This window comes from Pinus tabuliformis, chromosome 8 (genome assembly GCF_031772625.1).
Source record: "Pinus tabuliformis cultivar Carrire ecotype Pingquan chromosome 8, CPIR1, whole genome shotgun sequence".
Classification (NCBI taxonomy): domain Eukaryota; kingdom Viridiplantae; phylum Streptophyta; class Pinopsida; order Pinales; family Pinaceae; genus Pinus; species Pinus tabuliformis.
In genome coordinates, this window is record NC_142294.1 from 1,893,275,418 (window position 1) to 1,893,347,506 (window position 72,089).

Here is a 72,089-nt window from a genome sequence, read left to right on the forward strand (position 1 = left end):
TCTTCTTTATGAACTATAAACGAAGAGGAATAGGATGAACCAACCTGTGTCTTGCGCTAGTCCTTTGATCCAATCTCTCTCCTCTTTGACAGCTTCCAGCTACCTGCTTCCTTACTTGCCCAGCTTCACCAAGTTCCTGTAAGATCACAGAAGAAGAAAACTACACAAAGACATGGATTTATATTCATAAATAGCTTAGGATCAGATTTAAGCTAAACATACAAATGTAACAAACATCAATGATACACAAGCATGTAGGAGAAACTCAAATAGTTTTATTGATGTAACAAGAAGATCTAGGATGAGTTACAACCGATGATTCCTGATCCAGCATCAACCTCCCAGCATAGAATCCCCTCTTCACCTCCAACAAAGCATAAATCACCCAATACTCTGATATCTATCTCAAAACCAACAGCAATTCTCTGCAATGTACAAAATTCCAGCCTCTGGATCTCTGGGATGAGGGATCCATATATAGATGTATGCAAAGAGGATGAGTCAGCTTATGATTTGACTAGTGGCCTCTCTCTGTCAGTTCTTGTTTCCACTTGGAGACTGAGAGCCTCTTACTCATCCTTGGTCGAACTCAGTGAAGCAAGTGTCATTGGGGAAGATTCTGGAAGCTTCCATTGTCTGTCCACCTCGCGGAATGACACTTCCATTTGTCATTTCCCGCTCAACGCACCCTGGTAGTGCATTTAGGTGCGTTGCAACACACCTAGCTAGTGTACTTGGGTGCTATGCAACGCAGCTAGCTAGTGGAGCAGCTGAAATGATCCTGATTTGACTGATTCTGAGCAGTTTCTGGTGGAGAACTTATGGGAGAAGCTGTAATTTGTTGACCTTGTTCCTTTAGGGGTCGGAAAAACACTTTTATGGACTTAGGATCCCTTGGTTTATGGACATTTCATGCTTAGAGCTGTAAGGCACAAAAATTTCTATAACATCCCTTGATCCATCCTACCATGGCTCTATCCTCCACGTTTTCCATTGTTAGTGCTCCTTCTGGCAGCGCAACGGTGTTGGCCATTTTGGCCCGCAACAACTTCTTTGTTGTTGATGCTCTAGTGGCACCGTAGACGGCTACCATTCCTTCTTTTCAGAGTCACACCTGAAGTCCCCGTAATTGTGCCCTGAGTTCCCCCAACACATTCTGTTGCTTCGTCATTGCTTCTTGGAGCGACTCCCTGGTGACCTCGCGAACTGTGTCGTCGATGTCATATAGATCATCCTCTGTCAGTGTTGAAGGATCCCAAACCAATTTGGAAGCCTTGGTCTTCTTCCATGGCCCTGTTTGTTCCATCCCGCGCGACCATTTCAATTGTGTAGAGGTGGTGCTTGGGTCCGCGCCTTCTGTCGTATCATCTATCCCATGTCCTGTGGTCAGGTCCAGTCCTCTTTCCTCCTGTGTCATGGTGGCCCCAATTGCTGCTATTTTTTCGGCGGCCTTGGTCTGTTCTGTGGCAGACTTTGCTACCTTGCGGGAAGCGCTTACCTCCTCGGCTAACTGCTCATTCCGCTTCTGTTGTGCCAGCAACCTGGCGGCATCCTTCTGTCTTTGTATCGCTGCCTCATCGTGTGCTGCCAGATCCAGGGCATGCCATTCGGGTGGCCATGAGTCGAGCACCGCGAAAACAGCATCATCAATTGCGACGAACGGGAGTTTGGTCCAGTTCTGCTCTGGTTCCTTTCGCGCCTTGATATACACATTGTGCATATCCACCTTAAATTCTGCAAAGCTCCGCAGATTGTTGTATACCATGGGGGATAGGCTCAACCTTTTGTGGATCCACATCTGTACACTCACCTCCATGAGTATCCAAAATATCTTGATCTCGTGGATGCACGTGGCGTGCCTTGTCGCCTAGAGTGACGCATATTTCGCTGCCTCTGGCAAGTCCTGGTTAAGGGGAGGAAACTGACTATCCTCTGCAATTCCCCTACAACCAACAAGATGGATAAGAGCAACCATGCGTAGTGGAAGGTCTTACCCTGCTTCTAAGCCTCCTTGCAGTTTGTCAGGAATTCCTTGCAGAGGAACTGTGCCCAATTGAACTGTACCCCTTCAGCGCATTGTTCGTCCAGCGTGATGACCATTGTTGGTACCTCGTTTCCGCGGCATTTTCTCATCACTTTTCCTGCCAGCAGCTGAGTGTTTACATGCATCCCTTTGTCTTGAATGCTAGTAATCACATAGCCCCTCTGCTTCTTCTCTAACTTATATTTCTTCTTCATGGCTTTTGTGAGCGCCAAGTCTCTGCTTTGGCCAACTATTTCCGCGGGGTCCCTTCTTGTACAGGGAAGGTTTGAAATCCTATGAATCAACTCCGCCGTAATGGGAATCGACTCCTCTAGCCACAAGTACCCCTCATGCACTAGGAAAAGCAGTTGCCTGATGATGAATATCGTAATTGGTGCCCGGTGAAAATGTGGAATCCATAATAGGTGTATTAGATCAGCCTCCTCCACCTCGCGCAGCCATTTCCATGGCTGCAACATTGTAACTACCCCCTCCTTGCTTTGTTTCATAAGTTGGCTAGTCTCCAAATGTGGGAACTTTTCGTTGTTCATGAGGTCCCAATCTTGAAATTTCATCGTGGGTACATGGCCCAGGACTGGACCCTCAAATATAATTCCATCTGGGAAGAGTGGGGTTTCAAGTGTGTTCTTAACAGTATCCACGTCCTTGGGTACTTTTGCTTTCCCTTTCCGTGGGGGGACATATTTGGGCAGTTTTATTGTAGCGCGCACTAGCTGAATTTCTTCCTCCACTTCTTCATCTGGTTCAATCTCTTCTATAAAGGCCTAAATATCCTCGTCCTCATCATCTGTCTCAATATTAACCGTCTTGCCCTTATCTTCCATAGTCAGTTTACCGAACCGCAGATTTCACAGAGACATACGGACCGGTCATGCTGCCTGTGGATCCTTTTTTGGCCTCAATGTCCAGAGCGATTTAGGGATTTCTGGTGCATCCCCTACTGGCAGCGTAGAGCTCTGCACAGTTCCCTTGGTTGTTGACATCATTCTGATCAGGGAATCTTGTGTCTCCTTCGGCAATGTTTCAAACCATGAACTTGCTGTCACAGCCTCCAAATTCATTAGGTTCATACCCAATTGATAGTGCAACAACTGAATTCTCAAAACGCCGAGGGTTGTTCGGTTGCGTGCCACCTGTGATTTATAGGCCCTTTCGAATTCAAATTTGACTGTTCCCCCCATATTCGACTCATTAATGTGAGATTGGCGGCAGATAGTCCCAAATCTAGTTCTGACTTTGTGTCTTAATTGACCGTCATCCGCTCCTCGTTGCCTTAAATTGGGCATCATGTCATGAACAGTGACACCAATGGTCACTTCCCAGACTACTTGCGTGGTAGCGCAGCCCCTTGTGCATGTACGTGACCCATGCGTCATATTGATCCTGCGTGCAAGTTTCGTGTCGCACAGCTCCCATACAAACTCTTTTATAGTCCTGCACTCTCTTTCAACTGCTTGGAGCGCTGAGATTTTGCTTCCTACAAATAGTCAGGTGGTCGCACCACCGGTGCGAGGCTTCAAATCACCTTCCAACCTGGTCCGTGAGCCATCCTTAGTTACCGTTGTGCCAGTCAGCGCCTCGTGCTCTTCCTCATGCGTTGTGCTCCCCTAGTTACTTTGTCTGATAAGGTGCGGTTGCAGCCATGGTAACAGAGCCAGAAATTCTCGGTGACAATCTTCTAATGTGGTGGTATGGCTGCCCATATCTTGTCCTATCCTTCTATCAGTGTGACATGTTTGCGTGATTTCGGTTTCCATTTTTCTGATTTCAGCGTCCATTAACCTACTTTTCTACTTCAGTCGTATCCGACCTTCTTCGAGTTCGTGAAGTTTCAAGTTCCCTCGCCGAATGGTGTCCTGTAACTACATAATTCCTTTACCCAAGTCCTCGTGCATTGTCCCAATTGTGGGAGTTGTTTTAAGGGGATTCTTCTCTGCTCTTGTAGTTTCGTCTCTTCTTGTCAGTGTTGGGGTCATTGCCGTGCTCAGGTATTTGCTCATGGCCTCATAGGCCCATCGAACCGCTAGTACGTGCAGGTCCCAATCAGTTCGTCTCACGTGGTGAACTCTGTTCATGATTTCTCATAGTTTTTTGAATGCTCCGACGTGGAATATTTTTTGTGCGCATTGTTTTTCTCACTGACGTATCTAGTTTTGATTTTCGATCCTTAGTCTGGGATGTTCTTGCATAGCACACATCTGCACCCATCGACACATGTGGGTGCGCAAGCTGCTTCGTCCTGGCTACCCAGCTCTCGTTCAACACTAGGGGCTTCCAAATTGTAAGTGCATCTGTCTCCTACATTCGCCCTAATTTCCAATGGTCTTCTGATGTATACTCCACCATCGTGCGGGTGTTGCGCGCAGCACCCATTCCATCGCACCATACCACTGTTATTCCGGTACTGCACTTTCAAATTTGTCCAGAAATTCATCCACAGCTATCACCCCATCATATGTTGGAAGTTCCCTTGCCTCTATCGTCACTCAACGCAGTGATTTAATCATCATATTGCAATTTAGTGTTGTCACTTCGTGCAACCGGTTCTACCAGCATTCTACTTCTTCATTTGAATCCCAAGTACAGGATCTCGCGCTCCCACGAGATCCTCCCATCGCCGTTTGGTTCACCCGATCTTGGTCTCGCATTGTTATCTGGTAAATATAATCCAACTCATCGTCACTTTCATCGTCGCGCACTGGTTCAGTGTAGCGCGCTCCTTCGACTGGGTCTAGCGGAACTACTACACGTAGGGACTTTTCCTCAGATATCATCTTTTGCTTCGTTAGGTTAATGACTCCATTCATATCGATGGCCCAGTCTATTCCTAGCAACGTGGGATACAGATTGTTGTCATCAACAATCTCTATTACTTCAAAGTCCGTCTGCGTTCTCGTGCCTTCGATATCAACTGTTACCCCTTGCAACCTCCCCATGGGAAAAATCTTTTACTGGTTCGCCATTCGTAATTAAATAGGGGACCACTTTAACGTGGGCCTTCCCATGCGTTCCCATGCCTGCTTTGGTAACATATTCACATCTGAACCTAGGTCTAGGATTACCTGATCCATTTCATACTCGCCAATCTACGTCGTCAATCTCATTTCCCTCCCGGTGCGCAATGCATGCTTTCCCAGTTTCTGGACTACGCGTGGTTCCCCTGACCCTGCGCACCTGGTGATCAACTCCTGTAGTCCCTTAACTGCCTTATTGTCACGTAGCAGTTTCATGCATGTCTCCAAAAAGGTAGTAAGCATAGAAGGATCCATCCCTCGCTCTGGTTGATCCTTACTACCTGAAGTAGAGGCCTCCATGAAGCTCTTATTAACTTCCATGAATGTTTCCTTTGCGTGTTCTAAGTCAAACTCAAGTTCCTTTGTAGGAGCCCTGCAAACCCAAGTATCTCCCTCGGGCTGCTTCCCTTTATCCTCTCCCGTGGTCACACCCCTTCTGAGCATCACGTTCACATTTGGGTCTTCTTCGCGCGGTTCAGATCTCATCATTTGGATATTTTGAGTCAGAGGAAGCTGGAGTACCCCTTTCTCGCGTATATGTGCGATCAACGTAGGACAATCTACCATTTCATGATCAAACTGAGCACAGTATGAACAAGATACTCTCGTTGGGTTGGTACAATTGCAAGCGTAGTGCCCTGGTCCTCCGCAATTGTAACAAATTAACTGTACGCGGCCCCTTCCTGGCCCCATTCCTCCTTGTCCTCGACCTCGCCCCTGAAATCCAACGTGCGCCATCCCCGCAGCTATGTCAACAACTCACGTTTCTGTCTGCATTCTATAAGATGGGGTCTGATCCATCATTAACTCGTAGCTGCGACAAGTATGCTCGTCATGGCCTACTGATCTTTAGAAATTACAAATAAATTGCTGGGGAGTTTGTGTATACTTCTGTAACAAATGACAGTTATCTGTTGTGTGTTTTCCTCCTATCTGACAGATCGTGCACCATAACATGGGTGTCGCACTCATCCCCACCTGTGCCTCCGGTCTCAACAACATTGGCCCCTCTCCTGCCAAGTAGCTCGCAAATACTGGATAGTGGTCTTTGTCATGGCCCTGTCCTTTGCATTTTATGCACCACACTTCCTCACGCGCCTCTGGCCGCGGTGCCCTATCTTGCTTCAAGCTCTACATTTCCAGGAAGAGATTCTATAGTTGCACGAGGATTTGTTGAACTCCCAGCCCTGGATCCTATATCGGTGTCTCATGCAACCTCATCGCCATTTCCAATGCTTCGGCCTCGGTTGAAAGATTTTGTTGTGACAGCGTCGTCCTCAGGTGCGGTGTCAAATATGCCACAAACCATGTAGTGTTGCACATCCGTTAACGTCATATTAGCCTTGTAGACCGTACTCTTCAGCCGTTGATCCAGATCCCATGGAGTCTCACCTAGAAGCATCGCGATCTCTTTAAATATGATGATTGATTGTCTTCAATTTCGGTCGGCTGAATTCTCTGTTCAGCGCATTCTAGATCTCTGTTATTCCTGCATTCGGGTGATCATTAGAGTGCTTGATATACCATGTCAACACGGGATCCTGCAGCGCGCTCACCAATGTATTCTTCTTAATGTTATCATCCGTGATCCCGTGTGCTTCACACATTGCTCTTACTAGGAACCGGAACTGGTTCGGATCCTCATTCCCTACTCCTCTGAATATAGGTAGCTTGATCGCGCTCACCACACTGAACTGTGGGTTTGGTGAAGGTGGGATGGGTGGAGATGGAGGTGAAGGAGGTGAAGCGGGTGGTGGCATAAGTGGAGGTGGTAGTTGTGGAATGCACTGCCTTATCAAACTGACCGCACTTCTTAGAGACACCCGAGCAAGCTCTTCCTCGCTCTTTCGCGAAGGTGAAATCAAGGGACTAGTTCCTAATTCCCCGCTACCTTTGTAGATCCTTCCGCTCCGCGTCGTTCCAAATATTAATGTATTCGCATCACCCATTTTTCACATAACAGCATGTATTCAGAGATTTAATGTACTTACCTCACAGTCCCTTGAGAAAACATCTTTCTGCTTCATTGTAGCTCATGTCTATCGCAAATTCAGTGATAAACCCCCATATTATCTGGTTGAGCCAATGGTCCACAGCTCGCACGATATTATCTTCTGATGTATCTTGTCTGCGCACTAATTTTGGAGTCCACGCTATTGGTTGGTTGAGCTTACACCTTCCTTGGTTGTTGGCTAGCCTCGCGATCCACTCATACGTAGCGATCCAACCACCTTTTCTTGGATATCTGTGAAGTTCTTTTTTCCTGTGTCACGAACTTGTGAAGCTTCTTGTTCAACCACTCTTCAATTTTCTTCTTTGTTGGGTTCCAATGGCACAACATCAGAGATCCCTTAGGCAAATCCTGATCCTGGCAACGGAACCATTTATTGGCTTGTTGGGTCCTGACCCAGGTTCAGAAGTGATTTAGCCAAACAAATCTCGAAACTACCGGCCCTTTCGGCAACAGTCCGCGATGCGCAGGCTGAGGTCTCACCCGAGGTAGTATGGGAGGGTGTTGGAACCAGGTTTCTGAACCCTAGGGATGTCTTGATGAATTTTAGGAAGTTCGTGAACCGAACCTGCGCGCTTGTGCTGCTCCGCGCAGCTGTTTGTCCCTCGCAACTTGTGCAACTGCTTCCGTGTAGCTCTGTAAAGAGCGCGAATAGGTGCTATCTAGATCCTTTATCTTTACTGCGTTATTATTATAGATCTTAACTTAATTATGTGTACCCAATATTCTCATTAACCATTCAACATTCATAACAAGTGCGCGCAATCATAAAACTATAAAAAGATGCATAAATATAATAGAAGCATAACCACACAGTATTTCAGAATCAACTTATCTTTTATTAACCCTTTTTTCAAGTACAATCCCAACTCCACCCTGCGCACTCAGTTGCAGGGATACGCGCACACAGCTATGGACTCTATCAAGCCTCTGCGCACACAGCTATAGAGCCTCTTCCTACTACTACAACCCAAGACTCGGACTTACAAACTCGGAGCTAATTCATCATCCAAAAGAACATGTTATCTCCAAAAATAAGACTGACTTTCCACTTAGAGCCTCGCTCTATTTATACAATCCCATGGTCTGCGGACCATGGGTAGGCCAACATACCATACATTAAATTACATAATTTTAGGGTAGACAACCCTAGACTCTCGCGTTCCACGCCCACATTTCCTGGGGTATTTACATTACACTTGACCAAAATAGGAGCTTCAAGCCCCAAAAATCCACTATGGGAGGATCCGCTGCCCAACAGGGATGGATATGGAATTGATGAGGTAGTCAACCCCATGCCTGAGCGCATGCATTCCTTAGGGGAGCTCCAATTGATGCTAGTGGCCAGGTGGTTTGCGAGTAGAATTCATTGGTTGTTTTGGCATGTTGGTTGCACATGGGGGCGTAGGATTATTAACATTCTCTGGCAGGAGCTGTGATCCAGGTGGATGTTGGTGGCCACCCACCTATCCCACTTGGACCCCCACAACTGTCTCTTTCAGTTTTTCAGTTTCCTTAATTGTAGCACAAATTACTATTTTTAGCAGTTTTTCAAGTCCTGGACTTTCGAAGCCGTTTTGAGGGCCTAGACAATTATTTTTGGGAAAATTGGGAGCAACATGGGTCTATCACTGATGCTTATCTTCCCAAAGTTATAGTCCTCGGATAGATATTTCTAACGAGCTATTGTGTGCATCAAATGGAGATTGTATGCCAAAGTGACGACCCCGGGAAGTTAATGTACCAATTTACCCAAACGGGGCCCACAGTTTGGCGTTTCATCTTCTAGGGTTCGGTTTTTGGATGTTTATGGTTTTTCGTTGTTTCTCAACAATAAATAGGCCTTCGAGCCTCATTCTAACATAGTTCAAAGGCATGTAGCCACCACATCTCTTCTCAGAGATAAGCTACCATCGCCCTAGCTGGTTTATTTCCATTTCTGTTTGTAAGCATATTTCGATATTTTACATTAAGGAAATGAAGTATTATTTCCGCTGCATCTCTGTGTTTATGGTTATCTTTGTAATTTTTGTGTTCCTATTTAAATCTGGATTAGTGGTATCAGAGTGGTCTGCTTTTTCTCTGTTTTTCTTTGCATGTCCCCAACGAGGTCGGGATATAAGGAGTTAGGGCTTGAACTGGTCGAACCTTTGCAAGACCAGCCTTGCAAATCCTAACGGCCTCCCATGGCAGATGAAAAGAAATATGAGGGGTAGGAGATCCTATCAAAATCTTTCTCGAATAAGCCCTCGAGCTGCAAAGGAACGCGATGATGGATAGCTTTGCCCAGATCCTTCAGCGGCTACCCAGAGGCGACGCATCGACTTCCAACAACTACTCGGGAAACCCCACACACTTTAAGGTACAAGTTAATTTTGAAATCCCCATATTTGACGGTCAAATAGACGCAGATGTCGTAGATAAATGGTTAAATCTACTAGATGGGTATTTTCCTATTCATGATTTTTCCAGTTGGGAAAAGATTATTTTCGCTCTTCTCAAAGCAGTCTCCCACATTAAGGACTGGTGGGAAACCTACTGCAAGCATAAGGATGAAAGTACGGGATCACTATTTTCAGCCGCACCCACTTGGAATTCATTCCGGGATGCCATTAAGGAGCAGTATTACCTTGTCAAAAGCTATAAGGACAAATATATAAAGTGGACCATGTTGTGGAAAGGAAGGGACCAAGATGTGCCAGAGTTAACAAAATTTTTCATACCCTTCACACACAGTTTGGTATTAAGGATTATGAGTTGCATTTGGTACTCAAATACAGCGGCTGCCTATACAAATACATCCAGGAAGAGATGGAGTTCCTGAACATCTCCTTGCTCGGCACAGCATACTGCTATGCTGTCAAGATCAAGCGGAAGTTTAAACAGAATAAGCGAGACTTTGGATCTGCAAATTCGAAGACCAAAGGACAAAGCCAAGGTGGGGTGACCCAAGACAGCCCGTCAAAGCCACAAGAAAAAAACAACACCACGAAGTCGAAGAAGGACACAGGAAAGTGGTGCGAGTTCCATAAGAGCCCCACTCACAACACAAGTGAGTGTCAGACCAAGCAGTCGCTAGTGGCCGAGTTGAAGGCTTCCGAATCAGATGCATGTTCTGACCCTGAGTCAGAACCCAACAAGGGGAATGGTAAAGGGAAGCAGATCATTGACCCGGAACCTAGTGCCACTGTAGCCACCACCAAGATCCAAAAGAATGAACCCGAAGATCCATAGGAGGGGGGACGTCTTTTCCACTCATAGATGTGGGTGAAGGGTTCGTCACTACAATTCATTGTCGATAGTGGCAGCCAAAAGAACCTCATTTCAGTAGAGGTCATGAAGCGATTGGGCCTACCGACTACACCACACCCGCAGCCATACAGTATCGGGTGGCTTCACCAAGGACGAGATCTCTGATTTCACCAGCAGTGTCACCTTCCCTACAGCATCAAACCCTTCACAGATGAGGTATTGTGTGATGTTACACCTCTGGAAGTTTGTGATGTATTATTAGGCCAACCATACCTATGTAGGCGACATGTTGTGTATGATTCAAGACCTCACGTTGTTATTATTTCTTTGGGTAATTCATTATACAGGATACCGAAGGTAGCCCCACCTACCGCCACCTCTTTGATCGTTGCTAAGAAATCCAGCAAGCTCATCTCCCAGACTAGGAAATTCATTTTCTGTTTGGTTCGCTCCCAAAGTAAGGGGAAGATCGTTGCCACATCCATGACCCCCGCGAAGGGTTCCTCCACGCAACAACAGCAGAGGGATATGGTCATGAAAGAACATAAGAATAGCTTCTCCTCACCCATAGGGGCACCACACAAGTCTCAGGTGGGTGACAAAGTTTGGTTACATTTACATAAAGAACACCTTACCAGAACCCATCAAAAGCTCAGACCACTCCAACATGGTCCTTACACCATTAACAAGGTTGTGGGGAATAATGCTTTGGAGCAAAGCATTCCCCCATTCTTCGCTTGCACCGAGTGTTCAATGTGGACTGCCCTCTACCATGCTTCCCACCATTGCTGGCCACATCAGAGATTGCAGAACAACGCACCAGGGACCCAACTCAGCAGAAGCTTCCTCATCTCAGGGAGTAACTCAACGCAATGGGGACCATTGCTTCTTAAGGGGGCAGGAATGATCCAGGTAGATTTTGGTGGCCACATACCTATCCCACTTGAACCCCCACAACTGTCTCTTTCAATTTTTAAGTTTTCTTAATTGTAGCACAATTTACTATTTTTAGCAATTTTCGGGTCCTAGACTTCCGAAGCCGTTTTGAGGCCCTAAACGACGTTTTTTGGGAAAACCGGGAGCAAGACCGGTCTATGACCAATGTTTTTCTTCCCAAAGTTATAGTCCTCGGATATATCTTTCTAACGAGCTATTGTGCCCATCAAAGGGAGATCATATGCCAAAGTTACGACCCCAGGAAGTTGATGTACCAATTTACCCAAACGAGGCCCACAGTTTGGCGTTTCATATTCTAGGGTTAGTTTTTTCTGTTTAGGGATTTTCATTGTTTCTCAACAATAAATAGGCATTCGAGCCTCATTGTAACACAGTGCAGATGCATGTAGTCGCCACATCTCTTCTCATAGATAAGCTACCATCACCCTAACTGGTTTATTTCCATTTCTATTTGTAAGCATATTTCAGTATTTTTACATTAATGAAATGAAGTATTATTTCCATTGCATCTCTGTGTTTATGGTTATCTCTGTAATTTGTTGCATCCTTGTTTAAGTCCGGATCAAGTTGGTTCGAGGAGGTGGCACGGGTAGGCCACCATACCGAATATCATATGGAGATGATGTTCTCCCATTGAGGTTCAGGACTCAGGGGTCACAAACAATTGGCACAGCAAAGATATCCCCCCTCTCAAGAGTGGAGTTAGGGTGCTCAGGGCTACCAGGATGGACGAGGGGACATGACGTGTATCATTGTGGGGTCACTATCAGAGTAGACACTTTGGCACATGCAGGATACCATATGTTACAGGGTGGTATGATAGTAGGTAGTGATACACAAGACTACACAAAATCAGGTTGTAGCGTTCAGTGATATCTAGAGGGATGTGGCCTGATGCATATAGACCCAATTCTAGGCCATAGCACCTAGTGGTGTGCAAGGCTATGCAGCGAGGAGCAGTGTTCTGCAGAGGAGCATGGAGATACATGGTGGTATACCATAGCATGTCAGTTTACACTGTGGGGTAGGAGGAGTGACTCACATCGCATTGAGGACGTGCGAGGAGTGACAGGTGCAGTGACACAGGCAGGACACAAGAGGGTACAGGATGGTATAGTCGTAGTCGAGGGTATCCAGTGGTGTACAGGGATAGGTTGCGGCATACAGTGGCATTTCATGGAGTGCGGTGGTACTTGGTGGTATGCAGTGACACATGATGCGGTGCAACAGGCTCTTGGAGCTTTGCCTCCAGGGAGACTTATGGACAGGGATAGTAGGTGTACCATTGGACGCAACTCACCTAGGATTGATGAGGACATTGTCGAGCATTTGGGGACACCATGTTTAGTGGAGGCAGGGCCTCGAGGGAGTTATCAACAATTATGAGGTGGAGAGAGGGTCGTCTGTAGGATTACTCTTGATCATTTCGAAAGACTCTTGATCATACTCTTTGGGACATACCCACCCATCATCCTCCAGTGTTTCTTACAATCGCAGAGAGTTTGGTTGTTTCACTTTAACACTCTCCATTCAGGCAGCAGGGCATGGGGGACTCACCCTAGGCACTTGGATGAGACACCACGTGTCATGGGCCGAGAGGAGACTCTCCAGTTGAGACACTTGGTAGGTGCACGAGTTGACGGTTACAGACTTAGGGATGGCATGGTTGATTGTCAAGGTAGCATATGTTCCACCCCTAGGTTCACACTTGGGGAGGTGACCGAGAGGGAGTTACATGGTGATTTTTCAGTTGGGCAGCTTGAGATGTTAGGGGAGCATGAGGTGGGGAGGACAGTAGTCCTTGTTGGCATGATGATGCCTAGGCTTCTGGCAGTACCCAAGCACATTAGCAGGAGTTGGGATAGCAAATCTCGCTGTGTGATTTGGCAGGCACAAAATAGCTAGATATTTGTGGCACGGGTTCTTGATGCCTAGTGCCTACCTATTGGATACCTACAAGAGGTAGAGACGGGGCACAAAGGGGCCCCAACAACTAGCATCATATCACAGTGACAGACAGAGAGGATTGGGGTTTGTGGACCTCCATTATGGTTATGGGATCCATGGATCCAATGGATTGGTGGGATACTCCACTCCTTAGTGAGGATGGTCAAGATAACAAGTGGATTGATTCGTTCATACGCAAACACATGGGTGATCACCGAAGTCCTCACTATAGGACAAGGTAGATTGTTGCTCAGGATTTGGGCTAGCCATGGAGTGATAGGCGCTCGCACTGTTGAGTCACTTTGGCAAGATTGGCCTAGCCTCAATCATCGCATAGATTATGGCCGAGAGTTATGGGAGAGGAGGTTCTGGTACGAGCATGTTAGGCAGTCATTCATGACCAGAGTGTCACGATGTCAGCAGGATAGGTTCCTTCTGCGATGGGTAGGGGATCAGCATAACAGGGTTGATCAATTCAACTACCCATAGAGGTGAGTTGGTTTCTACAAGGGAGGGTCATGCAGATCTTCCATTTGGTTTTAGTGATTCATTGATGGTGTGGGGAACTTCACCGATGTGGCAAGGTGATCGATAGGAGGAGATCAGGAGAGGCTCAGGTAGATGAGGGTTCAATTTGAGCAGGATTGGATTGCATCTTCAGGAGTTTACTCTTGTAGTGCATGAGATGGACTATTTGGTAGAGCAACTTCACGAGGATTTGGGCAGAGTTTTACATCGTCGGGATGCTCTACATATTGGAGATAGACATAAGGGTTATAATGCCCATATCTGCAAGGATAGTGAGTGGAGTAACGGGGGCTTCACGTTGATCAAGTTGACTTGGGATCTTGGTATTGAGGGACTCCTTCACTATAGGATAGTACAACGATCAGGGACGATCCAATGGCACATTTGGGACCCTGGTGAAGTTTGCAGTGATAGTGGGGGTCCACAATCAAAGAGGGTGTTTTGTTTAGGCATGGCTTGAGGACAAATGATGTTTGGTGCATTGGAAGAATTTTCCAGATGAAGATGCCACCTGGGAGGGTGAGCATATTTTAGAGCACCCAACTTTGAGGTTGCTTGAGGGCAAGCAACATTTGGGAGGGGAGGACTGTCTGTCCCTTCTCAAACACATTAGTAACAAGGTGCTGCTACGCAATTCTGTACATTTTTTACTAAGGAAGAGGGCCCCACACTTTCGAATTAGGGACTTAGGGGCCAAATCGAATTTATTTAGCTGCTAGTAGAATGTGGAGGCCACCCACATAGGAGTTCGAATTAGCCATTCGATATGCTTGGAGAGAAAATAAAATGGGTGGATGGAGGGGCCCACATGAGGCTAAGGGGGCCCAAGGAGTTATAAAGAGATATACGGTCTCATTTTGTATTCATTCTGAATATTTGACAAACAAACTCTCTTGTACGCTCCACTGCTTAGCGAGTCTACCAGCGATTTAGCCACGAGTCTTCTGAAGGGAAGATTCAACCTCTACTTCGAGGGACCATCTGTGCCTGCCCTAGGGAGGATGTTCCACAGAGATTACAGGTGTTTCCAGCAGTGATTCACAGCACAGCCAGCCATGCAGAGGAAGGGACTATGTGTTTTCTGGGCAGCCAGAAATACACAAAGGTTGATTTAGCCACCCAAGAGGCCGAAAATCCAAAGTCAAAATCAGAGAAATTCCCTTCTGGGTTTTTCTGGGTTTTGTCCAAGGAGTCTAAAACTAAAAGGGAAAAATTTTCAAGGCATTTTTTAAGCACTTTCCAGTAGGTTGAAAGTCAGTATATGTAGTTGGAGAGCAGCACCCAAGAAGCTGAAAATCCAAAGTCAAAACCAGAGAATATCCCTTCCGGGTTTTTCTGGGTTTTGTCCAAGGAGTCTAAAGCTAAAAGGGAGGAATTTCTTGGGCAGTTTTTGGGCATTTTCCTGCAGGCTGAAATTCAGCGGATGTAGCCGAAGAGCAGCTCCCAAGAGGCCGAAAATCCAAAGTCAAAATCAAAGAAATTCCCTTCTAGGTTTTTTTGGGTTTTGTCCAAGGAGTCTAAGGCTAAAGGGGCAGAATTTTCTAGGCATTTTTTGGGCACTTTTCAGCAGGCCAAAGTTAGCAGATCAGTAGTTTACTAGGACAGCGGAGAGCATAGTAGAGCAACAGTTGAACATCCATCTTTCCAGCTATTCTACCACCTGGATTTGGTCCTGCTTGTCCTTGAGACAAGCCCAGGTGCACTACTTCATTTATATATTATATTCATGCTATCATATTTCATAATATATGGCTCAGCAGTTCCAGTATTACAATGTTTCATGGGTGTTTGCTAAATGTTTTTAATTTTCCACTCTTGCATTGTTTGTTGAATTGGTTTATCACTTAAATTCATGTATAGGAACATTACAAAACAATCATTTCACTTTTAATACAGTGCTTCACCATATGATATTTTAGGGTATTTGGGTTCAAGTCTAAGTAGTAAGTTGTACTTGACAGTGTTTGCCCTTATATTATTTATATAGTGCTTACAATATACTTGTCCATTTGACTATCTTGATGTTCCTATGCTAGTAAGCTAACATATTTAGTTGCTTTATAGCTACATCTGAGAAGCTATAAGATGTATGTTAGTAGGCCTCCTTGGGCAGAGTTTGAGAGCATTTTAAGCAATTCATAGGGATGACCTGAGGCATATTGGATTGAGCCATCATCAAACTTTAGTGCCCAATATTTGTTGCATCATTAGCAGCTTGGCGTAGTGGTTTTTGGCTGGCTTCTTCATGAGCCTTTGAACGCATATTTATTCATGAGCAGTTCAATACAGTGACATTGACCATTGTAGATTATACAGGACTAATTGATACAGAGATCGGATTGATTGTTAATTGTAGAGCAGTGAGTGTGTTGTGGTGAGAGCAAATTGAGCAATGGTTTGGTTTTGCATTGTGATTGAGGAGAGGCAGGTTTGGTGAACAATGTTGAAGTACAATGGTCAATTAGAGTAGGTTTGAGTAGTGAGGTTGCCATGACTTGACAGTGGTATCCATACCAAGAAGAGAAACAAAACCTTCATTATAGATTTCTTATATGGATTCAGAGCACAGGGGGTTAAATCTAAAAATTGTGAAACGTGGTCTGCCAGCTCTTAAGGGTGGCAGGGTGGTGCAAGGCACGTGATTGGAGTCACCTTCAGGTTAGAGACAGAACACTTCAAGGCAGAAAGGTGGTGCTAGAGCAGGTTGAAGGCTACACAAGGAGTTGGAGCATTCATCCAGTTGCAAATTGTACACATGGTGTTGGAGCATCCATCAGATTAGAGCTTGAGATCTAGGGTGTTGGAGTGTCCTCCCAATTGAAATTGGTAAACATGGTGTTGGAGCATCCTATAGTTTGGATTTTGTAAATCATGGGGTCATAGCCTCCTTCAGTTGGAGCTAAAAAATTGTGTAATTATTCTTTTTAAAGAAGAAGACAAATATGAAGAAGTGTTTGGTCGTTTTTTACCCGAAGGGGGTTTTCCATCTAAAAATTTGTGTCCATTGTCTTGATTATAGTACATTGTTGAATGGTGTTATTTTCTATTTTTTGTTATTTGATTAAATATTGTTGAATATTAATGCTCTGAAAAGATTAATAAGTTGCTAATTGCTAAGAAATATTGGTTCACCCCCCTCTCAATATTTCCAACAATGTAGTTCTATAGCTTTTTATATTCCAAGGTGACTGTATCACCCTTTTACTTTAGTATGGATGTCTTTGTTTGTAGAGTCTAGCAAAATTGGTAGAGTAATGCATGTTATAGGTCTCAAGTACCAAAGAGGTTGAACTTCTCATGTGCTTTATAGTGAGAACATGGATCATGTTCTCTATGGTGAGCACATCGCAAAGTTGGACCATATGTTACCCATCCATAAACATGGGTAACCCTTGGAAAAAAATCCCCTAAGATGCATATTTCCAACCAATAGCCTCGTATGATTCTCAGATAGGAGCTTCACAAATGCTTCTCCCACTCATTAGTGAGCTCGTCCACTTAATCACCGTGCTTTTCCAATGAAAGTAATTCAAGGATCATGAGGTACATTAGACATTATTTCATACAAGTGCCTACAGTTAGAGTTTTAGATATCAAAGTAAGGACCATCGGTTGAAATATGATTATGGATCATGATGCTTGGAAGGTATACTTATTTCTTCATTTTACCTTGGTGATCATCTTTCCTTCCAGTGAAATGCCAATACATTGGGGTTTTTCTTTCGTTGTCTGGGAGGGGCACAAGTGGGAAGCCTTGATAGAAATAGTATATCCATATCATTCCATACTTAAACACTTCCCATCTATCCCTTACATCATTGTCCTTTCTTTTGTTTGGTTGTTATCAATTGCTCATACAAATTCTCTATTTGCCTTATCATATGAGAAGAGGGGCTTGGAAAATGCCTATAGGTTTATGCAACTGCAAAGCGAAAAAATGTTAGAAGCATATGTCAGTTGTTAAAACACAAAAAAGTGGCAAGGCGTGAACAGTGATTAAAATTCATTTTAACTTGAGCTTTACTCCCTCATGTTAGGCCATGATCCTAGTCCTGTGCATATCATGTCTCTAAAATTAAAGGGACTTGAAGAAACATCCCAACCCTTATGAGAAATAAACTTCCCATAATAAAAGGAGATTTACATAAAATGGAAGTTTCCTAAGCAATCTAAACCACAACAAAGAAAAATATTAAGCTTAGAAAAAGAAGTGTCACAAGAAGCATAACCCAAGTGATGCAAGCACTCCCTCCATAAAGGGGTTCATGGATGATGATCTTACATATCACATGTATAATATCATGATACCTCTCATGAATTACATCCCAAAGCATACTATCTATCACTTACACCTATAGATTGAAAGGTCGGCCTAGAATTTTTTCTCCCTTTAGGGCTAAGAGCATGTCATAAGGCCATTTGATAATCCTCCCTTACCTAAATCTGGCAAATTGTGTAAGGTATTAAGCTAGCGTGAAATTTGAATAAGATTATTTGTGTGATATAATTACATGACTCTGAGAATATGGTTCGCATTTTATCCTTAATGACTCTGTGACCATGTCAATTGATCTTATTTGATTCTTTGCGCCAGTATTTGATTATGATCCAGACCTATCCATGGTCTTTTGGGAGGATATTGATTATGCTTCACTCAAACCTCTTAGAAATTGATGACACACCCTTTGGAGGGCATTCCACAGCCCCTTGGATGTTGCACCGCCACTGATGAGTCTTGGGTTCTATGATGACTTAGCACGCACCCTAGGACAATTCTCAATCTCCAACACCTTGGATGTTTACCATTAGAGCTAGGGTATTTCTCATTGATGATGACCTATGGCGTGGGCTTGAAGATAATAATGTTGGGATTGAGAGAACCTTTTAATCATGTGACATGACTTTTGAAGAGGAGACATGATCCTTAGACTGTTATTTTCACCTTTTGATGGAGAGACATGTCGTTTGAGAATGATGTCACCCTTTGGAGGTCTTTATAATCACATGTGTATCCTTTTGAAAGTTATTTTCATGTCATTTCATTATATTTTCACATTTGAGGCTATATTAGGGGTTAGTTTCATGACTTATCCACCTCATATCATATATTTTTTATATTGTAGGGGCTTTATTCCTAATTGAACTAAAGAGCTTGGTTGCCCTATTATATATAAGGGAAGTGTCTGGTTCATTTGATCATTTTCACATGGATATTACGCATCTCTTGCATACTAGTATGTTCTCTCTTATGCGTTATGGAGCACAAGTTGAGCGAGTTTCTCTTGAGAGAGTTTTTGTGGATGATTCTCTCTTCATGGATGATTATTGATGATCTCTAATGATATGCACTATGCTATGTAAGTTATCTTCTTCCAATCTTGTTTATTTTTTATGGATTAGGCCTATTAAATATTCACCAAGGTTTTGTTGATGTTTTCTATCTCTAAATTCTTCTTGACAAAATATTTCTTCAAATTCTCCTGAGACTAAGGTTTAGCTCCATCCCTTGATTTCTTTGAATCCACATCCATCTATTTTATTCTAAGGATTTTTACTCATAGATTCCATTATCCTTATTAAGGAACTAATTTAATCTTGTGTTAATCCTTAAAACATTAAAATCATTTTTTATTATTTATTCTAAGGTAAATTTCGGGTTTAGTTGCAACAAAACTGTTTATTTTCAACAAAACTGTTTATTTTTGGCATTTATTGGCTTAGATATTAATGTTTTAGGGCTAAGAATTGTTTGAAATATATTGTGCAAGTAAAAATTATATTTTATAAGTATTTTGCAACCTAAATTTAGGGATGATATCTACCATTTAAGTGTTGTTACATGTTTTTTAACCATAGAAAATTGTTGTAATTTATTCTCTTATCTTTGGCCCTTATTTTACATTTTATTAACATAGTTTTTCGAGGTAAAAATTCCTATTGTCATGAACCAATTTATTGATACAATTCCCTAATTTTTAACCTAGTTTATGATAGCCAAATGTAATTTATTGATTATGTGTTCAAGAACATATGTTGAGCCTCTATTGGTTAATCTAAACCTTTTGATTGAACCATAGGAACTTTTTAACTCAAATATGGAAATTACTTTTTAATCAACCCTAAACCTTAATTTCCTATATTCATCCTTGGGTGGAAATCATTGTAGCATTTTTAGGGGACAATTAGCTTGAGTTAATCAGATTATTTGATCCATAAGATCTACTAGGGAAGCCTCGCCTCGCTTGAGTTGGATTGTGTCCATCACTAAATGAGGGGGGTTGTTGCTAATGTGACAATGGTGACACTCCCATTGTTGCACTTGATCTAGGTTTCCTAGTGAGTGTTTGCACTAAGGTGCTAGATTTTATTATAACAAGCCCCTTCTATCCAATTTTTGTAGTAATTTCCTTGATAAATCTAAGCCTCATGGGATCATGTTTTGACAATCTTACTTGATCCAGATTTAAACAAGAACGCAACAAATTATAGAGATAACCATAAACAAGGAGATGCAACAGAAATAATACTTCATTTCATTAATGTAAAACACTGAAATATGCTTACAAACAATAATGGAAATAAACCAGCTAGGGCGATGGTAGTTTATCTCTGAGAAGAGATGTAGCGGCTACATGCCCCTGAACTATGTTACAATGAGGCTCGAAGGCCTATTTATTGTTGAGAAACAATGAAAAACCCTAAACATCCAAAAACATAACCCTAGAAGATGAAACGCCAAACTGTGGGCCCCGTTTGGGTAAATTGGTACATCAACTTCCTGGGGTCGTAACTTTGGCATACGATCTGTGTTTGACGTGCACACTACCTCATTAGACAGATCTATTTGAGAACTACAACTTTGGGAAGAGCAACATTGGTCGGTCCACATACCCATGTTGCTCTCAATTTTCCCAAAAAACATCGTTTAGGGCCTCAAAATGGCTCCGGAAGTTCAAGACCCAAAAAACTGCTAAAAATAGTAAATTGTGCTACAATTAAGGAAACTGAAAAGCTGAAAGAAACCATGGTGGGGGTCCAAGTGGACTTGGCAGGTGGCCACCAATATCCACCTGGATCATTCCTCCCCCCCCTTAGGAAGCAATGGTCCCCATTGCGTTGAATTCCTCCATGAGATGAGGAAACTTCTGCTGAATTTGGTCCCTGGTGAGCCACTTGCCCTAGTGAAGGAGTTGGCTTGCTTTGACAACTCGATACAGTTGGATATTCTGCTGACGAGTGTGCTTGATCTATGTGTTCATGATCCAATCAGTTGCAACTTGTTCCATGCAATCTGGATTTAACTATGTGGGTGTGAGTTGTTCTGCAATGTTGGATGTGTCTAGTAATGGTGGAAAGTATGGCCGAAGGTGATCCACATTGAACACTGGGTGCAGGCCAAGGAATGGTGGAATTTTGAGCTCAAATGCATTGTCTCCCACAGCCTTGGTAATGGTGTAGGGACCATATCAGAGTGGTCTAAGTTTTCGATGGGCTATGGTAAGGCATTCCTTTTGCAAATGCAACCAGAATTTGTCGCCCCCCTGAAACTTGTGTGGCACCCTATGTGTTAGGATATTCCGACACATAGGAAATAGTTAAGTACAACTTGGTCTAGTTTAGAGTTAGGCATAGAGTTAGGTAAAGTGTGTTTCTTTACCGTTGTACATATTGTAACTTACAATCCGACGGTCACGATATGTAGTGATCCGACGGTTCATTCTCTCCTTGGTATTACCAACACTTGATCCGTGGCTTGACACCCGATTGGTCCATGAGTTCTATTTAAAGCGCATGGAGGGTCATTGTTCGAGTAATCCGTGCATGAGAGAAGCTTATGTAAATTTTCATTCTTTGATTAATAAATTGCCTGTAGTAGCCACGTTGGCGCAGGCCATGGACTGTTTCCCTCTTTGAGGGTTTTAACCACGTCAAAAATACTGGTGTATTGATCTGTGATCTGGTTGTGAGCGGTGTCCTTTTGGTGTTCTTTCTGAGGAACTTACCCTGTAAATTCCTACATGGTATCAGAGCTATTTGAGGGCCGCGTCCGTTGGTGATCCAAATCTGAAGCCGGTAGAACTGCATACGGCTGTCGTTTCCTAGATCTGCTGTTTCTGACTGCTTTCGGGCCGAGAGGACTGCTCTGTTGCGTTCGGAGCATCTGTTCCAGTGAGGAACCCCTTTCGTTTCACACGAAAAGGTTTCCGGTAGCCCTAGCTGCGTCATTTTTTCAGATCGGGAGGTATACAGTGTTTTTGCAGTTTACTGTTATTTTCTCTCTGCTTATTTCGGTTTCAGTTTATTTACCCCTTTTTTTAACCGGATCTATACCTTTCATTTCTGCGTATGCTCTTTGCCCTGCGACTCTGTGCGATCTGGGCAAATCAGAAACAGAAAGGAAGGATTTTTCTCATGCGTATGCTCTTTTCCCTGCACCTTAGTGTGATCTCGGAAAATCAGAAACATTGAGAAAAATATTTAGTTTTTCGGCTAAAGCTAACTTTGAGATTTTTTTTTTTTAAATATCTAGTTTTTTTGGCTAAAGCTAACTTCGAGCCGCAAGGTTCGTTTTTCTTTGCATATTCGTGTTGGGTTTTGTGTTTTGTGTTTTTTAGGGAAAAAGAGCTTTCTCAAGGCAAGCACGCAAACCGAGGCCCCCCCCCCCCCCCCTCTCTCTCTCTCTCAAATTTTTTGTATAGATCAATTGGTTCAAAGCTATTTTAAGAGAGTAGAGGTCTTGGGTTCAAGTCTCCATTTTGTGGGGGCGGATTTTTTCATTCCCGCACATTCGCGCACTTTGCCGGCAACTTCAACAATTTTTTTTTCAAAAAGCCATAACTTCTTCATCCGGAAGCCTTTTTCAGAGCCGTTTTTTTTAAAACAGCCTAATTTTTCGAGATCTATCCATTGGAACACTTACTTTCAGTATCTTCAGCTTCAGTTTTTTTTTTTAAAATGGAAAGTCCATGCCAAGTCATTCTTGACAGCACTAACTACTTCTAATGGATAGCCTACATGGAAGATTTACTTAGAAGTAAAGGTCTCTACAGAATAGCCACAGACCAAGAGAAGAAACCAAAAGATGAAACAAGGCTGCAAAATGGGAAAATAGACAAGATCAAGCACGTGGTTTGATAGGGATGTCTATTTCTCCTGATCTTAGATTCCATATTGCAGAACTTGAGACTCCTCATGAAGCATTGGAAAAAATCGCTAAAGTTTTTGGGATTAAAAATGAAATTAGAGCCCATCAACTTGAAAATGAGTTGCTTACTTTGGATCCTAATAATTTTTCTTGCATTGAAGATTTCTTGTCCAAATTCAAGACCCTTAGATATCTCTTGGAAGGTGTTAAGGTTAAGAAAGAAGATGGTAACCTTATTTATTCCATCCTTACTAAGTTGGGACCAGCCTACTCTGTATTTGTTTCCACTTTCCATTCTACAAGGGAAGCTTTCATTTGTCAAGGAAAAGACTACAAGGCCCCTTCCTTTGACTCCTTTTGTGATTCCTTAATAAGAGAACAAGAAAAACTCTTACACCTTGGTCTTCTTAATCTTGGAAACTCTTCCACGAAAGCGTTAGCCGCCCAGCAGCAACCAAATTCAAAGAATCCTAAGAAGTCATATCCTCAAAAGAATGGTCCTAAACCAACTCAGCCTCAAAATGAAAGATCATTTCAGCAAAATGATAAGACCAATAAAAACAAATGGAAGAAGACTGATAGACATTGTAACTTTTGTAATCGAGATGGCCACTTAGAATCTAAATGCTTTAAGAAGATGGAAGCCTTGGAAGCCGCAATGAAGAAACATAACATCCATGTGGAGCCTACTTCAACTTCAGGAATGGCACTTTCTGCATGTCGTTGTCAATCATCTCAGTCTGGTTATGCATTAAATGTATCTTCTTCCTCTCCTTCTCATGAGTGGCTCATTGATTCTGGAGCCTCTTATCACATGGCCAAAAACCAAGCCATGTTTTCTTCTTTAAATGATTGTAACACCAAAAATATATATGTTGGTGATGATAGATCTCTTAATGTTGTCGGGACTGGAACTGTTCATCTAGACAATGGTCAGTTTAATGATGTATTATGTGTTCCAACCTTATCCTGCAACCTTCTATCTGTATATCAGATAACTCATTCAGGTGAAGGTAAAATTGTTGAATTTTCACCTCATGATGTTGTAATCAAGGATCTAAGAGATCCTAAACAGATTCTAGCTACTGGTATTGCTGATGATTCCACAAGGTTGTATAAGTTTCACAACTTTGGGTCATCAAATCTTCCCTCAGTATTTGTTGCTCATAATGATGAAGTGAGCAAACTTTGGCATGAGCGATTTGGTCACTTAAACTATCGCTCCCTTCAGCATCTATGTAAAGAAAATATGGTGACAGGTCTTCCTATGGTATCTTGCAGAGATGGTGTTTGTTCCGGATGTGTACTCGGAAAACATCATCCGGACAGTTTTGACAAACGTGCCTCTTGGCACGCCTCAGCCCCTTTACAGCTTGTGCACAGTGATTTATGTGGTCCTCTTCCTGTTGCTTCATTCTCTGGCTGCAAGTATTTCTTAACTTTCATTGATGATTTCTCCAGACGCACTTGGGTATACTTCTTAAAACTCAAGAGCGAAGTATTTAACACATTTTTGGCCTTCAAAGCCTTTGTTGAAAAACAATCTGGACATCAAATTCTTAAGCTAAGAACTGATAATGGTGGAGAATATGTTAAAAACACATTCATCAACTTTTGCACCGAAAATGGAATTCAAATGCAACATACTGTTCCATACACTCCACAACAAAATGGTGTAGCTGAAAGAAAAAATCGCACCTTAAAGGAAATGGCTAATTGTATGTTGCAATCTAAAGGACTCAGTCTTAGTTTTTGGGCCGAAGCAATTAATTGTGCAAATTATATAATCAATCGCACTCCTACTAAGGTTCTAGAGAATATCACTCCAGAAGAAGCTTGGAGTTCCATTAAACCAGATGTAAGTCACTTTCGTGTTTTTGGAAGTGAAGCATGGGCCCATATTCCAGATGAAAAGCATAAAGCTTTAGAACCTAAGAGTGAGAAATGTACTTTTGTTGGATATTCTGAAGATGTAAAAGGTTATAGACTTATTCCATTTAAGTCCAAAAATGTTATCATTAGAAGAGATGTAAAATTTGATGAAAATAAATCGGCCTGCGAGCCTAGTCTGGCGGATGTGCCACCTCTTCCTATCTCTTCTACTTTTGAAAACATTTCTTCTTCAGATGATGAAAGTGAGGATGATAATCCTACCCCACCTTCTCAGGATCCTCAACTTCCAAGATGGGTCCGTGCTACTCGGGATGCAGCAGGTGATCTTGCCGGTGATCCTACAGATCAGCGACGTACACGTTCTCAGTTTGAAAGAGCCTCTTCTTTACTGGCTCAAGCTCCAGTAAATCATGATCCTGACACTTTTGCAGAAGCTTCAGGCCATCCACATTGGGAAGCAGCTATGAATGAAGAATATCATTCATTGTTGGCAAATGATACATGGGATCTTGTTCCTCTACCAAAGGGACGCAAACTTGTTAGATGTAAATGGGTTTACAGAACCAAGTATGGACCAGATGGGAAAGTTGATAAACATAAAGCTCGTCTTGTTGCTAAGGGCTTTTCACAGGTTGAAGGCATTGACTACACTGAAACCTTCTCCCCTGTTGCCAAAATGAACTCTATCCACTTTGTTCTTTCCCTTGCTGCCTCTTTAAAATGGGAAGTCCATCAGATGGATGTTAAATCTGCCTTCTTGCATGGGGACTTGCAGGAAGAAATCTATATGGAACAACCCATTGGCTTCATACAAACAGACTCCAGCCTTGTTTGTCGACTTAAGAAATCCCTTTATGGTCTCAAGCAAGCTCCTCGGGCTTGGTATGCCAAAATGGATAGCTTTCTTTTAGAATCTGGCTTTTCTAGGTGTTATTCTGACAATACTGTCTACACCAAGAAAGTGGGCAACTCTCTTATCATCCTTGTTCTTTATGTTGATGATCTTATTCTTACTGGTAGTGATCCCAACCTTATAAACCATGTGAAGTCCAGCCTTAAAAAGAAATTTGAAATGACAGACTTAGGACACTTACACTATTTTCTCGGTCTTCAAGTCTTGCAATCCAAGGAGGGCATTTTCCTTTCCCAGTCCAAGTATGCTTGTGATATTCTTCGTCATTTTCACATGGAAGACTGTAAGCCAGCCCCTTCTCCCTTTCAGTCTGGAGTCAAACTTTCAGTCTCTTGTACTTCTCCTGAAGTTGATGCTACCTTATACCGTCAACTTGTAGGAAAACTCTTGTATTTAACCCATACTCGTCCTGACCTTTCCTTTGCTGTTGGCCTTGTTGCTCGTTTTATGCAAAACCCCCGTGAAAGTCATTGGAAAGCAGCTAAAAGAATACTTCGTTATGTTCGAGGTACAGTACAGTTTGGGATTCATTACAGTGCCAAAGCAGCTCCTCTATTAGTCGGTTTCACTGATTCTGATTGGGCTGGTGACCCTGATGATCGAAAGTCAACTGCCGGTTATGTCTTCACTCTTGGTTCAGGACCTATTACATGGGCTTGTAAGAAACAGGCTGCCATTTCTCTTTCGTCAGCAGAAGCAGAGTATCGTGGTGCTGTGGAAGCTAGTAAGGAAGCCTTGTGGCTTCGTCAGATCCTATCAGAGTTTGGCTTTGAGCAGCAGCATCCAACCACACTTTGGTGTGATAATCAAAGTGCCATTCAGCTATGCAAAGATCCAGTCCAGCATCAGCGCAGCAAACACATTGAACTACACATGCACTTCATCAGAAAGCTCATTCATGACCATGTTCTTGAAGTGCAATATTGTTCAACAGATGATCAGGTTGCAGACATCTTCACAAAGGCTCTCACAGAGGCGAAGTTCACTAAACTTCGATATATGCTTGGAGTTCAGGAAGTTGTCACTAAGGGGGGATAGGCTCTAGTGCCTCCTTCCTTCTCCTATTGTGTCATATTTGTAAATCCTTCAATCCTATCCCAAGTTGTTCTTAAGGGGGGATGTTAGGATATTCCGACACATAGGAAATAGTTAAGTACAACTTGGTCTAGTTTAGAGTTAGGTAGAGTTAGGTAAAGTGTGTTTCTTTACCGTTGTACATATTGTAACTTACAATCCGACGGTCACGATATGTAGTGATCCGACGGTTCATTCTCTCCTCGGTATTACCGACACTTGATCCGTGGCTTGACACCCGATTGGTCCATGAGTTCTATTTAAAGCGCATGGAGGGTCATTGTTCGGGTAATCCGTGCATGAGAGAAGCTTATGTAAATTTTCATTCTTTGATTAATAAATTGCCTGTAGTAGCCACGTTGGCGCAGGGCGTGGACTGTTTCCCTCTTTGAGGGTTTTAACCACGTCAAAAATACTGGTGTATTGATCTGTGATCTGGTTGTGAGCGGTGTCCTTTTGGTGTTCTTTCTGAGGAACTTACCCTGTAAATTCCTACACTATGCTGATCATGTCGCTGCTTGTACTTGGAATTTGATTTCTCCAGAATGTCATGGACCTACTGGCGAATATATTGGATGTGCTTAATGAAGTTTTTTGCCTTATCTGTTTCAGACTGGACATGAGCTGAATCTGCCTGAGTTGCTGCAAATGGCATGGCCACATCAATGGGACATAGTGGCTGGAATCCCAAGCCCACCTGAAAAGCGTTGTGGCTAGTTTAGTCGCGGAGATCCCGGTTGTAGCTGTGTTGAACATAGGGGAAGCTCTCGTCCCATGTGCATGGATGCTTTGAGTTGTACATGCACAGAATGTATACGATCATCCTGTTGACAACCTCTATCTAGCCATCAGTTTGAGGATGGAAGGTTGTGGACTTAATGAGTTTGGTGTCCAACATCGACCAAAGACTGGACCAAAATGTACTGAAGAACCTGTTGTCCCGATATGAGATGATAGACTGTGGGATCGCAAAGTGTACCCATACTCGTTCAAAGAAGAGTTTAGCAGTGGCTTCTACTGTGATATTCTTCTTGCAGGCTGCCATAACGGCCATCTTCGAGAACCTGTCGACGGCCACAAAAACACAGTGATTTCCATGCTTAGTGAAAGGAAGCCCTGAGATGTAATCCATGGAGATGGATTCCCAAGGTCGATTGGGAGTAGGCAGCGGAGTATAGAGGCCTTGCTTTTTGATGGTCGGTTTCGCAATGGCGCAAGGAATGCATGATCTGATGTACTTCCCAACATCTTGTCGAAGATTCGGCCAATAGAAATACTTCTGCAGTACTGCCACCATTTTCTCGACCCCAAAATTCCCAACAGTCCGACTGTAGTGTGCTTCCCAAATATCTTGGCACGCTTGCTTGAAGGAACACAAAGGTGACCCAGGTGGCATAACAGGGCATCTTGGAGGTGAAAATCTGGAACATGCTGACCCTCCAAGAGTGTCTGGTATGTGTGTCTGAATTCTAGGTTGCTTTTGTAGAGAAGTGGCCAATCAAAAGTCTCGTGCCCACAAGAGTTAATCACAGTGGTTAACGCCATGATCGGTGGTCGACTGAGGCAATCTGCAACATTATTGGTGTTGCCCTTCTTACACTTGATATTCAAATGGAATTGTTGCAGGTATGTGGACCACTTTTGATGGCGTTCATTCTGCAATTTCCCTTGGGTCTGTATGAACTACAGGGGTCGGTGTTCTGTGTGGATGACCGTTTCCTTCCCCAAAATGTAATGCTTCCATTGTCGGTAGGCCTGCACAATGGAATACATCTCTTTGTCATAAGTGGGATACTTCCGGACTGTATCTGAAAGTGTCTCACTGTGATATGCCACTGGATGCCCGTGTTGAGTAAGCACTGCCCCAATAGCATAGTCAAAGGCATCTGTCTTGACCTCAAATGGTTGTTGCAAGTCTGGTAATGCAAGAACTGGTGTCATGCAGAGGCAATCTTTCAACTCGATGAATGTCTTCGGTTGAGATTCAAACCAAAAGAATTTTGCTTTCGCTCCTTCCTTGGAAACGTGACTCAAGGGCCAAGTGATATGAGAAAATCCCAACACGAACCTGCGGTAGAAGTTGGCAGGACCTAGAACGCTGCGGAGCTCTATCGGAGTGGTTGGAGATGGCCAATACCGAATGACTTAGATCTTGGCTGGATCCACATGCACCCCCTATTCATCAATAATGTATCCCAGATACTAAAACTGGGTCATGCCAAAAGTGCATTTCTCCAAATTGGCACATAACTTATGTTGTCGCAGTGTTCGGAGAACTTGTCGGATGTGGTGGAGGTGCTCTTCCCAACTCTGGCTGAAGATCAGGATGTCATCCAAGTATACCACTACAAATGAGTTGGTGAATGGCCGCAAGATGTCATCCATTAGCCTCATGAAAGTTACAGGAGCATTTGTCAATCCGAAAGGCATAACCAACCATTCGAAAAGGCCCTCCTTGGCTTTGAAGGCAGTCTTCTACACGTTGGAGGATTCGATTGGTCCCTGGTGATACCTGACTTCAAATCGATCTTGTTGAAATATTTTCCCCCTTCAGTTGGTCCAGGAGGTCATCAATCCATGGGATCGGGTACCTATTATGGACAGTGATCTTGTCCAATGCCCAATAGTCAATACAAAGTCTCCAAGTCCCATCCTTCTTCTAAACCAACACGATCGGGCTCCCACAGGGCGATGAACTCGGATGGATGTGACCTTTCTGCAGTAGCTCCTGAATCTGCCTCTTGATTTCATCGTTCTCCAGAATAGAGCACCGATAGATTGGTCCATTGGGCAGTAGCACACTTGGGGTCAGATCGATGGAGTGCTTGACCTGACAGTGCAGAGGAACCCCTGTGGGGGAGGTGAAGATGTCCTCATACTCCTCCACGACCTTGTCCATCTATAGTTGTCGTGCGGAGGGGCCCTGTCTGGAGGTCATGGCCACCATTTTCTTCTTTCCTTGAGGGCGTATCATTAGGAAAACAAATTTCCCAGTTTTGGAAATGAGCTTACTGCATTGTTTTGCAGTGACCAAAGAGATGACAATAGGCAGTGCTACCTCTGTATCTTGTACAACTTATTTCCCAAAGTAACAATAATAGCACAGGGCCTTGATTCATACATAGCATGGCACTTCCACAAGAATGGTTGTCCTAATAATACATCACAAACTTGAAGGGGAGAAATTTCACACAATACCCCATCTGTGAAGGGCTTGATGTTGTATGGAAGGCGACACTGTTGGCTCACGCGAAGATCTTGTCCTTGGTGAAGCCACCCAATGGTGTATGGTTGTGGATGTGATGTGGTCGGTAAGCCCAGCCGCTTCATGACCTCTGCCGAAATGAGGTTCTTTTGGCTCCCGCTATCGACAATGAACTGTGACGGGGAGCCCTTTACCCACATTTAGGAGTGGAACAAACGCTCCTCCTCCTCTGGATCTTCGAGTTCTTCTTTCTGGATCTTCGTGGTGGCAAAGGTGGTGTTAGGCTCCACATTGATAATCTGCGTCCCTTTGTCATTCCCCTTTGTTGGGTTCTGACTCAGAGTCGAAACATGCATTTGATTCTGAAACCTTTGGCTCGGCCACTAGTCACTGCTTGGCCCGACAGTGACTTGTGTTGTGAGTGGAGCTCTTACGAAACTCACACAACTTTCCCGTGTCATTTTTCAGCTTCACAACACTATTTTTTGCTTGCAGCTTTGGCGGGTTTTCTTAGACCGCCCCGCCTTGGCTTTGTCCTTTGTTCTGTAGAAGTCTCACTTCTTCTGTTTAAACTTTTGCTCGACCTTGACAGCATATCAGTATGTCGTGCCAAGCGAGGGGATGTTCAGGAATTCTATTTCTTCCTAGATGTACTTGTGCAGGGAGCGGCGATATTTGAGTACCAAACGGTGCTCTGAATCCTTGATACCCAACTTTGTGCGAAGGGTATGGAAAATATTGGTAAACTCCGGCATGTCTTGGTCCCTTCCCTGCCGCAGCGTGGTCCACTTTATGTATTGAACCTCATAGCTTCCAACAAGGTAGTACTGCTCCTTGATGGCATCCCGGAATGAATCCCAAGTGGGTGCAGCTGAAAATAGTGAGCCTGTACTTTCATCCTTCTGCTCGCAGTAGGTTTCCCACCAGTGCTTGATGTGGGGGGCTGCTTTGAGAAGAGCGAAAATAATCTTTTCCCCACTGGAAAAATCATGAACAAAAAATAACCCTCTAGCAAATTTAACCATTTATCGATAGCATATGCGTCTATCTGACCGTTGAATATGGGGATTTCAAAATTAACTTGTACCTTAAACGGTGTGGCATTTCCAGAGTAGTGGTTGGAAGACTATGCGTCGTCCCTGGGTAGCAGCTAAAGGATCTGGGCAAAGTTGTCCATCATCGCGTTCTTTTGTCACTCGAGGGCTTCTTTGAGCAAGATTTTGATAGGATCTCCTGCCCCCTTGTCTTTCTTTTCATCTGCCATGGGAGGTCGTCAGGATTTGCAAGGTTAGTCTTGCAAAGGTTTGACCAGTTCAAGCCCTAACTCCTTATATCCCGACCTCGTTAGGAACATTCAAAGAAAAACAGAGAAAAAACAAACCACTCATACCACTGATCTGGATTTAAACAGGTGTGCAACAAATTACAGAGATAACGATAAACACAGAGATGCAGCGGAAATACTACTTCATTTCATTAATGTAAAACACTGAAATATGCTTACAAGCGACAATGGAAATAAACCAGCTAGGGCGAAGGTAGCTTATCTCTGAGAAGAGATGTGGCGGCTACATGCCTCTGAACTTTGTTACAATGAGGCTCGAAGGCTTATTTATTGTTGAGAAACAATTAAAAACCCTAAACATCCAAAAAGCTAACCCTAGAAAATGAAACGCCAAACTGTGGACCCCGTTTGGGTAAATTGGTACATCAACTTCCCGGGGTCGTAACTTTGCATACATCTCCATTTGACGCGCACACTATCTCGTTAGAAAGATCTATCTGAAAACTACAAATTTGGGAAGAGCAACATCATTCCATGGACCCATGTTGCTTCCAATTCTCCCAAAAAACGTCATTTAGGGCCTCAAAACAGCTTCGAAAGTTCAAGACCCAAAAAACTGCTAAAAATAGAAAATTGTGCTACAATTAAGGAAACTGAAAAGTTGAAAAAAACAATGGTGGGGGTCCAAGTAGACTTGGTAAAGAGGCTTTGAATATGTTTTAGATCTGGAAATTACATTTAGAAACAACTTACATACATATTTTCTCTTGGAACTGAGGATTCTACAACATAAAAACCTAAACATCCTACACATCTGCACCCAATTTGTATTGTTTCATCTTTTGTTGAAGAGTATTTGATAAGTTGATTTAAATCTAGAGTTTACCTTGAAATAACATCTTTTAAATCAGATCTTAGATCAACTTCCATGTTCATTTAGCAAATGTACTTCTTCTTGGTGAATATCTAGATTAACTTAAAAATTTCAAGAATAAGTTTCCAATATTATATCTTGAAAATAAGGTTGTTTTAGATATCTTCTAACCGTGAAATTTCTAGAATAAATATGTTGTAAATGAATTTAGATTGAGGTAATTATCTTTTTTTTACACGTTCAATTTCATAGCATAATTGTAAGTCTACTTGCAATTATTTAGTTTTACGTTGGATTGGAAATCTTCAAGACTAACTAGAAATATGATTCATGTTGTGAATTTAATACATAAATCAGCAACACCAAAATAGATAATAAAAAAGTTGAGCTCTCCCTCTCCCACTTCGCAATAGAACAACTTGCACTTAGTTGACCTTCGAGAAGACCGCCTAGATTAAGACCATCCATAGTCTCACGTGAGAAATGAAAAGCCAATAATATGATAGTGATGGCTTGCCCAAGTTTCTCTTGGATCTCATCTCCATGTTTAGGACTTCTACAAAACCTAAAAGGTAACACTTCCAATGAATGCTTTATATGTCAATGAAAAAGCTTCTTCCATCATAACATCCTCAGCTAACACAATTGTCATCTTATTTTTAAATACACACACTTTTACTTAACCACCCTCTCCACTTGTTAATTCAACCCTTCCAATTTGGTTGTCTATCTCAATGCACCTTCCTTATTCCTTCAGAGTTGGTTCTCCAACATTGTCTAACCACCACTCAAAATCATCACTGACCCAACATTGCCACATGTTGATTGACCAAATATTTCATATACTTGTCAATCAACCACCCTAGGGCTTGATAATTCTCCATAGCATAGTGTATAAAAAATGAGAATAGGCATGGGTTTTTATGTTCAATACACTTTTTTTTATGGAGGATGGTAATCTCATACCCATATTATAATTATTCCATACCAAATCTTTACACCTACCCTCAAGTTTGATGCCTTGGACAATAGTCGTTTGCCCACATGCATTACACGCTATACCACCATTACTCACCATTACTCCTAGGGCTGACAACTCCACTCAAATCACTTGTTGGAAAAAATTCTCCAATCCCTTTAGCCTATAAGCACTTTTTTGACATAGGTAGCAACCAAGTTACTTGGTCTAGTTTTAGCTTTAAGGTTGATATATGGCCCTTCGATGAAGAGACTTTCACATTCTTGCCCCCTACTCTAGATCATAATTTTGATACCTAACAAACTTCCAATTCTCTAGAAGCTCATTTCTTAAGCTAGAAAATGGATTTCAGAATTACAACCTTTATCTTTTCTAGATACTCCAATCTTCAAGTTGTCCTCAATAGAATACACTATAACACTATAATGTGTGTTTTCTATATTACATAATAAAAGCACCATTATGTGTTCTTCAAGCTCAAGTCACTAGTAATATGCCATATACAATAATAAATCTTTGATGTTTTTTCTGTTGAAACGTTCTGCTTAACATCTAAATTTTCTTTTACAAGTATTTGATTTTATAGGTATCTCTCACTTCAATACAAAAATTTGGATTAAGATGACATTGCCATTTAAAAAGAGATTTTATAGATATCTCCCGCTTCAATATAAATTTAATATAAATTTGATTAAAATGACATTGCCATTTAAAAAAAATGGACGGTAAAATCAAATAATTATAGTGTTATAAAGTATAAAAAACATTACATATTTTAATTAATTAAAAAATAAATAAATATTTTATTTTTTCGTTGACTAACGCATCATTTTCTTAAACATCTTTTCAATTTTTATTAATAATTTAATATCAACATAAAATCGCTTAGATTAATTGTATTTTAAATTTTTTAATTTCATTCATAAGATTGCTAAAATGATACTAAATATATACTAAATACTGTAAAAGCAACTTATACATCAATATAACCAAAACCAAAACGTCCAAAATGAACTTCATGGCGATGTTGGATATCCGAGCTGTTGTCAACATTAATTTGTTGAAACATTGTTAAAGTGGTTGACTTATAGTAGGGTCCCTCTGCATAAAAGCTACCTTTAATCCAAATGTAGGTGTCTATAAATGATCGGTGAATGTGTACAAAATCATAAAAGGTTTAGAAGTTCCTCGTGTTTAATAATGATGGTATTTGGAGGAATGTTCGCAAAATCATAAAAGGTTTAGAAGTTCCACATGTTTAATAATGATGGGTATTTGGAGGAATGTTTGCACTTCTGGTGAAACACTATAAATGCTTTTACATCACTTCTGGTGAATCACTATGAATGCTTTTAAGTGTAAGATCTCGGCAGCTTACATTATGTTTCACTTTAATTTAATTTTATTGATTTTCATTTTATAAATGTGGAAAAAAATTATAATTAATGTTGTAATTTAAACATTTTACTAATTTATCTTTTTTTATTTGTTTAAACTAATGGAAAGAGATATTAGTTATTTTAGTTATTTTAATTTTAATCATTTCATATGTTAAAATTACAATCACTGTCACACATATCAATGTAAGCAATCGCTGTCTCAATAATATAAACTTTAAAAAGTGCCACCTATTAGCCCAAAAATACACAAATGATATCTGCCTATGGGAATTGAGTTAATAATAAGATGGCATAGATTCAGTGATAGTGATTTAATAGTCGAGACCAAGGGAATTCTATGTTCATTATCATTGGCTATGAAATTCCATGGGTGCTTGGTCCAGCCTTCCAGGCTCTGCAAACATATCGTTCCAGTTTTGGCATAATTTCTTGACTGCTTATTTGGTGTTGAAGAGAGATTCCATACAGGCTGGTAGAGTATTTAATTAATGGAAAGACCTGTGAGCAATTTTGAAACCCATATTTGGTGCTTCTCAGTTTACAATGTTTTACACAATACCGTGAAAGAATACCAGAATTCTGAGAGTGGAAATATTGCATGCAATTTCGTAGATATATTTCTGCCCATAGGTTCCATCAGCTCCTAAAAGTGGCTTGCCATCATCATTCAAGAATCAATTCAATTAATATCCGAACTGGAGGTCCCAAAAAATTTCAATGAAAATCTCATCTAATAGACAAATTGAATCTGAATAAACTAGTTACTACATGAAATATGATACACCCCTGTAACAACAAATTTGGCAGCAATAACTGCGCAGTGCGTCACAAAATAAATGCGTACCTCTTACTGACTCATGACAACTCCATTCATGCCTCGGCGTCATCTAATATAGAAAAACGCTAGGCTTGACTAACAAAGGGAACAAATAAGACATAAACAACGAAGTTGAGGTAGTAAAATACCGAACTGTCCAACAATCCAACTGGGCAACCTTTGTAACATCTCGGATTTCGCCTTTATTTCTAAAAGAATCATCTGATTGACAACACCTACATGTAGCCTGCATTTCCATATGGATATTGAGCCTGATAAGGAGTCCCTGCAGCATAAGGATATGCAGCTGTATATGGATTGCCGAAAGGGTTGGCAGGAACTTGCTGCCCCATCATCTGTTGCTGCGCAATGAAAGCTTGTTGCTGCTGAGCCATAGAAGCCATCTGTACAGCAGATGGTGGAGCAACCTTTTGTGAAGCATAAAAAGGGTCATGTCCCGGTTGCATCATTGGAGAAGCCTCAAAGGGATTTGGTGCCACTTGACCTGTATGGTAGCTAGATACCTGCCTTGTCATCGCATCTTCATATAAGCTATCTAATGTAAGCTTATCAAGGCCGCCAGCCTGCAGCCAATAAAATGTCCATATATAAATTGATGACCCGTACAATCAAATGCAGAAGACTCGTTTTAATACAAAAGATAAGTAGCCAAGTGACTTTATAAAAGAACCCACTATATGCTTCTAAAGTCAAGACAGCAACTATGGTTTTGGATAAGCATGTCAGCTGTTATGCTCAAATGTTAATCATCTGTCAGAATCAAACCCAAATAAACCATATCTCAAGTTGATATATACAGAAAACTGACATTACCAGTTTACTTTCTGCTTGCACACTTGAATTAGAGCTCGAAGTGGTGACAAGAGCTAGTTCCCAACCAGTGGCCCCATTTGGAATATCTAGAGCACTGTTTGAGGTTCCATTGGAAGAATTATCTGCAATTTTTTAAAGGATGAGAAATGTCAACGAAGACAATTATAAATGGCAACAGCTTCTAGTCGATATGCACCAATGACAAACATTTTACCCGTCGTAGGAACAATAGCAAGTGCCATCGCATTCTTTTCTTCAAGTGAGGAAGGATCGGGACTAATCTCATCTAAGCCCTGCCATCAGACAAAACACTCAAAAGGTTCATTTCACAGTTGGTTAAGCAATGCTCAGAACTTCCAACCACTTTACAAACCACAATATTCACATTTGAGAGAACACCACAAGAATCAACCTCTTGCTAAATCAAATCCTACAGTCAATGTTATGTTCCTGCATATAAGCATTTTTTCAATATAATGAGAGCAATTTAAAAAAGCTTACCAAAAGATCAGTTGTCACAGTTGGCACAGTTTCTACAGGTGCAGCACTTTCTTTAACTGGTTCTGGAGGTGGAGGAGGAGGTGGTGGTGGTGCATCATCCTGGGGTTCTGATTTTTTCTTGTACTCCAGAGATAAAACCTTTGGAACAGACTCGGTCTTCTATTCGAGAAACAGCAACATATTAATGAATATTTCTTTAAACAGGAATAATTATTAGAAAAGTTCATTAGAGCTTTGGAAATAACAAACAAAATGCAACTTCGATGTCTTCAATAAACTGTATACTCTTAAGGTAGATGTTCATACCGACTCCCTACGGACTGATGATGCTCTTGGGGCATCTCTAACATACTCTTCCATTGCAGAAATGAATGATGCTGGTGGCTGTTCATTCAGTAATTTGATTCACAACAAAGTAAGTATAACAATGCATGTCTGTAATGCCCAACTGTTCATTCAGTAATTTGATTCACAACAAACAAAGTAAGTATAACAATGCATGTCTGTAATGCCCAATAGCATAACATTGCACTAGAAAATGGCACTGAATATGATGACAAAGTTCACAAATTATCTATACCTGTTCAAGTGTAGGAAATTTAAAACCACGTCCAAGGTCAAGACCTTTGCAAACTTCATAAAACTCTGATAATCTTTCAGCCTACCATACAAGTGGAACAAATAATTTCAAAAGTTATTTCTATTTGTCAGGAGTGACACAAAATGCTACTCATTTCACATTTGAGAAATGCTGCCAGAAAAATTGTTTTTATGTAAACTAAACATGCTGGAAATGAATAGGAAAGTATGTATATGCAGCATGAGAGGAATGCCACTGAAGCATTTATTTTTGGAAAAAAGTAATGCTGGATCACAATCATCCTTAAACAAAACAAAAAACAAAAAAGTACTGGTATATGCACTGTTTTGACAGGGTTTGGAACTGATGACATCAATTACAACACTACTGGAACAGTAGATTTCTATGTATACCTGTTTACCAGCTCGCCTATAGATCTCAAGAGCCTTAATAGCATCATGGCGTTGCATTTCAAAGAACTGCAGGTAAACAGTTGCAGTCATCAGTAACTACAGATCATTGATGATTAAGATGCTAATTGAACATACTTAACCATAACATGCTCTACCTTGTCAACAAGGTTGATGGTGGCATCATTAATTGCTGTATAAAGTTTAATGCTCTCCCTTGAAACCTGCAACATTGTACAAAAGACAAATAAGTATCCCCATCATAAAGTACAGCATCAACTTTAGCAAGTGAAACCTCTTTCTTCATGCAAGACAGCAAAGGAATTTTAACCACCAAAGAGTGAAGATTCTACATACCGCTGTGAGTGCATACTGTATCACATGATTGGATATAGCTGCCCCTTCCGGCTGCACATAATTAGATAATTACGTGAGCTCACCCATACACAACATTATGTAGTGTTTTCAATCCAAAATCACACTGAAATGACATATAACTCAAAGGTCTAAAAAACATATAATAGGTAGCCAGTCTACAAAATCAAAGTTACTGTTTATTTAACAATGGTGGCTCCTATGTAATACCTGACACCCCATTAGACGATAAAGATATTGCTGCAAAGCTGGAAATTGTTCTAGCAATTCAGGAGTGTCCAGTTCCCTGGTTCTCTGCAACACAAATATGTCTATCGATTGGAATTTTCCATTTTTCATCCATAACATGTTGAGCATAAGGTTTAATATAAGCAAAGGAAATAACTACAGCTAGCGGGTGCCCAAAAAGAAAATGCATACAATATATATACCAAAGAATTTAAACTTGCAGATCTAAGAAAACAATTCACCCAGATTTATACATACAAAACAAAGGTACACTAGAATCAGAATGACTTGCCCGTGTAATGCTAATAAGAAAGCAACAATTTGAAGCCGCTGCACCATTTGTCTAAGATATTAGGAAACATTTTTAGCACACTCCAAGCAAAATGAGAAGGAAATAGATCACTGCACATAATAGGCAAGTTTGACCCACTAAGTCCTGCTGTCCACAAAAACCATATCAAACCAAGAAATTTTTCAATCGTCTTCAAAATAAATGGAGCCTTTTGTTAGAAATAATGGTCATATTTAGAACTTAGGCGCATTAGAACTTAGACTAGACATATAATAAAGTCTCACTAATAAAGGAATGTAATAATGAGGCATTTAATGTAGTGATTATTACTTGGGTATTTGGGAATTACAATGTACTCCTCTCCTACAACGTAGTGACATTGCATCTAATGAATGAATGGACCCACCTTTTCTCATTCAAAATGTGCATTCATGTCCACACGTGCGTAAAAAAAAACATGGTATCAGAGACTTGTTGGGGAGAAGCAATGAAGTTGGTGAAGGAGCCAAGGGAATCTATGCCAAGTGAAGGCACTGAGGGGCAGATATAACAGCGAAAATTGGACAAAAGATAACAAAGGCAAGCCATCCTGGAGTGAGTCATAGGGGTTATGTATATGTATGCAATCAAACTGTGAGAACCGTGGGAATTCATAGCGCAAGGAAAAACCCACAAAAATATCGCAGAAGACAGGCAAAAGAATCATAGAATTGATGATATCAAATCAATTTCTCGACTCATGGAGTGACACTAAGTGTGGGAACTGTGTAGGTTTTCCTTTTGTGAAGCCTGTCATCACATGGGTAAATATTATCTGCTGAATAACCAAAGAATCAAGCCAAGTCAGAGATGTCATGAGTGAGTGGGTAGCTGTCAACAAGAGATGTCAAAAGGTATAGCTTCTGTTCATGGTAGAGCCGCTGAATCAAAGTGATTAAGCCACCAAAAGAGAAGCCAACCTGTAGCAGAGGATAACGAAGAGCACTGATAGCTGTCATACAAATTTTAGGAAGTCACCACCTAGAAAATTTGTGAAATTGAGCTGCCAAATAGAAGATGAACTTATGAGGCATTTAACACAGCAATAAATGTGGTTGCTAGTAGTTAGGTATTTGGGAGATATATAATGTACTCCTCTTGTCCTAATATGTAATGACAAAATGAGACATCGAATCATCTAATAAATTAATGAATCCACTCTCTCATTCTACTGTGTATTCATGTCCACGTACATGTGTGCAAAAACAACACATTTTAGAAATGCAAGTGTGGATTTGTGTAGCCTGTTTCTAGAGAAAGGATGGTTACTCGTTGAGCCGAGAGGCTCATTCTACAGCCCAGTATGATGTGTAACGTTGTCCGTCCGTCATCAAAGTTGAAATTTTGCTCATGTCAGCCAAAATAAAATAAAATAAAAATCTAAAAAAAAAATTAAATAACTATACAAAACATTTAAATAATGTGGGCTCATAAAAAAATTGCAGGTGAAGAAATTGGATCCCTCTCGGCTCATGTTAGATCCGTATTTAAAATGGACCTATGCCGGTTTATGTTGAGTGCAGTGATTCTTATAATATTTTAATATTTTCACTCCCACCAAAGTAAAGATTAACACAAGGAATAAAACTACAGTCAGTGTTTTTAAAACCATTTTTAAAAACCGGTTACCGGTCAAACCGGCCAGTTAGCAAGGCTGCCAGTCCGAACCGGCCAAAAAACCCGGTTTGATAGGGCATTTCGCCATTTTTTAGCCCTAACCGGTGAAAACCGGCCGGTTTAGGACGGAACCGGCCGGTTTAGGACGGAACCGGCCAGTTTGGATCAAACCGGCCAGTTCTGTCCTAAACCGGCCGGTTTTAGGCACGCCCACTGAAACATGCAAAAAGGCGGATTTTGACTGTGGTTTAGGGGTTTTGGGGGGGAAGTAAAGGTGGGATATATTGTTATGAAAGATACTATAACTGGAATTCAAAGTGATTTGCTACGTATGGAAGGGGCAGAGGTCATTGGAGTCTACCATGGTCTTGTGAATGAAAAGCTTGTTAATTTGGTACACAGGTATCTGAAAGTCCATCCAAAGTGTTCTTGAATGAAGCAGTAGTATTTTTTTATGTGTAGTTTAGTTTGATAAAGATCCTTAATATTTGTTCTTGCATAACCATTTTACTTTTTTGTATTCGAATGGCTGTATTGGTATTAAGTTATTACTACTGCACATCTGAGATTTTCTGTCAAAAGTACAACAATTTTCATGCCCCTTTAAATGAATTCTTTCACAGAAGTTGCAAAAAAAAATTCTTCAAAGGGATAGTTGCCAAAGTTATTGAGAGCCTAGCCTTCCTGTAACCTGCATGGAACCCGTTTGGTAAGTGCCTCACATATGTTGGCTACTTCAGAATATCTTTTAAAGCCTGCTTCTGCCACATCTCTCTGATTATCTCCCAGTGTCAAGGAAGCTGATTGTGCCCCCATTGCACTAAGAAGCTCAAATTTAACCTTGACCTAGGCCATAAATAGCAAGAAAGGATTATGAAATGTGCTCAGGTAGCAGATGACATCGCATGTCTGGTCTGTTGGGCTGTGGTCAATGGTTAAAATGGGGTGTTAACACAAATGATCCCAGTTCATACCTTGATGGGCATAGAGCCATAGAACAGAGCATGCTTTGGCTGAATTTGACAGCTCCCCACATTGAACTCGGACTGAGATAATGTGGACATGGGGCTCATAACTCTCTACCGATAATTTTTTCTTTCTTTATCCTTACCAAAAAAATGACAATTTTTTGTTGTTGTTTACATCCAATTTATCACCCCACCCTCCAGCCCATAAGCGAGAGGTATTCCTCATAGCTTATGAAGAGCCTCAATGTCGATTGCCTCACAAATAGTGAACATGTCATCTGCAGGATTTGAACTCTGGTGGGGAAGATAACAGTTTCTTCTCTCAACCACCTGAGTTAGACCTATTTGACAAAAACATGATGTTCTATCTCTGTTGTTTATCCATTTAGACACATTTCCAAAGCTTCAAGTTTCAACAGCTTGGACTTTATAGGGCATTTAGAGCCTCATTTCTTATGTATTTTGCAATTTTGTCAATGATATGTATTGTAGTCGGTGCCATTTTGATATATTCACCTTTACATGGTATATAAATGAGCAAACTTTGCATATTTTGTCTTTATTGGCTTGGAATCATGATTTTACATCTTAAAAATAGTTTTGGTTCATTAAAAATTAATTATTTAATGTATTTTTTTAAAACCGGTTCGTTTAGACCAAACCAGTCCCGGTTAGACGGGTTCCGGTCGGTAAACCGGTTCATTAGGTGGACTGATCCGGTCACCGGTTCCGGTTTTAAAAACATTGACTACAGTAATTAATATGATTAGAAAACAACTATCTTGATTATCTGCTTGGTCCTTCCTTAAATAATTATAAATAAGATCATATTCATCATAAACGTGACATGATCATCACAAATGTGACAAGAAGATTTATTTGATATACTTGGATGTATTGGAATCTGAAACAATAATATACTTGGATGTATTGGAATCTGAAACAATAGTAACTAGAAGGAAAGAAAGGAACCTTGGAAGTCTTAAGTTTCATTTATTAGCTTATGACCTGTGTTGCCTCAGTATATTGTCTTCAAAACAACCGAGAAATATCCACAATGTTATCCTTGCAAGTATCAATTCACCCAAAACAAATAGAAACATAAAGCTTGCCCAATGATAAGGAGGAATCGAGTGCAGAACATTTTATTGGATTCTAAATTTATCATCGCACTTTACCATTTTCAAGTTATCCTTAACACTTTCCCCTTTTACCCTTATTGTATTTCCTACTGAACTTCCTGACTGACATGCCTCAAGTTGGCACTTGCACCATGAAGTAAATTATTTATTTGCAAGCTCAACCAAATACTATATTGCTAAACTGTTAACCAGAATTCATTTAAAATCATTTAGGGTCTGCACATGTAGCAAGAACAGGGTATCCTAGAGGATGCTAGCAACTTTTGAATCATCTCAAAAGCAGCTGGAAGCAGGTTGTGTCTCTTTTATAAACATGAACACACAGTTCCTCTCATAGCCTAGCAATAAGATCACACAATGCCACACCCAACAAATGACTTGTAAACTTTAGGAGCTAGCTTTTAATTTTCTTGTAAATAATGATTAAAATGTTGAAATCTCTAACTATTATAATGCAATGCATACATGGAAAAACCTGAGGTGTAATGAACTGCTTACCAAGCGCTCCGTTTCAATGTCATATTTCAGTACACGGTAGCATTCCAATCGTTCTTCCAAGAACAATGCATATGCACGTACCCACGCTGAATAGTCCCAAGCTGAGGACAAAACCACAACCATTTCCCAGTTGATATAACTTAAGAAAGGAATAAAAAGGCTGAAAGTAGGAGCTACTGGAAAAACCATACCATTTGGACTTGAATCATCCTTGAAGTAAGATAAATTGAGAATGTGGCCTCTGGATCTACTATAATTGATCAATTCCTCCCGAAACGTGGGGTCAACCTCTCTCAAAGCTCGATGGATAACAATTAAGGTTTTTAACGCAACCTACAACACAGCCAATATTAAATGAAGTTATTAATAACTGGACCAAACTCGTCCAAAATCAAATGTAACTGCAGTTTTACTTTTCACTGCAAATTAAAGGTATTGTCTATTCAAAAATTAACTAGGACTTTGACAACTTATGGCAATAAATGTTTTTCTTGTAAAAAGCAGTAATTTAGCATCACAACAAAACTTCTTTGCCCTTCCTTGTATGTGTCAAATATATGGCATTTGACATCAATATCGAAGTGTAAAGTTTAAACTACATTCAAAATCATAAAATTCGTTGGTAAGTACCACACAGACTCCAAACATAATGTAAACTAATGTGAAATCAGATAATCTTCCATATTATACCAGACTATGAAAAGGAACTGGCGCAAAAGCTAGATAAAAACACGTAATTCAGATTACGACTACTTACATCGACTCCAGAGTCCAAACACAATGTAAACTAATGTGGAAGCAGATACTCTTCCATATTATACAAGACTATGAAAAGGAGCTGGAGCATAAACCAACTAAAAACACACTGCATATTACAACTACTTAAGCGTTCTGCTCAAGTGGTAACTACAAGCACATACAACGTCTCATGTCTAAAACCTATAACATATATACATGTGCAATTGACGCATTGGAGTTTTGCTGTAACCACTTTACTGGAAAATTAACCACTAGGAAAGAGACCAAACCAACTTGCCTGTCAGCTGTGCTACTCAATAATAAGGAACAAAACTAAAAGCCCCGCACCATATTGTCTGAGCAAAAATGTAAAATAACAGCACTATAAGGAAGACTCGAGAACCTAAAGCACAAGAAACCCCAATATGGAAACAAAAAAACATTTCTAACTACCCACCTTAACGTAAGGACCAATTCATCAGAAAAAGGAAACGACATTCAGTATTTTAATTGTATTTTTTCCATTGCCTGATTGTGAAGAGATCAAAAACTCACTTACGAGACTGTTTTATATATTCCCCTAATGTCGTGCAAGTTCCACTTCTCAAATTATAAGAAACATTTTGGTTCTATCATAAAAATAAAAGCAAGGATTGCATATTACCGCCCAGTTGTGAGTCTTGGCAAGACGTCTTGCAAGAGCATGGATGCAATATGCCACATCTGCCCGAGGCCTTGCAGCCGATGTTGCTGCAAAAATAACTGCCCCCAAAATAAAGATCATCAGACATTAAATCTATACATCTCCCTTGGAAGTCGTATTGCAATGTTTATGCATTGTTTTTCAAGATATATAAGCAGGTTATGTAAAAATGCCTACTGATCTTTCATATATGCACTCCAGGGAAACAAAACAATGTTTAAGTACAACAAAGAGGACATCCACCTACTTCGGATATGCTTTTCTTTTGCTGGCCGCTCAACATGATTTGTGGCCTTCACAATAGCAATGTCTAGATCCTGCACTTATAAATAAGTGTTAGAATTGTGGAAAACACCACGATGAATTTCAAGAAATTTGATGACCAAGTTCTGAACTTCCAAGTCCAGCAAAAATCATGCAATGTATTTATATTGTGCTCAATGCATTAAAAACTATCAGCGTTACATCCAATATCCTTACATTGCACTGGTAGATAAGTTAATACCTTGTAATCACTGTTCACTTTGGCAAGACTAACTGTCGTTGTATCTTTCAGTGCACCCAATGCCTTCCTCAGGCTCTGTTGTGTGCCACCGCCTGACATTGTACAAGCCTAATCTAGAAAAACAGAAGCAAATTCATCACCTGATGATCAAGACTGCAACAGTTTATGAAAAAGTGATAAAACCTTCAAAGAAACAAATCACTGAATCTTGCTTTATTTTCCTTTGACTGCAGCACTGAATCTAACATGAGAAAATGAGCAGAGACGATCAAATTTCTCCACGTGCAAAATACAATGTGTAATTTTTCATTGTTTAAATTGTATTTTTTAATGCTATAGAGTATATATAGGACCAAATAAACATTTTAACCATAAAAAACTTATTTTTTCATGATATACACATATTTTTTAAAATGATAAATAATATATACATAATTGACATTAAAATATTTCACATAACATGTACAAAGAGACATTATATCACTGCAAATTAGTAAACATAGATCTTAAATAGTTTATTAAAATCTTTGTTGAAATAATTTTGAAAAGTATAAGGTTTAAACATCTTACTCACACATTCTTTTTTACATCTAATTACTTGAGAGCATAATATTCATTTTTTATTATATCCGACATTATTTTCTATTTAGATCATGTGTCAAGGACAGACGGACGGACAAACTTACACATCCCCTCATACTGGACTGTAGAATGAACAACAAAAAAACTTACCCTCATTTAACTCTCTAACTCCCAGGTTTCTTATTTCTCCCCAGCCAAATGACCCTAAGTATGGGAGCAACTCTACTTTTTCTTACCAACTTCAATATAAATGCAGTAATTTTCTCATTTATTGTGCTTTAATAGTTTTCATAGAATTAATTCATTTCATTTTTTTCAAATAATCTATAGCCCTTTACCTGTATCCATTATAAACCCAGTCTTGACAACATGTATGCAATAGATGCCAGAACTACCGTTTTTTTCCAAAACTAGCCTAATCAAACTACTTTTGTTCAACAATAGTTCCAAATTCTACAGATTTTCTCAAATAAATCTCTACATTCCAAGGTTTTTTTTTATAGTACAGAGCCATACTTTATTTGTTTCCATCAGGAAACCATTGAATGACTTTCTCAAAGTGGATCCTTAGTCATGACTGTTTTTTGCTATTGCAAAGACATCATCTTTACCGGTTTTATATGATAAAAAACTTATTTTTTTCTATTAAGCAATCAATATCTTCCACTTCTAACTTGTATGGAAGTGACCCTAGCCTTAGTTGATTTCTTTAAGATAGCCTGTATTTGCCTGATTTCAATGGCATTGGGTTTCCATATGGACATATTTGTCCTTATCTTCTACGACTTGCTTCATGTCAAAAAGACACTAAATTGGCCCCCTTTCTCCAAATTACATTAGCTTTTCCATACGATTGATTTATAAGGAATATACATTACAGACTTCATATATATTAGTAACTATATCTCAGCCCTTGACAGAATCAGCCAAAAACTTAGGTGTGCTGATACATAACTTTTTATTCCTTGCTGCCCGAACCCATCCTTGTGAAACTTTCTATCAATAATCAATAACTCTGTTAATTTCCTCCCATATTTCCCTCAAGTTAAGTCACGTGGTTCGGTTTCGGTGACTATTAAGTTCAATTCAAGTTCAGGATCCGGTTCAGTGACTATTAAGTTCAATTCAAGGGTTCGGCTTTATGTTCCTCTATATATATTTTCAGAATATATATATATTCAGAATAATATATATAATAATTAAGTCTCTATCTTGCTTTTTCAGACAGAAAAGCATAAGAGTCACAAGTGCATAAGTATAGGACGTGTTTTCCTCAAATCGTTACCTTCCAATTTTTTGCAATCAATTGGTCTAGGAGAAGTGCATAAACCTGAAAACTAGGCAATCAGACCACATTCAGCTACAAAGAAAAATTTTAAATGAGAAATCGATGGGGAAGCTTGACCACAAGGATAGGTCTGGTTTTCTTCACAAACCTGGATGACGCTGGTTATTTTTTATCTGCTGAGAGCTGAGAGAGGAGACCACAGCTTGCAAAGCTGCGGCCCAGAACAGAGCGCAATTAGATAGATGAGTTATTGTTAAATTGCGGAGGATTTTTTTTCCTCTCAGACAAAATTATTATCTCATTGGAGTAGGAATAAAGAGTTACATTATGCATGCTCGTAGATAGCAAACCACAGCGATGCCAATGCGCCATCTGGCCCAGGTAGGAAAGTGTTTTCGCACCAGAAAAACCCTAGACCTTCTACGAACCTCGTCGAGCTTATTTTTTTCTTTGTAATTTGTATTTTCGTTCAGGTTCGTATTCGAGCCGGTTCTGCTTCAGGTTTGACTTGTGATTCGATTCGGATCGGGTTTGGGTTCAAGTTTGAGGTTCGCTGAACCTCAATGAATTTCAATTTTTTCAGGTTCGCCGAATTCCGAACCTGAAGGTTCAGGTTCAACGAACCCTGTGACTTAGCCCTCAACACTACAGACTTCCATCGAACTACACCTGTCATTGCTTGATTATCTCAAATTCAATCCCAACTTTCTTGTTCCTGTCAGACAGCAACAAATTGAGCTAATTTTCAAGAAATTGGCCCCGTATTTTCATTTTCCTTCACATTGATTATAAGGACATAAAACATTAAGAAAATGATATCTAACAGCGTCAATTTTACTGATTTTCAAAACGAGTCATAACTTCGGTGACAGGTTCGCAAACCAGGAGCTTCCAGCAACTTTCTTGTTCCTGTCAAACAGCAACAAATTGGCACCATATTCTCAATTTCCTTCATATTGATCATAAGGACACAAAACATTAAGAAAGTGATATCTAGCACGCTCGACTTTACTGATTTTCAAAACCAGTCATAACTTTGGTCACAGATTCCCAAACAAGAAACTTCTAGCTGTTTTCTGCACATACTCTTATTTTACGTGTATTATTCAGAACAAATCCCAAACTTTTGTAACTTAGGTTCAACTAGACCCCAACTCTACTTGATAATTTGCTCAACTGCCACTACAAGTGATGACTTTGCATATATTCATCATGTTGTATCATATAGATCTTGGCTTTGCTGATTTTTTTCTATCAAACTGCTCATAATTTTGTCTGAATGTCTCCACAATCCCCTGTACTTTATCCATTCATGACTCTGGCTATAAGTTTTTGACACAAAAGGATTCTTCACAACAACTTATTACACCAGCCTTATCTGAGAACTGAAACTCACCGCGATTATTCCTATAATGATGCACGAGAACTCCAAACTGCTAACTACGCAATGATCAAATTTCCACCATAGAAAATTGTTTCCTGCCTTTCAAAATGCCTCATTTTTAACTAGATAGGCCTGAGCTCCGATTGTTATTGAGCGAGCAGATTCTGCCTCTCCATGATATTATTTTTTATTGCTTCCGATGAGTACCCCAGATCTCTCCAAAGTTACAATAAACTTGAGTACTTTGTACCTGACTGAAACTAAAATTGATGACTTTATTACAAATCGAATGCAAATTTGCTAATCCATTGACAAATGAACCCTATAATTGATTATTTATTTAAAGCATGATTTTTCCGCTATTTTTGTCCCTGAATACCCCTGAGTTAATCCGCCTGAGCAAAATGCGCTGTAACCTCGCCGATCTCATTCAGAATCAGCCTGGCCCTTCTGAATTTCTGCAACATAGCCCCTGGATTTAAATATTTTCTGTAACGTATATTTTAGCAGATTTTCGGCAAAACCTGCACTACCTTCACAGTTTTCTGCGAAATAAAGCCTAAACTTAAAGATTTTCTGTTACTTTCTTTAGACGAGGTTTGGCAAAATCGGCCCTCTTCGTAATTTTTCGAAAAAAAAACTCCCTAATGTAAAGATTTTCTGTAGCAAACACCTTACCTGCGCTGATTTTAGTAAAAACCTACCTAATGTTTCTATTTTTCCACAAAATAGCTCCTAAATTTAAAGATAGTATGTTACATGCACCTTATCTTAGTTGACTGTAGGCAAAATCTGCCCTACCGTCATAATTTTCTGCAAAATAGTCCCCGAATTTAAATACTTTCTATACTATACAGCTAGTCTAAATACTTTATGTACCATACGCCTTATCTTAGCTGATATTAGGAAAAACCTTCCTTATCTTGATAGTTTTCTGCAAAATGGCCACTAAAACTAGAGATTTCTGAAAAACGCACCTTACTTTAGCTGATTTCAGCCAAATCGTTTCCTATCCTTGCGACTATGTCGAACAAGTCCACTTGGCCGATTTACAGCTAAACATACCCTACCCTAGCCCGATTCCTGCCATCATTTAGCTCAACTTCACCGACAGCTCAAAATACGGTCAAACCTGATCGATTATATACCTCTGCCGATTCAGTTCTAAACGCACCAACTAAAACAATAAATCTCCACATTATCCCTAAAACAAACGATAGATATCCCGCGGTTTTGTCAAAATGATCCCTGCTTTGGCCGAATCCACCCTAAATTGTCCGAAAAACACAGCCAAACCAGAGATACAGATTACAGACCCTAACAAAGCCAAAAACAAAGATGCAGGATCGTTAGATGCTCACCTTTGTAAGATCTGTAAAAAGCGAGTGCCTGTGTTTCCGCAGGTGCAGATCTCCAGATCGAGTCCGTCCGAGACCCGATTGTGCCCACAATACGTATATATATTTTAGCTAAAAAGAGACGAAAAAAACGTGCAGGACGAGATCCGAGCCACCAATTATTTGCTGAGAAATCAGGGGTTTCGATGGCAATGGAAATGATAATAAACAATAAATGAAAACAATGCTAATAATGAGGACAAAGTCCAGTACGATAAATGAGAGATATTGAGCTGGCCCTTCAGCTACTGCCCGCCAGCCTGCCGACTTTCTACGGCACAAGTGAATTTAACCATGAAAGTCAATGGCCCCTTCCCAAAAGATTTAAAATATTTATTTATAAATTTTTAATTGTTTATTGGGAGTGGAACCTTTGTTGGGACGTGTCATTTTCACGGGGACTTGAATAAAAGTTAGTTGTAATAAAATTTCACCAAACCTGGTTTAAATGGGGTTTTTGATTTTTTTAATATTGATATTTTAAATAAAATTATAAGCGAAGTAGTATTTAGTTTTATTTATCCGATAATAGTTTTTAAAATAAAGTGGAGAAATTTATTATAATTTAATTGTCAAATTAGTTATTTTTCGCTGGTATTGGTACGCTGACTCATCACCATTATTCAAGGAAAACCATGCCACTTAGAATAACTCACTAGTGATGATTAAGGGTAAGCTTTTACTCTCCCAAAATGCCTCTTAAGGCATACTCTAATAGTTATATGTTATTAGAAAGTATATATATTTTTTATAAATATTTTATGAGGAAAACTAGAGATTATTTAGGATGAACTTAGATCTAGGTTCGAAACACGTCAACCCTTTGTTTTCAATAAACGCGTCGACCTTTTGTTTTCAATGTGATTTTTCAGGAAAATCTAAGCATTGTATCATGAATCACATAATCATAAAATCTAAAATAATAAGAAGTATTTTCAAATCTTTTTGAATAAGGTTGATAAATTAATTGGCATGTGGAAATAAGTGTCGAAAGATTACTAAACAAGCTAGAAGGTCTTTAGAGGAAGCAGGATGTGTTGGCATGATCGTAGCTGGGATAGTCATCATCCTTCTTCTCTATGCTGACGATATCGTTCTTCTCGCAAGGTGTCCATTTGATCTTGATACGCAACTTAGACTTCTTAAGGATTTCTGCTCTACCATGGGTATGATTGTTAATACTGACAAAACAAAAGTTATGATTATCAAATCCAAAAAGGACACTTACGCTAATTTTATGTATGACAATAGTAACCTAGAGGAATTGTCTTCCTACAAGTACCTAGGAATTGATATTCATCACAAGGTCAACTGGAACTATAGCATTGAGAAAATGATTAATGGAGGGTGGAAAGCTTATTTTGGTCTTGAAAATAATTGTAAAATGGCAAACCTCGTAATGTGGGATAGAAAGTCCCGGATGCGGGTGTTTGACAGCTCGGAGGGTATGCGGATGGCGTTTCACGTGGGCAGGTGTCAGCCCCAACACGCCACGAGTTATGAGGCAGGTCAGGCGAGCTGGTCTCGCACAAGCCTATTAATGGAGGCATTTACTTCCTCCATCCGTTGCCTGGTTAACTGTGCTATGGCGCTCCATAAGCGAATCGCTCCTGCGGCTTTGTTGCATTCCTCTGCGGCTTCATGGATTGCAGCGTTGTGTGTCTCTCTGAGCTTCTCTGCAAGCGAACTTAGGCCCGTCATTCCCTTTCTGGTTCCGGGATCTTATGGTTCAATTGATGTTCTGTTTTCGCCTCGCTCAGGGTACTCTTCTCCGTGTATTCACTCTCTCGACAATTCTCTGAACATTGTAATGTCGCGTGAACGGCCCAGGATGGGGAGCAGACGTGGTGGCTCCCGTGGCTGCACGGCCTCTCAGCGATCCTCGGACACGTTGGAACCTGGGCGGAGCAGTCCCCCGGCCACCAGAAGCGGAAGAGGCAGGGGTCGTGGAAGAATTGGGAGGGTTGACTGTGAGCATGCTGCTCATCCCACTGTGTGTTATCGCATCCCGTGTTCTCTCGCCAACTCCACCTTCATAGTCTCAGTCACCATAGAAAAATGTGAAGATAATAGGGGCTCGGGAGCAGCCCATCCTGGAGCACTCGCAGAACAGAGGATGGCGCATCCGGTGGACAATCAGCGCCAGGTCATGGGAGGTGCTTCGCTGATGAATCCGGCTGTCCCTGCAGGTCCAAGTGCGCCAGCACGTGGTGAACCTACAGGCTCGGCGGTTCCTCATTCTGACTCGGAGGACTCTCTTCAATTCGGGTGCAGGGTCGTCGAGGAGCCTTACACCTCTGAGGATGACTGATCCAGCCCGGGTTTTCGCCCTTGCAGTTTCTGAAGTAGGAGCTCGACTCTGTTTTGATTCTCGCAGTTATTGCATGTTTCAGGTCTCTGTCTGTCAATGTGTCGTTTATGTCTACCGTTGTCTAGTTGTGCAAGTTTCGTCTTAGTTTTTGTTCAGCACTGTGTCGTGTCGAAGGTGTAGTCAAAATACTGCTGAAGGTTCACACTGTACTGAAATCATGATCTTTTTTGTAACATGCCAAATTCAGGGCAGGACTTTCAAGGCCATGGCCTTGCTGTAATATTTTTGTATAAATAATAGGAGTAGACAGATTGAGAAAAAAAAAATGTGGGATAAATAGAAGTTCCTCTTTGAAACTTTAGTCACTCTGGTTATCTTATATGGATTTGAGGTTTGGGGTTGTAGCATCTCTAGAGAATCCTGGAGAAAGATTGAGCAAATCCAGAAGCGTTTTATAACATATAACCTCAAAATTAAAAGCAACACACCCTATCCTATTCTCCTTATAGAAGTGGGTCTTTACCCTATCAAGAACCTAGCTATGACTACGCTTTTGTTGTACAAGCACAAACTCAATAACATAGGAGACCATAGACTTCCTAAACTAGCTTTAAATTCCATCCAAAACCACCTAAGGCTCAAGCGAGGCTGGTATAAAGACACGAGGGCCTAGTTAAACCATTGGGAGATTGACGAGAATGTTGCATTGCAAAACATTAATAACATTAAAAATATTGTTACTTCTAAGTTAGAGCGCGGCGAACTAGGGTTTTTTCTTCGGCTCTGGCTGCTGCCTGAGCCTGCGGCGGCAGGGCTTTCTGCGGGAGGGGGATCTGGTCGCCTACCGGCTACCATCGTCTGACCTGCGCCGGGGTTTTGCTGCATCGGGTGGGGTCTGCGGATCCTGGGCTTCGGATTTCTGTGGACCAGTTGCCTGCGGCGAGACTACCTCTTCAGGACTCGAGTTTTGTGTGGCGGCGGCTTTTCCTACCTCTGTTCCTGGGGTATCTCTGCGCTTCTACAGCCCCTCCGACTTGGTGGTTTTAGCGTGGGGGTTTTGGTCGCTGCGTTTTGTGCTGCGCTGCAGAGAAGGGACAGGGGTTTCGGGCCTGACTTTCTTCATGGGGGCGAGGTGGCTGCCCTAGCCGCCTCTGCCCCCGAACCGACCCGCCTCAGCACATTTTGGAACCTGTTTTGGGCTCCTTTGCTGCCGCTGGGTTCTTTTTTTGGTCTTTTGACAGTCTTCCATTGCAGCTTTGGAGAGTGTTGAGGGATCTGATCGATTCGTGCCGCTCTTTTATGGCTGTTTTTGGTTGCTTCTATTCTGGCTTCTCTGGATTGATGTGTGGATTTCTGCGGTTTTTGGGTGGAGAGTTGAGGGGATGGGAGAGGTGTGGCCCCTCCATTTCGTGCCTCTCCCCTCTGGCTGTCTGATCATTTCTGCACATCCCACTGGAGCTTTCGATATTTTTTGTTTATATTAGCTTGTTAGGGTAGGAGTATACTCCTGTTGGGGTTTACATACCCTGTTTTCTGAGCTATTGTTTATTTACTGTTTTTATTTGGGTAGGCGTATACTCCTGTTGGGGTTTACATACCCCGTTTCTGGATGCCCCCCTGCGGGCTTTACTTGTGGGCTTTACTTGACCCTGTTTCTGGAGGCCCTGTCTGAGGGCTGTATCTGCATACTTCCCAGAAGTATTGGTTATTGTAAGTGGTTTTTTACCACACTACTGCATATGCTTTGGCATCTACAACATGTAATCTCTATTATCTTCTTTTTAATAGAAATTACGAACTCTATTTTCCCCGGAAAAAATTGTTACTTCTAAGTTCAAAGAAAAAATGTGGTGTGAGAAAGATTTAGCAACTAAAAGAAAATTAAGATATTATAAGGAGGTCATCAACCCCACCCTAGAAGATCAAAAGTATCTCTCTGTTTTAACTAGCTCAAAGAAGAAAATTAATATAGCCAAGATTACAACGAACTCTCATGAGCTCCATAGTGAAACGGGTCGTTGGACAGTTCCTAAAACACCATGGATGGAAAGGTTCTGCCATCTCTGTGAGAATACGAACATCGAGGATGAAAATCACTTCCTCTTAGAGTGCCCCGCATACAACCACATTAGATCTCAGTTTCAAAATCTCTGTTGCAATTCTGACCTCCCTAGCCTTTTACGATGTCAAAATTACAGTGAGCTCGAAAGGCTTCTCGCCAAGCTTTTTGAGCATAGGAATAAAATCTTAAATCAAACTAAATAATTCGTTTCTTTAGGTCCGATAGACCAAAGTTTGGTCTTAGTGGACGTTAACCATCATCATCATCAATATAATATATTTTATTATATTAAAAAAATAATAATATTTTTTTCAATTTAAATATTTTTGAAAATAGGTTTAGATAGTTAATTTGTAAATTAGATTAAATGGTTTTTTTGGTAGTAATCAAAAATACAATTTTTAGCTAGATTATGATTTCTTATTGTTTAAAATGCACTTTGGAATGTATAAATAGAATGAACCCCCAAAAGACCGGAGAGACACTCAAACTTTGCAAATTAAATAATTTAAAATTATTATTCTTAAAAATCTCTATCAGATTTTGGGCAAAATTGACTTGAAAAAAAGTGTTGGGAAATGGTATTTATAAATAAAATTTGATTGTGGAGGAGGAAATTCCTTAGAAAATCCTGGTAGGAGCAACTCCATGGTACTTGATAGAGGGCAATTCTTCGTTGGCTCCAAAATAACTACCTTCATATAGAGGGCAATTCTTCTTTGGCTCCAAAATAACTACCTTCATATAGAGGGCAATTCTCCGTTGGCTCCAAAATAACTACCTTCATATAGTGTCAAACTACTTGGCAAAACACTAGTAGATCCATGTCAAACTCATGTCAATCTCATGCACATGTTGGACAAGTTGAAGGACCTCATGAGTGGACCTTTACTAATATGTCAAGGTACTTGGCAAAGCACTAATAGATGCATGTCAATATCATGCACATGTTGGGCAAGTTGAAGAACCTCATGTTAGACTTCAAAGGTCTAGGCCAAAGTTCTCATATTACGATGTTTAATTTCTAAATTATTATATTTGTTCTTTTGAGTGTCTCCTTCCTAACTTTCTTGATATTTTTAGTTTTGTTATATTGCTATCTTAGACTTTGCTCATTCACAATGTCATGCCTCTTTTTTAGACTAAAATTTGTTGTTAGATTCTCAATTATAGGACAAGAGTGTGCTCTTAACTCACTAAAAGTACCTTGATATTTTTAATTTAATTTTGTTATTTTGGATTTCCCTACTCTTTCGTCTTTAGTCTAATTTCTCTAGTCTTAAAAAGCACCCATCACAAAATAAAATATTTATTTTCATTATATAATATATATGATACAGATCCGTAAAATTTACATTATCCTTTGACTTATACTAAATATTTCTTACAAAATTTTATAGATTCAATCACTTAAAGATAGATTATTTCACTCCACTAAATCAAATCTATAGATTATTTCACTCCACTAAATCAAATCTTTCCACCAAATCCTTTCTTTCAAACAAAAATAAACCTCAAAACAACCTTTTTAATATTTAATCACAATATTAAAAAATAATAATAAATTAAATTAATGCGAAATCATAATTTTAAACCTCAAAACAACCTTTTTAATATTTAATCACAATATTAAAAATTAATAATAAATTAAATTAATGCGAAATCATAATTTTTTTTTATAAGCACGACAAAAAAAACTATATTTTCATTATAATTTCATATTGAGGAAAATTTGTACATCAAAAGGAAGTATGGAGATCAGGGAAAATTTTAAGAACGCCCCCTAAATTTATAAATATAATAAATGGGCGAATCTCCATGGTATATAGGATAATATGTATATATAATTGTTTGGCGAATCTCTCACCAGGCATGGTGAATATTTTACTCAATTATAAAATCTTGTAAGATCTTGGCGAGTCTTTCACTAAATAATAAAACTTTGTAAAGTCCTAGTGAATCTTAGCATAGGCTACATGTTGGTTTAATTCCCCCATTTAAATAGGCTACATTCCAGGTCAATACCATGGGTCAATACCATGTGCCCTTTTGGTGAATACCATGGGTCAATACCATGTGCCATTTTTATTTTTATTAATTCTAATATTAGCGTTAATAATGGTTTTTTGCATGGTATTAATAACAATCTAGTCCATGGTATTTGTCCCATAGTATTTTGGCCATAGGTTTCACCTAAATATAACCCATTTTTTGAGTGTTCGTAAATATAAGGTGACTTATGGAGTAAATAAAAAAAAATGTTTTATTTGTTTACCATACCTCTCGTTTATTTATATTTTTATTAATTTACCATACCTCTTTTACAAATATGGTATTTGGCCCATAGGATTCACTTAAATAAAACCTTTTTCTTGAGCCTTCATAAATAGAACGAGGGTTATGGACTAAATATAAAAAGAGGTTTTATTTATTTACGATACGTCTAGTTTATTTATATTTTTATTTATTTACCATACCTTTTGAGTAAGTATAAAAAGACGTTTTATTTATTTACCATACCTCCACTTTACTTATATTTTTATTTGTTTACACCCTTACATGTATATAAGGTGACTTATGGAGTAAATATAAAAAATGTTTTATTTATTTACCATACCTCTCATTTATTTATATTTTTATTAATTTACCATACCTCTCATTTATTTATATTTTTATTAATTTACCATACCTCTTTTATAAATATGGTATTTGGCCCATAGGATTCACTTAAATAAAACCTATTCTTGAAAATGGGCGAATGAATAAAACCTATTCTTGAAAATGGGCGAATGGAAGTTTGTAAGTCCTAATTTCAAGGGCTAAATTTACCTTTTTTACCCTCTCCCTTAAAATGAGGTGGGCTATTTGAGGTGATTTGTAAAAATGTACTATAATACAAAATATTCGCCCACTAAAAATTTAAAACCCCTTAATTTCGCCAAAGGGCGAACATTCGCCCCTAAAATTATCCTTGATGGAGATCACATGTTATAGCTGTATTTTGAAAATGCAGTCGATAATTATGGGATGATCAATATATGCCGAGACAACAGAACTACTTCAGATTGGTCATAATGTTCAACAACAATAAAGGCAAAATATGAAGCAGCTATCAGACAAAAGGCAGGATATTGAAGAAAGTCATCCAAAATGGAGATTCTAAATTGTAGGGTCCAAATACATACCAGATGATGGCGATGTAAAAAGAGAGTTAAGTACCCGGCATGTGAAATTCCTGAATCTGGAAAGATTTATTGTCCATTGTGATGCGCATCATCCAGACTTCATGTTGAGAAGAAAGACCTTTCTTCGATAGAGCATCCGCTACCTTGTTTTTTCCCCTGTCAATATGGGCAATCGAGTAATCCTTCCTGCGGTTCCATATTGCCTCAATTCTATTTAGCCATCCCGATAAGTTGATTTTTTTATGTCATGTTTTGATTGAACATGATCAATACTCATTTTAGAATCCCCAAAAATTTTCAGCTCTTGTATGTTGAGAAAATCACTGAAGGATAGAAGACCAGCAAGAGCCATAGCCTCCACTTTATTATTGGATCCAGCCCCTCCATTCTAATGTATTTCAAACTGCTACCCATCTGAAGGAATGATATAAACGCCGCATGCACAAAATCCATGTTGTGTCGCCCCATCAAAAAAGGCACGCGGAAACCCCGAAGGATCCTTTGATAGAGCCTTCCTCCTACTTTTGAACCAAGAATGTTTGCGCAGACATAGAGCATTGTGCATATGGAGGATAGATTCAAAAACTAAAAAGTGACTTTCCATTTTTGAGTTAAAAATAATCGCATTCAGCCATTTCCAAATGGCCCATATTGCCAACAATGGAATGGGCCTCCAGTCAATATTCATGTCGCCCCACCATCTAAAAGCATCAACAATGGAGTGGAACAAGATTCTGTTGAGGCCAAAATGGGCAGCCAAAAGCTGCCATATCAACTATGATTGTGAACAGAGAATAAACAAATGAAAATTGTACTCAGTGTTTGCTCTACAAAGGGGACATATGGCTGGCCCACACCAATTTCTCTTTTGGAGATTTTCCCATGTAAGATTATTGTTTTGGAAGACCAACCAGGCAAATAAAATGATCTTAAGGGGGCATCCTGTTTTCCATAATGTGATTGGGAAGATGAGAGTCATCTATTTGGATTCAGAAAGAAGGAGAAGTTGGTATATGTGCCTAACATATACAGTAGATCTGCCACCAAGTCCCTTCCATATTAGGAAATCCTCATCCGCAGAGCAAAAGATACCTTTATCCCGCATAGTCGATGTGATCAAGTTCCATTGAAGTCCTAATGCTTCCCCAAGACCCAAATCATTAGCTGATTTCCATATAGGAATGGCACCCTCCCATTTGCGAATGGCCTTAGCCCAAAAAAAATACCCCTATTGTGCAATGCCCCTATCAATTGTGGAGAAATGTGAATCCTTCCTTCCCCTCTTGCGATGTCATCCAAACCTATATTATTATTATTATTATTATTATTTATTTATTTATTTTTCCCGGACTGAGATTTCCAAATCAGGGTTTTTAGGAAGAAGTGTTATATTTTCCAGAAACTTCTCCAAATAGCAGAGCCCCATGGGACACGACCGGGGATCGATGGATGGAGGAGGATCTAGGTTGGCTTCTGAGCTCTGTGGTTGGACTATGATGATGGCCAGGATCCACAAACAAAGAGCGAGGGCAAGGCCAACAAAAAGACCAATCCCGTGAATTTCCTCTAAGTGATGACAGTTGTGCCGATGGAAAATCAACATCAAAAAATAACTTCGTATGATTGTAGCAATTCTGATAATCGGCTTCAATCTTTGTTGCTGAATCTGGAATCTTTTCAGGTTGGTTCTTCACTTTATTTCTACCACCAAGACGGTGAGGACATTGAGGAAAGAGATGGCCAGTTTTGTGACAAGCTGAGCATCTAAATGGGACGCCCCAATAATCCAGACGCTGCTGAATATTTGACATATCCCATGAAAGATCAATGAGTTCGGGGAAGCCGCCTCTATACTCCTTTTCAATAAGGATCCATGTGACTCGCTTGTCCTTGGCCCCAATGCATTTAGGATCAACATAAATAAAACGGCCAATAGCATTACCAATTTTCGCCAGGGATTCCTTAGTCCAAAGTTCGATTGGCAAGCCTGGCAGCTTTAGCCAGATATAGTTGTTTTGTGGAGTGCATCTAAGGGGATTGAAACCAATAAACCATCTATGTAAAGCTAGAAAACTCCTGTCTCGAACCCATGGTTTGGCAAGGATAATCTCTAAATCGCGAACCCGAAGAAAATGAAAACTATACCAATTGTTCATGAGACGAACAATGGTCGGGATATATCCCAGGAGGGGAGTCCATTTTGCAGCAATCCAGGATCGAAGTTGTGCATCCTCCATCATCGGAAAATACCAACGACCAACAAGTTCCCTCTTTTGTAAACTAGCAATTCTGTCAGATAATAAAGGCCCATCCAGGTTGATAGCATCGGGTGGAGGAGAAGTTTTAACAGGGCGCATATACTTACGACGTGAAGGAATACCCTAACCGACACCACTTGGAACCTGTTCGGGGAGAGAATGGGGAATGATCTCATCAGCCAGAGTGGATTTCCAATCAGATTTGTGTGTTGATCTGTCAAAGGACATCTCCGCAGCCATGGTGGCCCGTACCATGGCCGACGCAGCTGATGCGTCAGATAAAGAATCAATTTATGAAGATAGATACAGCGCCCCAAGAGACAGATGAAGTAAATCCGAAAAGATAGGGAAAAGGACAAGGGACTTCCAAGATTTAAATAAAAGTTGGTAAATTAAAGAAACCAGCCAACTATGGTCAAACCTGAGATAAGGGAGAAGAGTACATGATGGTACGAAAAAATAGGGTTCAGGGAAAGTAGCAAGAATGACGGCCTACAGACCCATCAGAAAATGGATACCAAATCTCAGGAAACTTCCCATTCTGACAAGTAGAAGGAAGGATGGTTAATGCGATATGTGACGAATGAGAGGGACAACATATATGGCGGCACTCATTGAATGAGAAAGGAGAAAAAATCTAACCTATACGACATGGCCAACTTTCATGCCGGAAAGGAGTTCAAATTAAAAATCCGGTGCCAGAAAAACCAGAAATCCTCGAGGCCACGAAGGATGACTTCATGGGAATATGTCTGGGCAAACAACGCAACAACAACAGAATTCACAGATACACCACCATGGACCAATCTTAATTCGAAAGTTAGAGCAGGGTTTGGATATAACAAAATATCTCTTAAGTTATTAGTGGAAACCCATAACCAACTAAAGAAATCAGACCAAAACATGAGAGACCAATATGAAGGATAATGAATCACCATATGAGGAAAGATTACAGGCTTTCTAAGAAAGTAGTAAAAAATTAGAGAAACCCAGCATGACAATTGTAGCAAGTCCTAGAGCTACTACCATGAGATTAAGATGTATTCCATTTTAACATATCATAGCACTAAATTATATAAAAATTTTGCTTCCGAAGTTTTATGTGAAAACATAAATAGCCTACGAGTTCTTTCAGAGTACTAACCTCAATCACCGAGCGTCCTCCAAGGGAAGAGCACCGCGTTACCACCGGCAGACCAACACCAGATCTTCAAACAGAACAAGAGAGTGATAGTGAAAACCGAACAATCGTATGAAATTGGAAAGCCAGGATAAGGAAGTGAACAGAGAGAAATTTTTCGGCCGAAATGAAAAGGTTCAGATAATATCAGATATCTACTTCCCAAGTGTGGAATGGGTCCTGTAGATGGACTTTCCCCGCGCAAAAACACGCAGGGAAGAAAAGACAAAATCAAACCTCACATAATTGCTAGAATAAGAATATAAAAAAGATGGATTACATGAAACCTAACCATAAAATACTTTTTCAAATATAAATTATATTAATATATAATTTAAAATTCAAATAATCAACTTATATTTAATATACCTATACCTATACATATACTTTAATTAAAAAAAATCACCGCAATATTTCATTCATCATCATTCCAAAAATATATATATTAAAAAAATCAACTTAATATTTCGTTCAGCATCATTACCATCAATACATTCAAATTTAAAATAATTTATATTGATATATAACCTCAATTCTTCTTTATCATCATTCGAAAATCAATTTGAAATTAAAATAACATTAAATTCATACCTATTAATTATTAATTAATATAAATAATTTAATTATTAAAAAAATAAAAGCTAATAATCTCGTAATCGTCACATGTCCGGTATACGCTCCAGAAAAAACTAAATTAAGTTTTTATTTGTTTATTTGGTAGTTATTTAGTCCATAACCAAACTTAATCATACTTAACCAAAATTTTGATTAAAGTACTCATCACAATGTATTAAAAATGTAGACTAAACTTAAGTTGATTTTATTTCACTGAACGATTTTATCTATCATGAAGGGGTTTTAAATTATTTTTTATTAAAAAATATTTTAAATGTATGAAAAAAATTAAAAGATGCTTTTGGATTTTTATTAGTATCTTTAGTTTATAAGGATGTTAATCATATAATTATTGGATATAATTAATTTGACAAATGATTTTTTTATGTGATTTTGCCGAAATTATTCTCACAAACATGTTATGGATCACAGAAAACTCAACTCTATAATAATAATAAAGTTTAATATTTATTGAAATTAGTCTTTGGGAATTGGCAATGGTCTTACTGAAGAAGTCTTGGGTTCAAATCTGGTACAATCCCCCACGAGAAAACCCCATTCTTGTCCCAGAGGTTTACTAGTAGTTATTAGTAGTTACGTGGATGCTAGGTGATTTAATGTGGATGTACATAGGACATTATAAAAGAAAATGTATTTCATTTTTAACTCTCTTAATGTCACAAAGATGACAAATTCTTTAAACCCCCAAATTTTTAGGAATTGTTCAATGCCCTATTTCTCTTGGAGCTCATGATAGATTGTTCCTATTTTAGCAATGTTGATTTTCTTGTTTATGTTAGTCAAAATTGAGATAATTTTGATCTCCTCGATTTTGGTAGTTACGTGGATGCTAGGTGATTTAATGTGGATGTACATAGGACATTATAAAAGAAAATGTATTTCATTTTTAACTTTCTTGGTGTCACAAAGATGTTTAGGAATTGTTCAATGCCCTATTTCTCTTGGAGCTCATGACAGATTGTTCTTATTTTAGCAATGTTGGTTTTCTTGTTTATGTTAGTCAAAATTGAGATAATTTTGATCTCCTCGATTTTGGTTGATGACGTCAATATCCTAATTTTCTTTTATTCACTATTTCTTTATTGCACGATGATTTCTCCTTTTATTTATATAATAACTTTTTTAATATTATTGTTATTCTATGGAATAACATCATATTTTTTTCACTAATGATTGTTATTCTATGGAACAACATCATATATTTTTCCCATTGACTTGGCATCTTTATGTCACTTGTGCTTGAACCACAAGTGATTTTGACTAGAGCTTGAAGCAATCTTATGAAGCCTCTTGTGTTCCATGTTATTTATTTTGTTCTTGTATATTAGGTACTTAGTCATAGTCATGCTCCCAATGGGGAATGCTTGCTTATATGAGGAGAATAAGATAGGGTGTATTACCTTTAATTTTGAGATTATAAGTTATAAAACGCTTTTAGATCTACTCAATATTTCTCCATGATTCTTTAGAGATGCTACAGCCCAAATTTGACAACCATATAAGACAACATGGGTGACTAGGGTCTCAAAGAGGAGTTGCTTCTTTATCCCATGGCATGTCACTTTCTCCAAGTTGTGTTATCATATGTGAAATTAGTGTAAGTGATGATTTTGGATTTAATTATCATAACTTTCATTTTGTCAATGATAATAGTCATGCTCATAAATATCATTAATGAATTTTAGTTGTTTGTCAAGATTATAAGGACTCCTCGCCATGAGAACAATATCATCAATTTAAAGCAAAAGGATGATGACCATAGCAACAAGATTTGAGCTGACACGACGTGATTTTTCCAAACAAAGCTCTAACTTGTAATTACATATGTCTGAAAGAATAAGGGACACGTGATAGTCTTGCTTAATTCCTATATTATAATTAATTTCAACGTTTTTAAACATGCTACGTTTTGGAGTTTTGGGCCAAAATCCGACGAATATTTTTTGGCCAAATCCTATTTTTTGTTGTTTAAAATGGGTTTTTTACTGAATATATGGATTCAACACCTTGAAAAACCCCTGGGGCACTCAAATTGTGGAGAGTTTACAACTCCAACTTGTGATTCCAAGAAATCCCTGCCATGTTCTAGCTAAAATTAGACTGGAAAATATACTGAAAAGCTATCCAAAATGTAGAACAGATAGACTGTAACATTAATTTCTTCCAACCAGCCATTAGTGTTCCTAAACTTGGAAATTAATTTCTTCCAACTAGCCTTTAGTGTTTTTAAACTTGGAAATAATGTTATTGTATAACCTTGTAGCAATAATTTTCAATTCAAGATAAACTTTTAGTTATTTCGATATGTTCCAGAGGTTAGTCTTGGGCACTATCTCAAAAAAATTCTAAAGTCAATGAAACAATATAGAAAATTGGTTTTATTATTGCTACACTCCTCTGCAGTGATCATGAGCTAACAAGATGGTTCATAGTTGAATGAAAGCTCCTAAATGTAGCCTAGCCTTTAGCTCTTTTTCCGCTAGCCATGTGCTTATCTTAATGTCGAAAATAATTCCATATAGCATTGCAACAACCAGATAATTAACGGGGGAGGCAAGAGCAGGAGGGGTGTTGTACACCCAACGGAAATAAATAGATAAGGTATGTTGGGTACTTGGAAATGCTTTGAATAATCAAGCTAAATTCTTATTTGTTTGGCAAGGATTAAAGATTGTTATCTCCAAGGGCCTACGTCAAATAAGTATAGTTGGAGATTCAATGATTGTTATTCAAAGGTGCATCAAGATCAAGCATAAAAAAAGATTTAGAACTATCCCCTACTCTCCAGAGAATATGGATTCTCCTAAATAAATTAGAAGATTATAAATTGTACCATGTTAAAAGCGAGAACAATTGGGTGACAAATGAACAAGTCAATAGAGGAGTCGCTCTATAACAAGGGTTATTGGTAATAGATCAAATGCAACCTCAACTATGCCATGTCCCATAATCAAATACAATCTTACCATGACCTTAGACAAGGAATGGAATAAACTGGATATTAATGTTATCAGTCCATAACCTCCTATTGCTCGTTTCGAGGTATGGCAGGACTCTCCCAGGAATCGAGGAAGGCAGTTGGGATCTCTCGTTTCCATATGGAGGCAGGATGGGTCAAACGTCATGACGTTGGAAGTGGAGAGGGAAGGAAATGTTATTAATTGTTGAAACGAGTGAATGGAAATACTTTGTGAAGTTCTTTTGAGGAAATAAAGTTTTAATGTTGTAAGCAGGATAGTAATAATTAGCTAGGGCAGCTATAAACACTTATCTGAACCATTTTTGGAAAAATATGAACCAGAGCAATATGTGAATGTAAAGGACCTCGCTCGTTTCTAATTTTGAAATATATAAAATGTTACCTATTTCTTTAAAAAAAACAACCAGATAATTTACCTTTGGGCTAATTTTCCAAGGAAAAACTCATGAAAAAATCTAAGAGATGTTTTCTCACATTGGTGATTAATATTCTTCAAAAGCTCATCTTTGTAAACAATGATATTCTCCAAAATCTCATCAATATAAACAAATACACTTGAAATTAAAAATTTAAACTAAATACTAATAGTAATAAATAAATTCTATTAATAAAATTGATGTAAAAATATAGTATGAATATATGAGAGAGTTTGTGGTGTAGTGATTTTCCAACAATATTTTTAAAATATGTTATATTTGATAGATTTTCTAACTTAGGATTAAATTACAAAATAGCAAGAAGCTTTATATATAAAATCCATACAAAAAACACCCATAAACTTACAATATTTTGACTACATATTAGGTCTTACAAGATATGGATATCAATAAAAAAATCTAGAAAAGCTATACTATCCATAGAGGCAACCAAATTCAAATCAAGTAGGGCCATAAGAGGAGAACAAACCAAATCGATCGAAGAACTTCCACATGCTATAAACTTTTCAAATGTCTTCTTAAACTATTTATTTCATCTTATTGCCTTTGAATCAAGTGTCGATGTTTTATTAAAATATCCATTGTAATTGTTATTTGTGTGGCTAGTTGCTCAATACACAAATTTAAAGCCAAAAGCTCCTTAAGCATATATGAGGATCATTGATGACTAGTCTAATGAGTAGTCATGGCTAAAGTAAATGAAAGATGATGTCTCCTAAGCCTATCAAGTTACAAACTCCAAACAAGTCGTCATAACTAAGGCGTCCAACAACCTTCATTTCTCTAGATATCGAATATTAAACAAGCCATGACTATAATAAGAGGGACACCTCAATGGGGGAGAGCTCGTCTCTTGTCAGTTTCATTTTCCCATGTAAAGCTATGCATACCAGTGACATTTTCCACGATGCTGACACTAGTGAGAAGGCTTGGCCCTACTAATTTTATGATAAGGAATTGAAGTCTTGCCTATAGGCAAAATGCTTGATCTATGAACTTAGATGTCTAAATTGTATTCCATCCCATGCCAATACCTCCTTTGCACTTCCCCATGGTGTTTGCATACGTGGAGGGGATCTCCCTTGTCGTGCTCACAATGGGTTCATGATGTCAAAGTCTTAGACTACCTATTAACATCCCCTAATGTGACCACCCCTTTTACCATCCGACTAACATAATTGTCTTTATGATGCATGATATGAAAACCATGGAACAAGATTTGTTTGGGTGGAACCATTCATCCATAGAATTCTAAGTGGATGGGAGATTGCTTGGTTGACTAACGAGTTTGTTAGTGAATTGAGATCCTAAAGTACATGTACATATTGATATTATGGGACTAAAGGTAGACTTGATGCAATTCTTTTAAAAATGGATTATATCTTTAGATATGAGGGACCGACCAGTGCCAAGAATTAGGTGCCTTATAATGTTATTGGAATCTTCTATGATGACTAGCTTATAGATTGAGAATCTCTTCATGAGATTGATACCTTATAATAGTGCATACAACTTCGCTTAATTATTTCAAATTGTGTCCAACTCCGTGAGAAAGTTAGCTCAATTTGTCTTTTAGGGTTAAATAACAGCCCTTCCTCTAACATCCACCACTCCTAATATTTTATTTTATTTATTAAAAAAATTGTTTTAAGAATTAAATGTATTATGTGTAGTAAATTAATTAATTTAACAACATTATTTAGTATAGGGTTGAATAACACCCCTTCCTCTAGCATCCACCAATCCTAGTATTTTATTTTATTTATTAAAAACTCAATTTAAGAATTAAATGTATTATTTTTAGTCAATTAATTAATTTAATAACATTATTTATTAGCGTTGTGTAACTATTAGATTTTTTGGAGATTTTAGTAATGGAGATTTTTTTTGGTCAAAATATCATTTTTGTTGTTTAAACTAGGTTTTTTTTTTATTGTATATATGAATTCAACCCCCTAAAAAACTCATGAGACACCCACATTCTAGAGAGTTCACAACTAAAAGTTGTGACTCCGGGCCAATTTTAACCCAAAAAAAACCAAAAACCCTTTAAAAAAATAAAAATAAATTATACTTATCCTTAACTTACTACTTATTCTTTTTATTATAATAATGAAACTTAAAATAAATACATAAAATTCTAGAAGGATTTTATTTATCTTAAAAATATTTATAGTGACTATTTTTACCTTATTTTTAAATATTATTTACGCGATGTATTACAACTTATTAGTGCGCACATAGTTATATGTTTGGTTTTTTTCTTCATTTCACCAAACTTTTGAATAAAAATAAAAATAATACTATTTATGAGAACATTCTATAATGTTATACACGTGAGTTTTAAAAGATTTGGACTTTTTTAATGATTTAAATACTAACAACTTCTTATTTATTAATAAGAAAAACGTTTTTAATTAGGTCAAATGTTCATGTTGAATTATATATTGGGTAATTTCAATCTCATAGTTTGTGGGTTTTTTTAATTTACGATAAATATTTAAGTGTTATTACAAATTATTCTATTATATTAACATATTGTTGTATTGAAATTATATTCCGTATGAGATTTCATTTTATATTAATAAAATAATTTGAAATTAGTTTTTAATTATTCATATAACAATAAAAATAATATGTTTATTCATTACTTTTATTGAATTAAGACAAAAATAACAAAATTAGATTTAGGAGAGGAATCAATAAAGGAGGACTAATTTTTTGGATTCTTGCAAAATTCTAAAACAATTTTCAGAGATGAATTTTTAGAACAATATTCGTTGATGATGAGAGGTTTTTATGCTTCTCAAACAACACTATCGAATATCGTTAAGCTAGGCAAGATAGACAAGGTTACCACTCTGGGTTTATAGTCTTTACAATTATACAACTTGATTTTATGACTTGAATGATGCTTCTCAAACAACACTATCGAATATCATTAAGGTAGGCGAGATAGACGAGATTACCACTCTGGGTTTATAGCTCTTACAACTATACAACGTGATTTTATGACTTAGATATTCAGATTTGAAATCTTTTATTGTCCCTAATAAAGTATTTTTTTTTTTTTGGCTGAGTAAGGCTAAATCTATTAAAAAAGAGGAAAAATATTTACATAGGGACCGTAGTCAGTACAAAGCTCTGAAAAGAGCCAAAATTCCCAAGAAAGCAGATGTGAAACCAGTAGCAGAACCCACGCAGGGGATTGGGATGAAGCTTATCTGGAGAACCACATGAACCCAAACAACAAAAACATAGGCAGACCTTTGCCTTTCTACACCAGAACTATAGTCGACATGCCCGAAATAAACCATTACAAAAACCAAAAGACAAACCCATGTCAGCGAGAACAAACTAGTCAGCAGGCGTTTCCTCCACGATCTGGCACCAACCGAACTCTGGCACATCATCAATAGGAGCAGCTACCTGATTGGAGGGTCCGGGATCTGCTGGCACCATCTCAGCATCCTGCGTGCTGCATCCTGGGGCTTCCTGAGCCTGCAGCGGCGCCACTCCAATGCCAAAGTGAATCGCAGAGGAGGGACCAGCAACCGCTCCCGAGCCCTCCGGATGGGAATCAGAACCTTCCAGCTGAGTTGTTTCATAGAAGAACACATAAATGTGGGCAGTTATCCGAGGCCGATGCAGAGAGCTATTGAATGTGAAAATGGTTGAGCCTGTCGAGGATGGAGGCCCGCGATAATGGCTGGAAGTCTGCCATCTCCCTCGCCCACTTCGGGTTCCCGGATAACGACCAGTGAAGAGTTCACTGGTGGGGGCGGGCGAGTCCGAGGAAGAACCAGTTGGAGCGCGCTGGGGTTGCCCTCTGCGGCACCCCATTCTCTGACGTAGACGAGCCATTAAAGAGGGGGTAATGGGAAGGTTGCAGTGCGCTTGGAGCTCAGAACAACTAATACGCGGGGACCCGGGAGAATGCCTTAGAATACCAGATGGATTGCCTAGACCAATCTCCCTCCCTCCCAAATTGAAGACCAGACGGAAGGCAGAATTGAGGAACAGAGGGACGCAGACAGTAAAAGGATTACTCAGACTCATTCCATGAGAGCCGATGCCCAGGACAGGGAAAACAAAATAACAAACCAACCCGAGAATCTTCAGACTCAGACCCAGAGCCCTCCCATGGAAAGAAATGTGCCAGAGGAGCTGCCCTTGAAGGGCCAGCCAGAGCTTCCTTGTCGAAGGCTCAGAAACTTCCAAGAGAACCGGAATTCGAACAGAGGCAATGGGATGATCCCAAACAAACAATTCGCAAGGAATGAGCTTGAGCGCAGGGCATTGCCCCTCCTTAAACTTGCCCAACCTGTCACGAACAACCACCTTCATAACTTCTTCATTGATTAACGTCGTCATCTCTTGCAAGTAGCAGCGTGCGGAGGGAGGATCCGTTGCAGTGGGCAGAGAGAATGAGCCCAAATCACCTGATGGGGAGATGGTATACACCTGCTCGCGCGCATGCCAGGCGTAACTCCTATCGCCAGTATTTAACACCTTGTACTGGGTGGGCAGGTGTCGAGCCGCCTCGCCCCACCCCAGTCCTATCAAGTTTAAGACCATTTCAATCACCTGCATCCGGGGAGTATTATTTTATTATTAAATAAAGAAATAATGAATGATTTTATACAAAAGAAATCAATGTTGAATTCAAAAACTTAAATAAACAACAATTTATAATTATCGGTTCAATGTTTCAATAAAGCGAAAATTTGAAAATCAATAAGCAAATGATATATATGTTAAGACCAAACTAAGTTACAACTAAAATTTATCTTCTTAGACCCCTACAAGTATCTAGATCAGTGAATGTCTTTAGAAGCCAAAGATGTAAATTAGAATCATGCAATGGTAACTTTGTGCCCAAAGAAAGAAGCAAAAACACAAAATCTGCATTGGATCACTTCAAGTAATGCTAAAATGTCATTAAATTTTGCAAAAATAAAACTAATCGATACTAAATAAATTAGAACTTCTAAAAAGAATAAACACATTTAAATTCAAGTAATCAACCTTGAAGAATACCACATGAAAATACCAATATATCTTTCTTTGCTACCTCTTAAGATGTGTTGTGCTATCAATAAGATGTAGAAATAACTCGAAATTTGCAGTTGCTAATGAATTCAGACTGAAAACAATAGACACGAATTTCATCTACTCAATATGCAGAAAGGAAAGCATACAATAGAAACACATGCAATAACATGCAACCATTCAATCACAATGAACATAGTGTTTTTACTAGGGAACCCAACTACGAAAAACCCCTCCTCTGTTTTGCATTAAATCATATGAGAATATGGATATATTATAATGACAACTTCAATCCTTGAAGCTACACATGTACTGCAATACTAATCTCCTGCACTCTAACCTTCTCTGACCAACGCTCAGCCAAAATAGGCCTCAACCTTCCTCCTATTTCCTTGTGCAATCCTTGAGCAAATTAGCCCCTAAAAAATAGGAGAATTCCCTATTTCCTTTTGCAAATCCTAAAAGAATCGATCACCTACTCTGATGCAAAACTTGTACACTCAACTAGTATACAATTGACAATTACAATGTTCCTTTTCCTCCACCTCAACTAGGCAATTCAAATTCCATGCATGAATAGGGCTATTTTTAGTAAATTGATCAGTTAACTAAGAGATCAGTGAGTTAACAACAGTGACTATTACTCAATTAAACTCTTATTGACTCTATTCTAGGCTAGAGCTAAAATAATTGAGTTTCACTAACAATAACTCCACTAGATTGATAGATCTTATCAATCAACTCATGCACAACTCTACTTCTAGCCCACAAACTTGAATTGACTTATTTAACTAAGTGATTTGGCCATGTCACTCCTACTAACTACAACTCAAGTCATCCTGCTAATGTGGAAAATTGAATTTCTCCATTTGACTAAGGCACAAGTCAAATGAAGCCTTTTCTTGCTACAATTTAACACTCCCTCTTAGCAAGAAAAGGGTTCTTTACCACCCCAATCCTGCTCCTATGGAACTCAAACTTGCCTCTTGACAAAGCCTTTGTCAAAATGTTTGCATCTTGCTCCTCTATAGGAATGTATTGCAACATGATGATCCTCCTTTGTGCACAATCTCTCAGGTGATGGTACTCGATGTCTATATGACTGGACCTATCATGAAACACTAGATTTTTAGAGAGTTTGATACAACTTTGATTATCACAATGAATCAATGTAGGATCCATCCCTCGACTGAAGAGACCAACCAATATCTTCCTTATCTACATAGCCTCGCATGTTGCTTGATTAGTAGCCATATACTAGGCCTCTGGTGAGTTGAGTGCTACAGATATTCATTTCATGCTATACCAAGAAATTGTTGTTGACCTAATAGTTGGGTGATTTAATTGTGAGTTAAATCCCTGTCATTAATTGTCAACCTGGGGTTCGTAGACTGATGAGGTATACCTGTACTATATGTACTAGGTGGTTATTTATCAGAATATATTAGTTATAATGCAACTAAAACTAATTACAAAGTTAATTAAACCATTCTAATCCAAATCAAACCAAACATAAAGAAATTGAAATCACACTCGCATAAAGGAAATCACTCTTGCTTGAAATTAAAATCACACTTGCATAAAGGAAATCACACTTGCTTGAAATTGAAATCACACTTGCATAAAGGAAATCACACTTGCTTGAAATTGAAATCACACCACACTTGCATAAATTGAAGTCACACCACAGTTGCATAAATTAAATTCACACCACTCTTGCATAATTGAAATCACACTCACACCTGATGAAATGAAATCACATTTGCTGAAAGAAAAAGCACACTATCATAAAATGAAAACACAATTTTTGAAAATAAATAAAATAACATAACTATACTATGTTACCGATATGTACAAAGATGTGCAAACTATGGTTTATGGGGGCACCCTCCATTCCTCAGCAAGCACATTGAACAACTATCACATCTTAGAGATCAAAGTAGCAGTATGTATTTCATAAAATGAGTTACAAGATATTACAAGAATTCTCTATCCTCACTTAACAAATAACATCTTGGATGGAACTTGGAACCTCCAACTATTGATTAGCAACTAACACTAACACTAACTACTTAACAACTGACAACCCTTTGTATGAAATCTTCATGAGTTGGAATTTGAACACGAATTTGTGGTTGGGTGGCCAAGTAGGACCCTTCTAGAATCTCCAAGTAGGCTTACAATATCACAAAACTCATAACACTTTTAGATATATATGAAAATATGTTAATTTCCTAATATTTAGTCACAAATTCACTTAAAATACTTAAAATCAATAACTTGGAAATAATAATAAACCCATATGATTATGAAAATGGTTACAAAATGTAGGGTTATGGAGTTACAAAGTTATGGAATGAAGGTAAAATAATGGAAATGAAGGTGAAAGTGGATGACATTTTGGAGATCCAACATTAACATTAAAGATAGCTCATGATGTGCTCTTCCTGTCTAATGGACTCCCTATCCAATCTGCATTTGTGAAGTCTTCCATCAGTCCTCTTGTACTATAAACCAAAATATATTGTGCCTATGAGGTATCTAAGAACATTTTTTGCTACTTTCTAAT

General features: G+C 39.3%; 1 protein-coding gene across 8 annotated transcripts; it reads right to left on the reverse strand.

Moving 5' to 3' along the window:
- Positions 1-35,263: 35,263 nt before the first annotated feature.
- Positions 35,264-49,695, reverse strand: LOC149243955 (ENTH/ANTH/VHS superfamily protein). Of its 8 annotated transcripts, none has more exons than XM_089374678.1 (17): positions 49,384-49,695; positions 49,000-49,105; positions 44,769-44,876; positions 44,511-44,580; positions 44,225-44,322; positions 43,014-43,155; positions 42,823-42,923; positions 38,249-38,332; positions 38,021-38,071; positions 37,822-37,887; positions 37,667-37,732; positions 37,254-37,334; positions 36,980-37,057; positions 36,674-36,832; positions 36,387-36,465; positions 36,173-36,294; positions 35,264-35,922 (listed from the first exon to the last, which is right to left on the reverse strand). In XM_089374678.1, exons 3-17 carry the CDS (start codon positions 44,865-44,867, stop codon positions 35,575-35,577), a joined length of 1,644 nt encoding a protein of 547 aa, XP_089230804.1. In that variant the 5' UTR covers positions 44,868-44,876; positions 49,000-49,105; positions 49,384-49,695; the 3' UTR covers positions 35,264-35,574. The 8 variants fall into 8 exon arrangements, with proteins under 8 accessions (XP_089230804.1, XP_089230802.1, XP_089230803.1 ...); XM_089374676.1 differs by having other exon boundaries at positions 44,769-44,881; XM_089374677.1 differs by having other exon boundaries at positions 49,000-49,154.
- Positions 49,696-72,089: the final 22,394 nt, after the last annotated feature.

Coding starts and splice junctions, on each gene's coding strand:
- LOC149243955 (XM_089374674.1), bottom strand. CDS start 44,867: ATGTCAGGCGGTGGCACACAACAGAGCCTGAGGAAGGCATTGGGTGCA. Junction 42,924..43,013: donor GGATGATTCAAGTCCAAATG/GTATGGTTTTTC, acceptor TTTTGTCCTCAG/CTTGGGACTATTCAGCGTGG. Junction 37,335..37,666: donor ATAGGCGAGCTGGTAAACAG/GTATACATAGAA, acceptor CTTGTATGGTAG/GCTGAAAGATTATCAGAGTT.